Raw genomic sequence first — 72,089 nt, 5'->3', positions numbered from 1 at the left:
ATGCCATCCAACCATCTTGTCCTGTGCCAGCCCCTTCTCCTTTTGCCCTCAATCTTTCTCAGCATCAGAGTATTTTCCAATAAACCAGCTCTTCGCATCAGGTGTTGAAGCTTCAGCTTCAGCATCAGTCCTTCCAATAAACATTTAGGGTTGATTTCCTTTAGGACTGACTGGTTTAATCTCTTTGAGGCTTTAGGATTCAATTTTTCCAATTCTGCTCTCATTTATCCCTTTGCTTCTTGCTTCCGGAATGTGTTACATTCTTTCCCTTTCTTTCTCTCTTTGTCCTTGTGGGATTACGTTTTGTCATTTTAGTGGGGATTTAAGAAAAGCAAAAGTAAATGTCGGCATTCAATCCACCATCTGTACCTTGAAGCCTACATATTGTAACTGTTTTATTTACCTCTGTGGTGAATCACACACATATCTGATTCCTTGTATCTTTGCCCTTTTTAATGTGGTTTTGAGGATCCTGTCATCGGAAAGTGAAGTCCACTCCCTTTCTCTTAAATCAAGGCTGGTCCTATGATTCGCTTTAGCCAATAAAATGCAATTGAAATGGAAGCACAATGGCTCCAAGCTTAAGCATCTAGCTGCCCTCCATGTTTCCACTTGCTGTCTGGAGCCCTGTCTAGCTACCATGTGGACCAGCCCAAGCTCACCTGCTGGCAGCTGAGATGACTCCAGAGCCAGAGGAGATGAGACATCACAGCCGAAGCCTTCCTGGACCAGCTGTCTTCACGGATCCCAGAGCTGCAAGTGCAGGACTGAACACACCTAAAACTAGAAAAACACACTCGCCCAGCTTAGCACAAATCTCCCACCCACTGGACGGTGAACTGAAGAGTTGTTGTTTTAATCCATTGTTTTAGGGAGCATTCTAAAGAATGTGCTCTCAAAGGTTCACGCAGCTCAACCCTTTAAAGACATGGGAAAATGCCTTCACTGAGCCAGGAACGGAGCCATCCATCAAATTAGTTCATTGAAATTGCTGTTGATTATGCATATGAACAATGCCTGCATAAATGATAATCTGTTGGTTCTTATTACAAACTACACTCCCCAAAAGATAACAAATCAATTTCATAGCCAATGTTCACGCAGCAGTAGACAATTTATCCTGACACTTGCTACCTGCTGGCTACGGTTCCCAATCATGCCAGATGCTGAAGAGCAAGTCTGTGGACGCTGTGAGCTCAGATTCGTTAAGATGCCAGGGACTCATCCACCACATTTCAGTGCACCATCAAATTCCTCCAAAAGCTAAACAGTGATACCTCCAACTTTCAAGTCTGCTAACATCTTACCAGAATGAAAGTAACAAATTAATTCACTGTGAAGTTGCCTTTTTGAGATGTTACTGGATTTTCCCACAGTCAAAAAAGAAAATCAAAATATTTGGAGGAGGCCTATATGGGAAAAGAGAGTTAAGAGTTGGACCATATAAAGAAGGCTGAGCACTACCAAAGATGCTTTCAAACTGTGATGCTAGAGAAGATGCTAGAGATAGCCCCTTGAACTGCCAGGAAATCAACCCTGAATATTCATTGGAAGGACTGATGCTGAAGCTGAAGCTCCAATACTTTGGCCACCTGATGCAAAGAGCCAGCTCATTGGAAAAGACCTTGATGTTGGGAAAGATTGAGAGCAGGAGGAAAAGAGGGCAACAGAAAATGAGATGATTGGATAGCACCACTGACTGACTGAACATGAGTTTGAGCAAACTCCTGGAGACAGTGAAGGACTGGGAAGCCTGGCACGCTGCGGTCCATGGAGTTGCAAAGAGTCGGATATGACTTAGCAACTAAACAACAACAACATATGGGAAAAGAATCTTTTTTAAAAAAGAGTGTATATATGTGTGTGTGTGTGTGTGTATCAGATTCAGTTTGCTGTACATCTGAAACTAATACAGCATTGCAAATCAACTGTACTCCAATAAAATTTTTTTAAAAATTTAGAGGAGGACTTGTGAATGAAGAAAACACAGTAAAGGAAACAAACGTGATAAGCCCTTACGATAACCCAGTCACCCCAGATCCAATGGGGACCATGTGTCCTTCCCACCAGGCCTCTCCGGAGCTGTGGGGAGTGATGCTAGGTGCAAACAGGCGTCAGCCTCGGCCCTGTTTCAGAACTGACTCACGCCGCTGGGTAGAAGCGAGAAACCACCCATGAGGGATACAGCATAGGGTTCAGAGGCAGGAGGCAGGTCAACTAATCTGGGAGACATACCAGCTTTAACCAGAAGAGGAAAAACGAGAGGTGAAAAGAAAAATTTAGCCATGAAAATTTAACATCCTAATTTCCTGAAACCTAGAAAATTCTAGTTAGCACAAGAGAGAACTAGATTGAAGAAGTGGAACAAAGAGCTGATTATCTAATTCTTTAGACATTGATTCTTTTAAATTTTAAGATGCATATAATTATTTTCCCTCGTGAAATTTGCAATAGTGTATTATTTAGAATGTCATTAACAGTTAACATGGCCGAGTCTCTAAAAATGCAGCAGCAAAAGATTCTTCTATTTCATTTTCTTACTTTAGGTATGTCCCTCACCAAGTTTCTTTTTTAACCCATAAAACTGACTTGAAGGAACAGCAGGATGTCTTTTTGGATTCCATTTGTATAGGAAGGAGCCCTGTGAATTTTCATAACCGAAACTGGGTTTTCATTTTCCGGTGAAGCGATCCACAACTCTCTCCTCTAGTCTCCATATTTATAAATGTAAGACCAAGATACGTATATCTCTGTTACCAAGACACAACTGAGTTAAGCAATGTACCTGTCTGAGAGATCTGTCATGGGAGCCCTTGGGAATCTATAGATTAATATCAATATAGATTATGGATGTTGATATTTCTGGGTGTTTGATCAGTTGTTCCCTCAGACTGCTGTCTTGATCCAAACAGGAAGCTGCCTGTTTATATTTTCCTTGATGAGGGTCCAAAGAGGAAAGAGCCTTCCTCAGACCGGTTCCTTGGGCACACAGCCTTCCTTGGGCATGGTTAGATCCCTGGAGCTTCATCGACCAGCTTGTATCTCTCTCAATATTCCTTTCTCCTGTTCTGCCCTGTGTAACCTTCTCATGCCCAAACCTTAAGCCCCATTGTGTGTGCTAAGTCATTCAGCCGTGTCTGACTCTGTGACCCCATGGACTGTAGCCTCCAGGCTCCTCTGTCCATGGGATTCTCCAGGCAAGAACACTGGAGTGGGTTGCCATGCGCTCCTCCAGCGGATCTTCCTGACCCAGGGATCAAACCTGTGTCTCTTATGTCTCCTGCATTAGCAGGCAGGTTCTTTACCATTAGCACAAGCTGGGAAGCCCTAAGCCTCATTAAACAACCTCAGCATCCAGAAAGATGCTACATTAGTAGAGCATTTCACTGTTTATTAAACCAAAGGATGTGTGTCAAGGTGCCTGGAGGGGTACTTCAGTTCCTTAGCAAACACGTCTTTGCTTGTTCTCTTGTTTAAGCTTCAGAGTGTGTAGTGAGTTGGATGTAACCATTCCCCTTTCTTCATGTAATAATGAATTAATACCCAAGATTTCTTGAGTGCCAGACATTGTTTAAGCACTTTATGTGTTAAGTCATTTAGTCTTCATAATGCCATGGCAGTAGTTAGAATATTATGTCCATTTTGCAGATGAGGAGACTGAGGCCCGGAGGTCTAAGGAACTTACTCATGTTTATGCAACTGGTGGATGACAGAGCCAGAACTTGAGTCTGGCACAGTCTTATTCCCATGTGAGCTTGACCCCTGCACAGCAACTGCCAACGGAAGACAGCCTACCCATCTGGGGAGGGGGGAGCAGAGAACAGGAGGCGCTTACCCATGACAGAGCTGGAGAAGGCAGGCTGGACTTCTCACTCAAGCAAAGCATGTTTTCTATAACCTGCCACTCTCTGTCTGATTCCCAGTCACACGTCCCCAGGGAGGCTACATATCCTGGTCAACCCTCCGCCTGACGGTCTCAGCTGTCAGTGGCACTTCAGACCCCACTCACGGCTGCAGCTTTGGGGGCTCAGCCAGATTCAGGTGAGAAAACGGGGGGTGCACAAGCGGGCATCACAATAACTGGGCCCCACAGTGCAGGAGGGTCGTGGTATCAGGCGGGAGGATGTGAACGTGCCGAAATTTGACAAGTGCTGAGTCTCAAATGCAGCAATTCTGTACGGCTGGACTGGAGTGTCGGTGCTCAGCATAGAGAGTGGGTCTCTGGGAAAGTCGTCACGAAGTGGTCCCCAGAATCCTCAAAACCCAGAGCAGGAGCGGCCTCAGTGTGCACGGGAAATGGCTCAGGGAGGTGCAGCTTTTCTGATAACGTGCCATGGGGCAGTGTGCAGAAGCATCCTGCAACCCCAATGCCATGAGGACAAAAGAGAACCACCCAACTTTCCATCAGAGGCACTGGAGAGAGACGGAGCAGCCTTGGGAGGCCCTCGTCGCAGAGCAGCAGATGTGGCCTCTCTGCCCTCCTGGGTATAAAGAGGATGACGAACTCCCTCTGGCATGGGCATCACGTCTTCTTGCATCTCTGCTCTTGTCCCTTAGCACATAACGAGCAACTGTGTCACAGCCAATCGAGACCCAGCTGCAGCAAGCTCCCCAGCATTTAAAGCTAAAACGGCATTTAGAAGCATCATAAAGAAAGAAAGTGAAGTCGCTCACTCGTGTCCAACTCTTTGTGACTCCATGGATGGTAGCCTACCAGGCTCCTCCGCCCATGGAATTTTCCAGACAAGAGTTCTAGAGTGGGTTGCCATTTCCTTCTCCAGGAGATCTTCCTGATCCAGGGATCGAACCCAGGTCTCCCGCATTGTAGGCAGATGCTTTACCATCTGAGCCACCAGGGAAGCCCAAGAAGCATCATCCCGGTGCCCAAATTTAGGAGTGGAAAGCAGACCTTCCCCCAGCTGTCTGATGGACTAATGGGTGACTTGAGTCATGTGGCTCAGCTCTGGAACACAAGGTAGTTAACAAATGTCCCCATTCATCAATGAGGATGAAATGATGGGGACAAGATGTCAGATGGAATCAGAGAAGAATTTAGTGTGAAACAGGAACTGAAACAGTTTCAATAAATCAAAGAAATAAACCAAGAAGAAACACCACCAAGAGTTCAAGCAACCCCATTAATAGGGAATGAAGTCCCAGAAGCCAGAATAATTGAGGTGCAGCAGAGAGGAAATGACCTGAAGGATGGATCTACAGCACTGCCCTGCCTGGTGGAGGGAAAGACACGAGGGAGCTTTTATGTAAATATAAAGAGAGAACACGTGTCAGCATACAAGGGCGGAGATTTTCTTGAAAGTGTCAGTCACTCAGTTGTGTCCAACTCTTTGCAACCCCATGGACTGTAGCCCGCCAGGCTCCTCTGGTCACAGGATTCTCCAGGCCAGAATACTGGAGTGGGTGGCCATTCCCTTTTCCAGGGGATCTTCCCGACCCAGGGACTGAACCTGGATCTCCCGCCTTGCAGACAGATTCTTTACCACTAGAGCCACCTGGGACGCCCTTCTTAGGGAAGTACCTCTCTCCTTATCAAAGATGCACCTGCCTTAAGGTGATTCCTTCACGTAAGGGGCAGTCAGAGCGCTGTCAGTTAACTAACAGAGTGGGACTCAATCAACCAAGAAACCACACTTTTAGGGGTGTTGAATAATGTCCTATCAGTGATATCTTTGGGGAGCAAAGGTATTTCCATGTAAAAACAGGAATGGGGAAGAAGAAGGAGAAGAAGGAGGAGACAGAGAGAGGAAGAAGATGGGAGGGTGAGGAGGAGGAGCACGCTGGGTTTCCAGGAGCACCTTTGCACGAAGAATGAGCCTTCGGTCCCCTGCCTGGGATCCAATGTACCAGGGTCCGGGGCTCAGACTGTCCTGCAGAGAAACTGCTGTGCTCAGGCCAGAGTCCTAGGGACAGGGCCCTAAAACAGGCAACACCGGGTTAGAGGTCTGCAATCATTTTCTGGTCTAGAAATACTCTGTCCAGCATGGCAGCCACTAGGTACCTGTGTCTCCAGACGACCTGGAACGTGGCTGGTTGAATCCAGATGGGCCCTGAGTGTGAGATACTCACTGGATTTTGAAGACTTGGTACAAACAAGCAAAAAAAAAAAAAAAAAGATAAAATGTCTCTGCAATACAATTTTATATGAATTAGGGGTTCAATTATATTATTTTGGATATATGGAGCTTAGTGAAATACATTATAAAAATTAACTTCACCTGTTCTTTTTGTTCTTCTAATGGAAGCATTAGAAAATTTGAAATGTTAGTTGTGGCTCTGCCTCTGGGGGACTGTGAGAGTCTAGAAGCAGAGGGAGCCAGACCTTGCCCAGCCTCTAGGGGACACCCCCAGGTTGAGGCCGCTGGGCTGCTGCTGGGACAGAAGCAGGCAGGCAGGGGCTCCTGGGTGCCACCCAGCATCCAGAAGAGAGAGGTCGGGGCCCTGCCTGAGGAGCCTGTGCTGCAGGCAGGGGTCCTGGACAGCGGGGGAGGGTTGCCTTCACACCTGGAGAGCCAAGCGGCAGAGGAGGCAACCCCTCCACCGAGCCAACTTGATCCGCAGCTCAGTGACTCTCCAGGAATCTCCAGATCCAGCTCAGAAGGTGTGCCACGGGAGCACCATTCACTCCCGTGACTGTGGAACTCCCTCCTCCCAAGGCAGGCGAGGGTTGTTAATAAAGCAGTCTGTCCTCCTGTAGTCAACTCTTCTGGGAAAAAACACGGAGCACCAGCGAACCCAGAAAGTGTGTTGCTTTACCAGGGCTTCCCTCACTGAATCACAGGGGCGGGAACCACAGAAATTCACCCTCTCACAGCTCTGGAAACCAGGAGTCAGAAACCCAGGTGTCGGCAAGGCTGAGTCCTCCTGAGGCTGGGAGGGACAGCCCGTGTCTCGCCTCTTCCCAGCTCCCGGGGATTCGCTGAGCATCTCCGGTTTCCTTGGCTCGCGACACCATCACCCCATCGCTGATGTCTTCTGCACATGGCCTTCTCCCTGGGCGTCTGCGCTTCATCTTCCCTCCCTACACGTCTGCCTCTGCACCTAAATTGTCTCCTTTTTATGCGGACAAGTCATCCGGACCAGCACCACCCCTGACGGGCTCACCTCTGTGAAGACCCCATCTCTAAATGAGACCACATCCTGGGGTGGGGGGTTAGAACTCCAACACAGCCCATCTGGGGGCACAGTTCAGCCCTAACAAGGGGGATGTGGTCTGTCTGAAACAGCTTAGCTACAGGCAGGGCATTAAGAGTTCCACACATCCATCCACAAACTCAGGTGTGAGAGAGAATTTTTCGAAGGGTATTTCCACTACTAAACTTCTGTGAAAAGTTTTACTGCCTGGCCGATTCGGGAAGCCAAACGTCCTCCCCACGTTGTGTGTTGACTTCAAGGACTTGCCTAATGCCGAAGAGCTTTAATTCTGCGTTGGGCCATGAGCTAGAATATGACTCTTCCTGTCTTCTCTCCAAGGGCCCATCTTCTGAATGAGCCGGTGTCCCCAGCAGACATCTGCCCCTGATGCACTGAAGCCCCGCTGAGATATCCTCATTCCCATTGTCTTGCCCCTGATGTCCAGCACTCTCTGCTTTCCCCTTAACATTTCCAACACTGGAGACAGACGTGGCTCATATGTGGCACTGCAGATGAGATCCCTGTAGTGCCGTCAGTAGCACTGACTCCTTGTGACCCCATGGACTGTAGCCCACCAGGCTCCCCCGTCCCTGGGATTCTCCAGGCAAGAACACTGGAGTGGGTTGCCATTTCCTTCTCCGGGGGATCTTCCCGACCCAGGGATCAAACTTGCGTTCTCCTGCTTGGCAGGCAGATTCTTTACCACTGGGCCGCCTGGGAAGCCCAAAACTGGTGTGACAAACTTTGAGAAAAAAGACAAAAGGAGAGACAAACATGTGTAAAATTTATTAAACTAAATTTTAATTATGGTGTAGGAAAAAATAATTTTTAATGTGTGTACCTAAGAGATGCAGAGTTTTGCTCATTTTTTAAGTCAGTGAAACCTCACTAATTTGGACTTCTAAAACTTATATTTTGCAGCTTCCGGATAATAAAATTATCATGACTTAGCTTTAAAAAGTACTGGCCAGCAGAATTTGCTATGGGCTTCGTTACCTGAATGGATGCTGCCTAAATACGTTAAAACGTCTTCTGCCCTTAGTGTTTAAACACTTCCCAGGTAATGTTGATTTATCCACTGAGCAAACCCAAGTATTGCAGATTGCAGACAGGCCCTGGCCGTTTCTGATTTAACACACATGTCAAATGATCAAAGTCTTATTCTACGTAGCTGTATCTGTCTGTAACTGTTTTATCATTTATTCAATCACAGATTTCCGCAAGCGGTGGGATCACCACCCATTCTGAGGTCCTCTTGGCAACAGCACATGTGGTGGGTAAATTCTCACAAGGCAGAAATCTCTCTCTACGCTGGAAATGGGGATTTCACAGGGGGTGAATCAGCTTCAGATCCTTCAGCACCAAGGGGTTTGTCTAATAAGAGTGCTTAACAAACCAAAGGGAAGATGATCAGAGAGTGATAAAGTATTCAAAACGACAAAATAGCTTCACGCAGAAAGCAATGGGGCTTGCCAGATAAATGGGTGTTTTCTCCAGACCTCTCAAGACAGTCAGGTCCGGATGAAGCAGCTGCCCACCCGGGCGCAGATAAACCCGGTACCAACCCCTCCCTGGGGTCTCAGGCCTCCCTCTCACCCCCCGGGGGACACAGGCTCCCCTCCTGGTCTCTTGGCCCAGGCAGCACCCCAGCATCAGGCTCCCTGCCTAAGGAAACGAGGCCTCCGCACCCCCAGGCCCAGCGTGTTCTGTGCAGAGCAGATACGGCGGCTCATGGAGGGCCGGGCCATGAATCATTCAGCGTCAGGGCCTTTTCAAGTCAAATCCCTCAGCTCTGGAGCCCGGCGCTCACAGAGGGCTCGGGGAGCATCAATTATGGAAATGCCTTCAAGTTAAGATTAGAGGTACATTTGGTTATTCATTTCCTTTCCATCCTTGAATTGCAATAACTTCATTTCAGGAGTCATTTTTGCAGCCTCCCCATCTACACTTTGGTACAATTTGCTAACATGAAGGGACTTTGAAAACTAAATGTATGCCACACACACACACATATATGTGTCTCTATGTATAGAAGTGCTCAACTTGGGCAAGCTCTGGGATAGTGAGGAACAGGGAGGCCTGGCGGGCTGCAGTCCATGGGGTGGCAGAGCCAGGCACGACTTAGCGACTAAATAACACAGATGTACACACAACAGATATACACATATATACCTATACACACACACACACACACACACACACACACATATATACCTATTTATACACATGTATATTCATATATGGGCTGCCCTCATAGCTCAGTTGGTAAACCATCTGCCTGCAATTGAACCCAGGAGACCCGGGTTCAGTTCCCGAGTTGGGAAGATCCCCTGGAGAAGGAAATGGCAGCTCACTCCAGCATTCTTGCCTGGAGAATCCCATGGACAAAGGAGCCTGGCGGGCTACAGCCCATGGGATCGCAAGAGTTGGACACGACTTAGAAACTAAACCATCAACCTTATGCATATATACATATATATATATATACCTATGTATACACACACATGTTCATATATGGTGATGCTGGTGGTTTGTATATTCATATATATTCCTATGTATATGTATACTCACAGAGATATATGCTGCTCCTTAGTCACTCAGTCGTGTCCAGCTCTTTAAGACCCCATGGACTGTGGCCTCCCCGGCTCCTCTGTCCATGGGATTTCCCAGGCAAGAATACTGGAGTGGGTTGCCATTTCCTTTTCCAGTACATATATAAATATAGATATATTTGTGTGTATATATATATATTTGTTTGCATATCTGTGAGTGTGTTATGTGTGTGTGGAATGTCACCTAAGAATAAATCAGTTAAAAACATTTTTAATTAATTCTGAGTACAGAGCTGAAAAGTCCCTTGGTTTTACATAGAATTCCTCTTGCATGGGCTGCAGAGGTTCTCGAGGATGGAGCCGCCGCACAGCGTTTTGTCAGCATTGTCAAAAGCAGGTTTTAAATCCGTGCCTGCTAATCCCCGCAGCTTCATGTGTGCTTCATGAACTCGTTCTATAATGAGCATTTTATTTAAGCCATTTTTAGAGATTAGAACAGAGTTTATTTCCTTCTACTTTTCATTTACGTTTCTTTTAATCCCTTCATTCTATAAACTTAATTGCTATTTTGCTAGTCCCCAAGCAGCTAACCTAAGCCTTCTTTAAGCGTGTCTCAGTAATTTTCCTTTCGTTATTTACCACATTTCTCTTTAGTCAGCTAAATGCAACTTTCAGGATATTTCTTGGGTGAATAAAGCTTTCAAATGAGGCATTTGCAACTAAACACATTTTATTTTCATCCTTTCCCTCTTCTAGGGGATTTCAAATGGATGACAGAAAGATTGATACCAACCATTAGTAATGTTGTTCTTTTTTTTTTTATCTCGGGCAAAACAGTCAACAATACATTTGGTAAAAAACAAAACCAAATGAGCATTTGACACAATTGCCACCATTCCCCCCATCCTGACAGATCTGGATTCTGACCCATAGCCCAGTAAGGGTACTTCTTCACCTTGGAGCCCACACACAGGTGGCCACCTGCCTTATCTTCTTGGCTGACTGCAGGTTTACCCTTCACACACACCTCTTATAGCAGCAGCATAATAAAATAAACAAGTATATAGATAAGCTTGCAAGAATCCACTGTGAACACGCCCTGTCTGGGTAATATAATTTCATCCCGGGAAAAGACTTTAGAGAACAGGTCAGTTATTTTCTTACTTAACTCTTTGTGATTCAAAGCAGTAGCAAATACAGAAAGTGGACCAGAATTATTTTTTGGAGCTCCGCAATGGACGCGTAGCAATAAGAAGCAATAGTCACGAAGTCCGCCGCCAAGAAGAACGGGTGTATATTTGTATAGAACATACTTATCGAACTATATTTATCGAAATACAAGTGTTTGCGATCAGCTCTTCAAAAGAGGATAAAAGGTGGATTTGGCCAGTAGCACAGTGGCTGGCTCGATGATAAACAGCCATAGAGGAGTCAAGTGTAAACAGAGGCCCAGTGGCAGCACACTTCCCGTGGGACAGCATTAGAGTCCGAGCTTCACTTTCGCATTCACGTGTCTTTATGCAGCGTCTCTCACTTCAGTCCCCAGCAGAGCCTTGTCCCTGCCACAGAAAACGGCCACTTACATTTCTTTCCAGTGTGACATTTCACAGCAGGATTCCATGTTTACTTCCTCATTTGACCCTGTCGCCCCCTACCACAAAGGTTTTCGATGACCTGGGTGGGGTCTTGATCATCCTATTTCAGCAAGAAGAAGACAGCCTTATGGAGGTATCTTATAGCCTAATGTGATGTGATCTCGTGTCTCATGACTAATCCTTTGACACAAAGACTTTATTAAAAACTTTATTCCAAATTTGAACTTCCTTCAACAACCCTGTAGCCGCCTCCAAGTATTTCTTTAAAAAGTCAAAGTTAAGTCGCTCAGTCGTGTCTGACTCTTTGCAACCCCATGGACTGCAGCCTCCCAGGCTCCTCCATTCCATGGGATTTTCCAGGCAAGAGTACTGGAGTGCGTTGCCACTTCCTTCTCCAGGGGATCTTCCCGACTCAGGGATTGAACCTGGGTCTCCTGCATTGCAGGCGGATGCATTACCCTCTAAGCCACTTAGCCTTGATTTAAAAAAAAAAAAAAAAAGTAGGAATTTTTGTTCATTTCAACTTGAGACCAAAGCCTACATCAACCCAAGCTGGCCTTCCCCACTGTTCCTCACCTTGCAGTGGCTCTAGGACCTGGATTAGTAACGAGGACTCTCTATCATAGACTTGATAAGGACAGATAAAACCCAGCCTGCACAGTGCTGAAACCAGTCCAGTGAAACTGCATCCAATCTGCCCACCATGATTAATCCTTAAGGATATGAAGTAGGAAAAGGACACAGTTTGCACACAGGGGTCTTGTCAGTTCAAAACTGCAGCTGTGCCATGTTTATTTGCACTAATTTGAATATGACCTCAGTGAACCTCAATGAAAGGTTTCAACACTTTTTTACAAACTAAAATGGAAATTACTAACCTTGATAAAGCAACAAAATAATATGGGAGTGAATACAAACTGTTGGCTTGCTTATTTTTAAATTGGAAGTGGAATGCTAGTCACTCAGGCTACAAATAACCTTCTGGTGGATACTGGCTTCAACCACTTCATGACGCATTGTAAGTGTCCCAGTCAAAATAAGATAATAATGCCTGTGAAAGTGTTTGGTGAATAGTAAAGACTGACGAAAGTGTGAATGGAATTTTTATTCCCTTCAGTATTATTATATTGGTTTGTAGACAGACTAGCATCTCATAATTATGGTTTAATGCAACATATTTACTGCCAGCAACTGTCAGAGTATCAGCAAGCTTCCAGTGTCAAAAAAACTCTATAATGAAATCTGAGCCATCCATGTATAAGGATGGAGTATCATCACTGCAGAGGAGAAGGTGGACATTACTTAGAGCGCTTATTCTCAAAACCCACCCCTTTCCCTGTAGCTCTGCTCATCAGAATCCAGTTGAAAGGAGAGGAGGTATGTAGGTAGGAGGTAGATGAGGGGATAGTGTGTGGAGAGAAGGACCCCGGGACAAAGTGCACGGAGACCCCCATTGGCACATACATGGCTCTTCAACCTGAGTCCTAAACCCTGTGGCAACTGCACTCAGCATTTCCAAACGGGCGCTTCTTCATATTCATGTGCCATTGTTTGTCCTCCTTGAAATCTAACACAGAAAATCTTAGTGCTTCACCCGAAGGCACAAGCAAACAACCACAGGAACGGCAACAACACAGGGGTCATGCAGTGCGTTTGCTTCTCCAAGACCACATTTAAAGCAAGTTCTCTGTGTTTTGGGTGCCTGGGACCATGGTCTAGTATTTGGGGTTCTTACGCCTTCATATACACGGGAATCTTTAGTTCAACAAATACAAGGCTTCACAGAACCATAATTCCATTGTTGCTATTGTTAATAAACAAGAAAAAAATTCCAGCTTCAGAGATGGGAAAATTAAGGCCCAAAAAACTATACGAACCATAGTCAGTTACAGGGCAGATCTTGGAGTCAAGTCCTTGGAACATCCAGTGAGAAGACATCCCAGGAGAACAGCCTGTTTCTTTGAGGAAGTAACAACGGCCAGGGGGCTGTCAGTTCCGATTCAATACTTTTATACATACCCTACCTTGCAAATTCTTTTAAAATATATGTATATTTAATGTGCACATAAAAAATCCATGTTGCGGCCTCAGCCCCATTCACACCTTGATGCAGTCTATAATGGAAAAGGCAGCAGTGAAATTAAAAATGTTGTTAACTTCCGAACACTGCTTTTTTGTTGCTTTATGTTTGACATAACTGACCAAATGGGACACGCTCACTTTTAATGTGGTTTTATTTATTTTTCTTACACTATTTCTTCAGCACTTTTTCTTCTCACATGACACATTAATACATAATTCAGAGCTTTTATGCCTCCCTGCACTGCCAGCATGATTTCTTATGCTATTGAGCTGCTCTATTTATGAGCAAATGGCCAAAGTGTCTTTGATTATTCATTTTGGGGGTCAGTTTTTTAGAAGCTGCTGGGAATTTTAACCCCTAGATCCCAAATCGCTTTTCTCTGTTTCAGAGACGTGTCTAAGCTCTGGCCCTGGCAGTGTCAGTCTGTCCCCTCCTGGGCCATCCTGTTCTCTGTCTGAACGCCGACCTCAGTGAGCCGACGGGGTAATGACCCGCATGATGGGGGCACAGACACCTCATGGGCATCACTCATGCCCAGGTCCTCCCGGGCTTTCACCCCCAAGTCTTCACAGCCATTTTCTTAGTCTGTTTACACACGTTTTTTGTCCCCTGATTTTGGCACTAATTTCTACTATTTGGGACACCATCTTGCTGGCTGTGGTCTTGGGAAATGCCTGAGAAATCCCAGGAAATCTGTAGCTAAGCCCCCTTCCCCTACTCCTGCCCCCAGCGCTCAGCATCCCACATCTTTCTGCATCTGTCAAAGGCAGCACCAAGCCTCCTTCCAAGCTTCTGGGATGACAGAATCCTGTCAGCGGAAGAGTAAGATTATGCGGCTAAATTATAAGATCTAGGGGCCAGAAGGGGCTTTGGAGATCATCAGTCTTTTTTTCTAGATGAGGAAGTGGAGAAATCAGGCTACGTGCAAAGATCACTGAGAGTGAATGATAAGTGCTTGCCTTGACCTGGAGCCCTTGTCTTCCAGGATGTGATCCTTCCACTCCCATCCCCGTGGACTTCCTCAGTTATGTGTGTGTGTGTGTGTGTGTGTGTGTGTGTGTTGTGTGTCTGCTCAGCTCATCCCAGGACCAGGGCTCAGCCTGCACCATAAGTGTGTGCCCACCGAGTGCCCAGCCAGACTCCTCTGGGTCCCTTTTGCACAAGACTTTCCACAATTAGAAAAGGCGCAAGAGAAAGACAAGGAAAGAGGAATGACAAGGATGAGGGTGGAAACTGCCCAGAAGCTCTCCCGTTTCCGTCTCTTTCTCTCCTGTCTTGGCTACTTTATTCCCCACACTGTACACTCTCACACCTGTGGGTTGCAGACACTCCATCCTCCTTGGCAAGAGGACCCGGGCGGAGCCAAACTCAGCACCACCCCGGGGACCCGGAGAGCAGAGAGGGATTAATGTGGTGACGAACGCGGTGAGAGAAGGCGAAGCCCACAGCAGCCAGGTCCTGAGTGCCTCTGCCCTTCAAGGCGGCTGAGCACATCCCATTTACTCCTTTCCTTCCTCTCCCACCTTCCCCCCTTCTCTCTCTCTCTTCCCTCCTTCCTTCTTTCTACCCTTCCTTGTCTGTACATCCTTCCATTTCTCTCTTTGTATTTTTTCTTTTCTTTCTCCTTCCTTCCTTTCCTTCTCTTTTTTGGCCAGATCCAAAGCAGCCAACAATCCTTAGCATCTCACAGAATCTTGAACTAACAGAAAGATGTCATTCATTCATCATTTATTTACCTTTCCATGCATCCATCACTTAACGATGTATCCACAGACACCGGGCTGGATTCCGGGGCTACAGAGGATAATGAAACTCTGCTCCCACCCCAAACTGAGCTTGAATGTTTACACTCAGCCCTGCCCAGCAAACCTGAAGCGGGCAGATCAGACTGGGCCAGTCATCCATCCAAGCCACCTTCCAATCACGCTCTGTGGGCCGCCTTGCTCAGAACAGTGCAGAAGATCATAGAACCCCACTCCCAGCTGCCAAGGCGTCGAGTGTCTCCATGCCCCCACCTCCCCCTGGCATCCCGGGGGTGCCAACGCTTAGGCTGCAGGAGACAGAGACTAACTCTGACCTCCGCCTGCCAAAGCATCACTTGCTCCAAAGTATGTGATCGATTTTATGAGGCTGACTTTTTCCAGAAGTAAAAACAGCCAACAAATGAGGCAGTCCTCACTCGATGCCAGGCGCTGTGCTAAGCCCCTCTTAGTAGTCAATCTGTTTAAACCTCATGCCAGTCCTATGAGTTCAGTGTTTGATTTTTCCTGTTATGGACTGAATTGTGTTTACAAAATCCATATACTGGAGCCCCATCCCCAAAGTGACTGTACTTTAAGGTGGGCCTTTAGGGAGGTGATTGGGGTCCAAAGAGGTCATGAAGGTGGGATCTGATCTAGCAGGACTGGTGTCCTTACAAGAAGAGGAAGAGACCCAGGGTTCTCTATTCCTATCTCACACAGAGGAAGGGTCCCATGAGAACACAACGAAAAGGTGGTCGTCTGTGAGCCAGGAAGAGCAGTCTCACCACAAATGAACCTCAAAACACATTGATCTTGGACATCTGGCCTCCAGAACAGAGAGAAAATAAATTAATACCATTGTATTTTTGTTACACAGCCCTACCAAACACCAAAGAATTGATACTTTTCAATTGTGGTGCTGGAGAAGACTCTTGAGAGTCCCTTGGACTGCAAGGAGATCAAGCCAGTCCATCCCAAAGGACATCAACCCTGAATAGTCATTGGAAGGGCTGATGCTGAAGCTGAAGCTCCATGCTGAAGCTGAAGCTCCAATACTTGGGCCACCTAATGTGAAGACCTGACACTGGAAAAAACCATAATGCTGGGAAAGATTGAGGGCAGGAGAAAAAGCAGGCAACAGAGGATGAAATGGTTGGATGATATCACTGACAGAGGAGCCTGGCACGCTACAGTTCATGGGTTGCAAAGAGTTGGACATGACTGAGCAACTGAAGAACAGAAGACATTCTATACTATATGTATATTATAGTATGTATATTATACATGTATAATATCCATACTATAGTAAGTACACCGAAGTCTTTCTTTAGTGTGCCTTTAAATACCATAACTTTTGAGCAGCATAAAATACAACCCGAAGAACAGTGGACCACTCACAGCCCTGGATCTAAATGGCAGAGCTCTCGGTCTAAATGCACAGACACCTCCAGAGGTAAACAAGTACCAAACCAGGGAGAAAAATAAGTTGTATCCTAGTGTGTGGTAAGCACACAAAACTCCTTGGCCTCTTAATATACACACAGAAACCTTCAGTGAACAAGCTTTCAAATTTTATTTACAATTTTTTTTTAACTGAAACAAATTCCTTTTCAGTTCAGAACTAGACAGATAAGACCACAGGGGAAGGCTTTGCAAGTGGATCCAGGGGCCACGTAAGCTTTCACAAGACTCTCGAGTCTCCAGCACCTACCTCTACAGATGGCAGATCTGGTTATCTAGGCTTGTGGCCCTTATCACTTCCAGATTCCAATGGAAAAGGATCGGTCCCCAGCAAAATGATGGAAGCTGAGATCTCAGGCAGCAAAACATAAAACAAAGCCAAAAATCCCAGCCATGGGTGAATGCTTGCCAAATAATGCTGCCTTTGACAGCCCCTAGAAGCAGGTTGATTTTTTACAATAAGTGACCCCAACATGAAAGAGCTTGGGTGTCTGCCTAAGAACTTGAAAATTTAGAGTTTATGAAATTTCAGCATCACAGCTTGGTTTTGCAACCGTTCAGAGACCCTTTCCCCATCTCTATAGGGGAATAAAGCAGTCTTTGTTTAATTTTCACGCTGCCAACCAACAAGGGCCTCTCTCCATTTTGCCATGTTCAGCACTAGGTATATAGCTCTGCCAAGAATAAGCTGCAGCCCGTGGAGCTCAAATCAGGAGAGCAGTTCAGTTTTTATGCCTTTCAGTGTTTCAAAAACACATTTCCATTTATTATATAATTTATGTTGTGTATCCTCTGTACCTGGATGTCAACCATCTGACTATTTCTAATATGGCCCCAAATTATCTGCTGTCATTTACTTTACTCTTACCTTACAATCTTCTTTAAGAACCCCTTGTGCTGTGATAAGTACGATTTAGGCAATACCTGCATCGAAAACACACACTTCCAAGAGTTTGCAACCATGTCATAAAATTTTACCCATAACCAAAGGAAGTGAAAACTGTTTTTTATCCAGTGTCACGGGCTGAGAACAGTCTAAGAGAAAGTGCTAACTGCTTCCAGTGATTTGTGTCAACTGGTGAGACCAAACCCACTCTGCAACTCAGGGATTGGGATACAGGGTGGCAGAGATCTTCCTGAGATTGACCCTGAGAGATAAGTCACCTAACGAACCTTAGTGGGGACAGATGTGTGCTTTTTTTTTTTTTTTTGGCCGCACTGCATGGCATGTGGGGTCCTTTGGTCCCTGACCAGGGATTGAACCCAAGCCCCCTGCATTGGGAATAAGGAGTCTTAACCACTGGACCATCAGGGAAGTCTCAGATACAAGCTTTTTTGCGTCTGACTGAAAAGGGGAGACACTTACACAGGTGTTCCAAAGCAAGACAGAACTGCAGAAAGCTTTCCTAACAGAGATTATGGAAAAGAATCTCAATACCTGAAACAAACCTGCAGATAAGCTTCCTTGCAACTTAAAAAACTCTGATGTTCTTGTGCTGGGTAATGTAGACAACTTGCTAGATAATACAGTTTTGAAGCAAAATCCTGAAATGTGTGAATGCGTAGGAGGGGAGAGATACAGAGAAAACAGAAGAGAAATTACGGTAGAAACATGACCTCCACATTAAGGCAGCATCACAAAGGAAAAGTCCTCACAGTCGATTAAAATATACACCTTTCTTCCCAAATTCTCAGTTCCTGGCTTAAAGGAAGTCTTGAATTGTCAATTTGATATTGAAAGCAAGGCCAAAGGATGGGCCCAAACTGAAAAGATGATATGAAACTTCAGTGTCCACACAGCCAGCAGTTGAAGAAAAGAGCACACACAAACCTTCTTCCTTTTCATTCATTTTATCAACTGCTGCAGTCCTTTGACACACGTAAAAAGTCAGAGATATTCTTCCTTCAGAGATAGACTCTCAGCTTCTCAAGCACCTAATACAGTGAAATAGGCCTCATAATGGCATGGAAGCTCTCAACTCAGAAAGCTGATACCACATAAGTGTAGGGTACTTTCTGGGCTTCCCACGTGGCTCTGTGGGTAAAGAATCCGCCTGCAATGCATGAGACTTGGCTTAAATTCTTGGGTCGGGAAGACCCCCTCAGGGAGGGCATGGCAACCCACTCCAGTACTCTTGCCTGGAGAACTCCATGGACAGAGGAGCCTGACGGGTTACAGTCCATGGGGTCGCAACAAATCAGACATGACTGAGCGGCTTAGCATGCATGCAGGGTACTTTCTACTCAAGCATGTGGAGGAAATGGTGTGAAAAAAGGGTCATTAAGACGTTCTACGAAGCATAGTAATTAAGACAGTGTGGTATTGATGAAAGAATACACAAGTGCATAAATGGAACTGAATACAGAGCTCAGAAATAGAAGCACCTGAATATAATCAACAGACTTTCCATTAAGGAGCAGAATTCATAAAATGGAGCAAAGATAGCTTCTTCAGCAAATGATGCTGGAATGACTAGGCATCAGCATGCAAAAAAAAAAAAGAATCTAGACACAGACTTTACACCCTTCCAAGAAGTTAACTTAAACTTGGGATATTCTCTGGGTCATAGACAGATAGACAGCATCACTCGCTCAATGGACATGAGTTTGAGCAAGCTCAAGGAGACAGTGAAGGACAGGGAAGCCAGGCATGCTGCAGCCCATGGGGTCATGCAGAGTCGGACATGACTGAGCAACTGAACAGCAACATTGGACATAGACCTAAATGTAAACTGCAAAACTATAAACCTCCTAGAAGGCAATATAGGGGAAAGCCCAGATGACTTTAGGTATTTGACAACTTTTCAAATTCAACACCAACGGAACTATCCATGAAAGAAAGAATAAGTAAGTTGGATTTCATTAAAATTTAAAACTTCTGCTTTGTGAAAGACAATGTCAAAAACAGAGAAGATAAGTCATGGATGGGGAGAAGATACTTGCAAAAGACACATCTCATAAAGGACTAATTCAAAATGTACAAAGATTCCTAAAATTCAACAGTAAGAAACAATCCAACTGAAAAATGGACCAACGACCTTAATAGACACCTCACCAAAAAAGATATACAGGTTGCAAATATGCATATGGACAAATGTTCCACAGCATATGTCATCAGAGAAATGCAAATTGAAACAAGCTGATATCACTACACACCTATGGGAATGACCGAATCTGAAATGCTGACCACAGCAAATTCTGGCAAAGGTGTGGAACAGCGGGAACTCCCATTCACTGCCGGTGGGAATGCAAAACAGTGCCGTCACTTTGGAAGACAGTGTGGCTATTTATTACAAAACTAAATGCACTTGTACCCTGTGATCTAGCAATTGTGCTCCTTAGTATTTATTGAAAGGAGTTGAAGACTTGTGTTGTTGTTGCTAAGTCATGTCTGACTCTTTGCAACCCCCTGGATTGCAACAAGCCATGTTTCCCTGTCTTTTACTATCTCCTGGAGTTTGTTCAATTTCACATCCATTGAGTTGGTGATGCTATACAACCATCTCATCCAGTTGCCCCTTTCTCCTTTTGCCCTCCATCTTTCCCAGCATCAGCATCTTTTCTAATGAGCCTGCTCTTCGCATCAGGTGCCCAAAGACCTGGAGCTTCAGCTTCAGCATCAGTCCTTTCAATGAATATTCAGGGTTGATTTCCTTTAGGATGGACTGGTTGGATCTCCTTGAAGTCCAAAGGACTCTCAAGAGGCTTCTCCAGCACCACAAGACTTGAGTGCACACACAAAAAATTGTTACACAGATGTTCACAGAAACTTTACTCATAATTACCAAAACTGGAAGATATCCTTTAGAAGGTGAGTGGATAAATAATATACTGCGGTATATCCAGATAATGGTATATAACTAAGCGCTAAAAGAAATGACACATCAAACCATGAAGAAAAAAAAAAAACATGGAGGAAACTTAAATACATGTTACTAAGTGAAAGAAGCCAGCATGAAAGCTCTGTGTACTGTACGACTCCCGTATAGTCTATGGAGACACCTGCATAGTCTACGTACTATACGACATTCTGGAAAAGTCTAAGCCATGGGGTCTAAGAAGATCGGTAGTTGCCCCAGGGGTTGGATGAGAGGGAGAAGGAGGAGTGGGTGGGGCACACAGGAGTGTCAGGGCAGTGAAAATACTCTGTGTGATTCTGTGATGATGGATACAGGTCACGGTACACGTTTCCACAGAACGTGCAACACCGAGAGGGAACTATGGACTCTGGGTGATTGTGACGGGCCAGTGTAGCTGCATCGGCTATAACAAGTGTGCCCTCTGGTTGATGATGCAGATTATGGAAGAGCCTGTGCGCGGGTGGCCGGCAGTGGGCTCTGGAAGGGGTACAGCAAGCGTGGGGAAGATGGTGGGGGAAGAGGGAAGGCGTCAGAGCAGGAAGGAAGGAGATAATGTACAAATGATGAAGAAAAAAATAGTGGCAGAAACCGTGATAAAATCTCAACAAATGGAATGTACGAGAAAAATGGTGATAGAAAGATAACCTTAGCCATTTCTGTAGAAACTTATTCTGTGGAGAATAGAAATACTGCAAACAAGATTCGAGGTGACCAAGGAGATGGGTTACCTCACCCTGAGGGTGTATCATTACTCGAGTGGCCCAAGGCTGATGAAAACAGCCAGCTCCCAAGTGTTCGCTTCTGCCTCAGGACCTGGATCTGGGGCTTTTCCTGCCTTCCTGTGAGGGCCTCAGCTTCCTTCCCTGCCCAGAAAATCAGGACACTCCCTTTACTGTTCCAGCTCACTACCTGCCTGCGTTAGCTTGGAACCAGGGAGTTCTGAGCACCACTGTGCTCTCACTGCCTTCCAGACCTCAATTAATCAAGCTAAAGGCTCAGAACTTAAATGTGGAAGGAAGCAGAGAACATTCTGGGTCACTGGTAGAATATGACCAAGGTGACCATTTATGAAGCTAAATGTCAAAAGACTCTACAGGATAAACTTACAAGGAGGGTGTTTGTGAGAGAGACAGCCTGGGTACCAGACTCCACTGAGGTGATGATTGGAGCAGCTCTGGGCCATGATGGGGTCTTGGCTACAGAGGATGAGACGTGAGCAGACATACCTCGTAGAGGAAGGGCTGTCAGAACTTGGTGCCACTGGGTTTGGGGGTTTTCTTCCTTGCTTCACTTTCTTTGCTGGGGACGGAGGAAAGATTAATTACAATAGGTATTGCAGAGAAAAATTTTCTTGGAACCAACCTCTGACCTAATTTTAAAAACTGTAGGCAGATCTACTCTGGCCATCAGGAGAAAAGTGCCTGGTCCTACCTGCTCATACTCTCGCACAGCGTTCCTCACTCAACACAACAGCCTGACAAGCCAAGTTCCTATCAGTGTGAATAAACTGAAGAGCAGGCATTGCCCAGAAGAGATCAGACTGGGCCACCATGGATCGGACGTGATTGTTGACAGGTCTAGACCACAGATTGGCAGCCCAACATATGAGCCCCCAACAGCATATGGACCGATTTCCAGAATCAGTCCTCACAAAGAGCGCATTCTTCCCCAATCCCATGCCCAGCTGGCATATTAATGAGCATGCCCTTTCCCCTGGAAGGCAATGAGCAGCTAGATGGCCCACTGTGGCTCTGGAAGAGACAAAGAACAAGGCAGAGATGAGTTCAGCTGATACACTGTCCACCACCGGAAGAGATCACAGTGGACCTCACTATGATGTTGATTTGACAAGATGGCTAGGACCACCAGCTCTTCTGAGTATTATCTATTTGTGGACACAGATATTCTAGACCTAACATCCTGGTTGGTCCAAGACTGAGTGGTTTCCTGGATGTGGGACTTTCAGTGCAAACACTGCGATCTTTCTGCACAAACCAGAAGAGCTGATCACCTTACATATCAAACAGAAAAATTGGAAAAAGGAGTATACCCTTAAAATTTTCAATTTTGCTTAAGTTTTCCACTCACTTCAATTGATTAAACTTAAACATTTACATCTTCCAGCTTTCTGGAAACTTTAAGATCCAGAGTTAATTCTCTTGAGCCCAGTTGGTCAGAAGAACTACTGAAATAGCAGAATTCTCGGCCCAATGGGCCACGTCAGCAATCCTGAGAGGAACAGAGCTTGGTACAGACAAATCAAAGATGGCTAGTCTGAATTAGGAGGAAAATCTGTTTTTTTTTCTATTTCAAGATATGAAGATGTATTATTTTCAGGTTTACACCTTTCCAGGTTGCTCATGTTGACTACTCAGATTTTTGGAGTGAATTGCTTCAATGAATAAAATGACGTGTTTGGGCAATCCAATTGTTTTTTAGGAACTAGATTGTTCTAGAGCTTGAAAACAGTGTGACTGGATAGTCAGCCACAGAGGACAGAAGCCACGCGGCATGGGTCTGTTGACTCTGCAGAGACCATGACCCATGGCCAGGCAGCACCCAGGGAAGGTGCCTTGAGCCCTTTCCCTTTAGACAGCCTGAGAGCGGCTCCAAGGGATGAGAGGCTGCCCAGGGTACCCTGAATCCCAGAAGCAGACCACAGCGGATGCTGCAGACACCAAATGGCAACAACCCCAAAGACGTGTGGCATGCTGATGGCTTGGAGGACTGTATGGTGTTGCTCAGGCACAAAACAACTTTTTTCTGATAAAACAATTCAACCAGCGAGTAGCGTTGCAAGTCTGGACTGGCTCCCAAGCTGTCAGACTAGAACCGTAATTGGTCCTTTGGGAGGCCCAGCTCTCCGAGGGAAGGCCCGGTTTTAGACTGAGTCCCGCCCCTGCAGGCCCCACCCCACCAAGCCCCAGCCCATCTCCTAAGTCAGCTACTCCCTTGGGGAGTGAAGAAACGGCTCTGTGTATCTATTTCTAACGTTAGAAACTGCGTCATGCTCTATTTTAAAGAGTTTCACCATGTCCATCAAAGAAAAGGAATCTGCCTCTGTGAAACCTAAGAGGAGATTGGGAGAATAAACAAGGCCTTACTGCATCAAAGCTCTAGAAAAGCAGAAGCAACAGGGCTGTGGTGAAGAGTCTGTGCTCACGCTGATTTATTATTTGGAGCTGAGACTCCCATGCCCCCTCCGGCCATGTGCCCTTCCGTCGCCCGCTGGTCGGGGCTCAGACTGCAGCTGAAGCCTGCAGGATGGACAACGGTCTCGGAAACAGTGGTCTTGTGAAACGAAACCTATCAGGTGACTGCCAACAGCAGATGCTTGTTGTCCTTGGACTGCAGCGGTGGCATCCTGAGAGCTCGGTAGAGATGCAGACCCTCCGACTCCCAGCTTCGCTGCCGGTCACTCCTATGGGTGTCAGCACTGGACAAGCACTCGACAGGAAAGGAGACCGAGGGTCCCAGAGCCAAAGCCACTACTCCATGGACGTCACCCGGCAACACGGCCACGTCACCGGCTCAGCTGATGGTGGCTATAGCAAAGAGCCATTTATCTGCCAAGCGGTCATTTAGGTGGCTGTGTTAAGAAGCCTTGCTTTCACCAATGCTCCCAACTGTGAAGGCTGTGGCTCAGGATTTACTTAGCAGTACATTTGGTTAATTCAACTCTTAAGTGCAGGAAGAAATTCTATTTAAACCAGGATGTCAGAGGCAACAGAAAAAGGCAGGGCCAGTTGTTCCTTGGACCACAGAAACGCAAGGACGTAATCACCTCTCCATTCTGAGAGCAACGCTGGAGCACAACCTTTGTTTATTGCATTTGTCTTGGAAAAGCACTTTTAATGTGCATTCCCTTTTTTGACTAGTAACCAGGGAATTATTTGAAAATGACTCATAATTACTGTTTTGATCTCTATGAGTAACCGGATTTCCCATCCTTCTTCAATCATCCCCCAAACCTGGTGACATACTGTCGGACTGGCTCCTTCGACCTGATGGTGCAGCTGGACTCCCAGAGCCTCAGCGGTCCTGTTACCCCATCAGATGCTGTGTGTCCCCCATCCCTGGCCACCCCCAGGTGAGGGAGCTCAGCAGAGCTGCAGTGGAAGAGAGGCTACACGTTCTTAGGAACATATTTACACTTGCTCTCATTTAAACTGTGCAAATTCGAGCATCTATCTGCCTTCCTGCCATTTAACCTTGAGAAGAAAATTATTTCAATGAAGTAAAGATATCTATTGTTCATAGTTGCGATGAATTGTTTCTCACATTAAGAAGAGTTACTTTGAACAGTTCATCATAACTCTGTCTTCTGGCTGTTAGTGGAATATTAATGTCCTTGCTTTTTCCGTAAATTGCAGAACTCAGTGGGCAATTTTCCTGAATGAAAATAAGCAAAATTTCTCTAGGATTTACATCTATCTCTTCTCTATATATATCCGTGTACATCCTTTAGTGTTTTCCTTTAAAAACAAGAAGAGCCAGAGGAACGGCCATAAATAACCTATTTCAGCCGAAGCGAGAGGCGGGCACGTTGCATCATGTTCTCCATGATACACAGCCTACATCAGTCTTTCTGAAAAAGGGGGTGCTTCACCTGTTTGAGACACATTTTGCTGCACTCTGAATGATGTGTGTGCTTTTTATGTTTATGAAACTACCATCCAGCGAAACATAGCAGCCTAATATTTTGATGTGAAGGTCATCTGAAAGTTTTACAGCCTGTAAGCCCAATCCATTTGGTTGATAGAAAGCTCTTTCTGGTCCCTTCCAGATGCCCACCAGCTCAACATTCTCCGAGTCTGGCATTTTGGCCCCCTCCCTCTATACCTCCTCCTACCAGACTAGTGATCAGCTCATTAAGGCTGTCCTCGTGAATTATATTACAGCATTAAGAAAAGCTTGGGGACGAATGTCTGGTGTCAGTGCATGAGGTGGATGGGGACCCGGAACAGGGTCAGTGGGGGTCACCAACTCCATCTGCTGCCCCCGGAGCTAGTACGATCCTTCCTGGAACACACGGAAAAGTCATGAATGTTTCAGCTGCCGTGAAGTTCGGACTGATGGAAACATGTCGTGGGAGTTGCTGCCTCCCTGGAGCTCCTCGGCTTTGCAGGAACAGAAATCTCCCGAAGGCAACATTGCACATGCGTGTGTGGCTGGACGCCCGCGCATCACCGGGGAGGGTGGCGGAGGGAAGGGCGCTCATGGGGGACCCTGCGGGCACCCAGGCAGGACCGAGCAGGGCGCACGCGACTTTTTTGCTCAGGGGACCACACCCTGCCGGTCTCTCTTTTTAAACACCCCCTCCCCGCCCCCCCCCGCCCCGCATTGACAGTTTTCACCACTTGTCTATCTGATTCTTTGGGGTGTTCCAGAGAACAAAACAAGATACCCCCGTGTTCCTTCAACCTTCAGGATACAGAAACCATTGTTGCCCTGAGAACAAAGATGGCCTTTTACGCTTGGCATCTCCGCAGCAGAGCATTAACAGGAACCAAAGAGCGCAGACAGCCACTCCGGACCAAATCAGACCCTACAACCACGTCGAAAACCGAATTACAGGAGAGCAAAGTGCAGCACTGCGTTTTAAAATGCCAGATGTATTTTAAAGGGCTCGAGTTTCCGTTTTCTCCTGCGTTCAGAATTGTCAATGATACGAACACAAGGGGACTGCTTTCTTATTCCAGTAATAGCCCGAATTTCAGTCTCAAGTCTTCTATTTACTACATCTGTCAAGAAAAAAAAAAGAAAAGAAAACACCAAGCTTTTAAATCACATCATAAGCATCTGGCTTTTTTTTTTTTTTTTTTCTGCTTATAATTATACTGACGCTGTTCTCTGTATCTAGCATCCCTAAGCACCATCAGCTGAGCGGCCCAGCCAGCTGAGCGGCCACACACAGGGGCCACTTCAGCCCCTAATGAGAGACAATCAACTGGCAGTTGAAGTATGCAGCTAATTAATTATCATATTTGGCAAAGAACCTTTTGTAGCTAAGCAGATAATAGAGATGATGAATATCACTCCATCTATCGACGTTAAAACTTTTTTTTTTTTTTGGCATTAAGTGATGTTTTTCTCAGACAAGGCAATAGCAGAAATTCACATCAGGAGGAAAATGATTTATTTCATCAGTAATGCTCACCCTATCAGATTCATTACCTCTAAGCAAGTGTAAATCTATGTTCAGCTGGAGCTGACATTCCCACGCAGCTCCTCAAACCTTTTTAGGCAACAGTGGTAATTTTAATCTTGTCTTCAAAAAAAGAGCCCGGCACGGCGTGGAGGAATCGCATCTGCAGATCTGTAAATTTGGGGCAGTCAGTGGCAGGACACCTCACCCGCCGGCTGCCAGCTGCCTTCCCCATCCATTCAAAGGGCACACTCCACACAGGGCTTCTCTAAACATGATACTTCTTTACTCTTCCTATTTATTTTTCTTTGATAACAGCATGCATAATGCAAGAACTTATAGATTGATGACAGGAGAAACAAATTTTAAATGTAGGGAGGGATGTGTCTGAATCTTGGGCCAAGAAAGGGGGCATAAAAATAGATCAGTATGAGAACTTATTACTTTAGCCACACATTAATTCATCCATATGGTCCTGGGAAGAACTTCATTTTTTGTAAATATCCAAATGATAAAGATACATCCAACTGTATGCTTAAAATACTTTTAATGCAACCTTTTCTAAGAAAATGGTGTGTATGTGTGTGTGTGTGCATGTATGCTCAGTCATGCTGGACACTTCGTAACCCCATGGACTGTAGCCCACAAAGCTCCTCTGTCCATGGGATTCTCCAGGCAAGAATACTGGAGTGGGTAGCCATTTCCTTCTCCAGGGGATCTTCCCGACCCAGGGATCTAACTCACATCTCTTGCATCTCCTGCACTGGCAGGCAGATTCTTTACCACTGTGCCACCTGTGAAGTGCAAGAAAATAGATCAGATGTTAAAATTATATTAGGATAAAAGATAAATAAAATTAAAAAGATAAATAAATAGATAAAATTAAACTAATATTAAAAATAAATAAAAAGTATAAATAAATAAATAATAAAATAAAAGATAATAAAATTAAACACATTGAGAAACAGCCATTCAGCCTGCAATAGGCAGTGATGATTCATCTGATTTCCACAATGACATTAAAGTGTGGGCCCTGCTGCCGCTTTACAGATGGGACTATTGAGGACTAAGAAGGCTAAGTCACTGCCTGAGGTCACAGTGGAACGTGGGCGCCTGCCTGGGGCTAGAGACCACAGTATTGTTTAACTTTATGTTGTTGTGGTAAGAACACTTCACATGAGATCTCAACAAACTCCTAAGTGGACATGATGTCAGTGTTGGCTGTAAGCACAGTGTGGTGCAAAGGATATTTAGAACTTATCCATCTTGCACAACTGAAATATTATGCCCACTGATTAGCCCTCCCCATTCCCAGCACCCCCGACTACCATGCCACTCTTAGGTTCTCTAAATTTATCTATTTGAAAGACCTCATATAAGTGGAATCAGACATGATTTGTCATTCTGTGACTGGCTTAAACCACTCCGCCTGATGTCCTGATGGTTCATCCATGTTGTTGCGTATTGTAGAACTGACTTCTTTTTTATGGCCGCGTAATAGTCCCTGGGTTGGGAAGATTCCCTGGAGAAGGAAATGACAACCTACTCCACTACTCTTGCCTTGAAAATCCTATGGACGGAGGAGCTTGGTGCAGGCTACTATCCATGGGGTCGCAAAGAGTCGGGCATGACTGAGCGACTTCACTTCACTTTAATATTCGATTGTATGTCTGCACTGCATCCTCTTTATCCAGTTACCTACTGATGGACACTGGCGCTGTTTCCATGTTTTTGCTACTGTAAGTGATGCTGCAGTGAACACAGGAATGCAGGCATCACTTCAAGATCCTGATTTCAATTATTTGAAATAAATATCCATAAATGAGATTGCTGGATTACATGGTAGCTCTAGTCTTAATTTTTTAAGCTCTTATATTGTTTTCCAGGGCTTCCCAGGTGGCTCTAGCGGTGAAGAACTAGACACAAGAGACGCAGGTTCCATCCCTGGGTCAGGAAGATCCCCTGGAGGAGGGCACAGCAACCCAGTCCAGGATTCTTGCCTGGAGAATGCCATGGACAGGGGAGCCTGGCGGGCTGCAGTCCACAGGGCTGCACAGAGTCAGACGTGATGAAGGGACTTGGCACGCACACATTTTGCTTTCCACTGTGCATTCCCACCAACAGTGTGCAAGGCTTCCCATTTCTCCACATCCTCGACAATTCTCATCTTTGTTTTTGATTTTAGTCAGAAGTCATTCTAACCATTATGAGATGTCCCTGGTGCCAACGGCCTCGGGTCACCCTAGGTGCCCGGCCTGTGTGCCCCTCAAACACCTGTAAGTGACTTGGTCACCAGTGGTGTGTGCTGGACATTGGGTCAGGCAGATGAGGGCCTGAACAAAAGTTAGACCTTATGAAGGAAAGTCAAAACTGCACAGAGTGGTCCTCCGTAGAGCCTCGCTTCAGGGTCTGAAGGGCAGAGAGAGGAGCTGGGTGCACTCAGGCAGCCGGAGACGCAAGGACAGACGCAAAGAACGGCATCTCCTCTGACGGAGAAATGACGCAGGCCTCCTTCGCACGTCTGCCCCTCTCGGGACCCCGGTGGCCCGCCGCGTAGGCTTGGGTGGTTTGGGACAGGGTGGCAGCGTGGTTTGGGGTGGGCATTTTCTGTTTGGCTGTTTCTTCGAGCCGACAGGAGGAACAAAGAGAGAAGGGACGCGTCGCATCTCGCCTTTGAGAGCAAAGCGGGAGAGTGACAGCGGCCGCCCGCTGGAGGCGCGGTATCTCCGGGCATCGCGCGCCCCCACCTATCAGCGCGCTGGCAGCTGGGGAGATACATTTAGATAAAGCAGCCGCAATCGCCGATAACAAGCCCCTCAAATGTCAGGAGGCACAAAGGCCGCCATTGATCGCCCCGCGCAGCCCGGCCCCCCTTTCTGCAGCCCTCCAGCGCTCTTTCCTCTCCTTTTTCACACAGCGGTGCCTCTGGCGGGACTGATCCGCCTGCGGAAAAGGCCATTGTGCCTGAACACGTATTGTGTCATTTGCTAAATGGAGTTGATCAACATCTCTCCAATTCCCCGGCCGTGCTCTGCCTCCTCGGAGGGCGGCGGATTTCTCTCCCAGCCAGGCCCGGGGCTGCGCGGCTCCCACCTCCCGCTCCAGCCCAGCAGCCCGTTTGCAGGCACAGAGGCCTGGGGCTGGACAAACCTCAGACAGCGGCGGGCAGGGGCCCGCAGCCCAGCCCAGCCTGAGCAAACTGGACACAATCCCGGGGCGGCTGCTGCGGCGTGTGGATGTCAGGTGTTGGGGAGATGCTCGGGGCTAATAAACTGTCCTCCCTTCCCACTGAGCAGGGTGTCTTTCCTGGGCAAGGAACTACCTTTCAAGTCCCTTTGAAGCCCCATGAAAGGATGCGGAGGAGGGAAGGAGTGGGCGTGAATACCAACAGCAGTTCTAGCCCTGGTACATGATCCGGTCCAGCCCTTGCCTCCTCCCCTACCTGCTGGCCTGGACACCCACCATCGGAGTCGCCCTTGGATTTGCCCAACATGTGGATGACTGTGCAGATGCAAATACCCTGAGAAGGGGCTGTGAGGGAGAGAATAGCAAGTTCAACAGCCGTAGGTTTTTCTTATTTTAAGTTTTGGCTCTGTCCTTTCGAGTATCCTACATAGCACCCTGAGCTCACGTGGCATCATTCCAGATCTGTTTAGTGGAAACTCACGCCTTGCCTATCGAATGTTTGCTCATCCCCTGCTGGTTTTTATTGGCGCCCGCCGAACTTGACGTGAATTCCAGCCATGCGAGCACCTCTGAGGGGGATAAATTCTAATATGCATTATTATTTTGCTTTTAATAGCTACGGGTAAACAATAGAACTCGACCTCTCTTCTGGCCCACTGTGCTTTAAATAGTTGCTGGGGAGCAAAGACAAGAATTAGACATCAAAAAACTGCTTCGGAAGATTCCAACCGTAAGAGGAGCGTACTCTAAAAAGACAGAAAAAGCGACTTACCGAGTGAGTCAGCATTTAAAAGGTTCAAACATCTTAAAAACAAAGAGAAGGTGTGGCAGGCAGCACGATAGCCCCTAGCGATGAACACATCCTGATACTCAAGACCTGTGAATATGTCCAGCAGAGAGGGTTAGGGTTAGGGTTAGGGGCAGAGAGGAATTAAGATGGTAAACGAAATAAGGTATCTAATCAAGTGACCTTAAAGTGAGGAGTTAATTCTGGATGATCGAGGCTTATCAAAGTAATCAGAGTCCTTCCACATGGGAGGTTGAAGGGTAGGCTGTAGCCATGGGATATGACCGTGCTAGGATCCTCCCTGCTGGTGCTGGCTTTGAAGATGAAAGAAGTCTCCACAGACCAAGGAGCAGGAGCACCTGCAGAAGCCAGAGAAGGTAAGGGACCAGATTCTCCCGGAGTCTCCGGAAGGAAGCACCGAAGCCCACATCTTGACTTCAGCCCTCTGAAACCCATGTTGGATTTCCAGCTCAGGGGACTGGAGGATAATGCATTTGCTTGAAGTGATTTGTTGAAGCATCAGTAAGAAACTAGCACAAAAAGAAAAGAAGAGCTCCTATTTATTGAGCAAGTACGTGCGTGCTAGGTCACTTCAATCGTCTCCAACCCTTTGCGACCCCATGGACTGTAGCCCACCAGGCTCCTCTGTCCATGGGATTCTCCAAGCAAGAATACTAGAGTAGGTTGCCATTTCCTTCTCAAGGGGATCTTCCCGACCCAGGAATCAAACCCACATCTCTTGCGTCTCCTGCATTGGCAGGTGGGTTCTTTACCACTAGCACCACTTGGGAAGTCCTTATTGAGCAGGTACGAGGTGCCAAACCCTGGGCTGAGCATTTCACTTGCATTACCTCCCTCACACCTTGGGGTCCTCCTAGGACATGAGCCCCATTGTGGTTCCCATTGGAAGAGCAAACTGAAGTTTAAACGGTTATAAAGCTGAATTCAAAGCTCCAGCTCCCATCCACTACTGCTTATCCGTGAAGATCCCTCCATGCTTCTGCTATGTTGTTATTGATGCTAAGTCATGCCCGATTCTTTTGTGACCCCATGGACTGTAGCCCACCAGGCTCCTCTGTTAAGGGGATTCTCCAGGCAAGAATACTGGAGTAGGTTGCCATGCCCTTCTCCAGGGGATCTTCATGACCCAGGGATTGAACCCAGGTCTCCTGCATTGTAGGAAGATTCTTCACCATCTGAGCTGCCAGGGAAACTAGAGAATAAAGTATTTATTCCAGTAGTCGAATTATGGCACACAGTGAACCAAAGCCATCAGTCATTGTTTAGAGATTCAATTTATACAAATGAAATCAAGAACCTAGTGACCATGTCCCCGAGTCATTGAAAAACCGTGTCAATTGTCTCGGCCATGCAATATTGGAGATTTCCTAGATGAGTTTGTGGAATTGCCTTGCATGCAGCATTCACAGTGAATTCCTCCAACAATACCTTCAGACTGAACCGAATTTGACATTTATAATGGCCCAAGAAAAGCATCTCCCTAATGGTATCACATCACTGCATGCCACAGAAATCAAAAGTGTCATTTCTAATAGAAATAATAGCTCCAACACGATGTCAGGTGACTCCTTCAGAGGGTCAATGGAGCAAAGTGAAGAAGCCTCGGTGGAGGCTATGGACGGTCAAACAAAGGCAGTTTGCTCATTCAAGGAGAAGGTAGATTCTGCAAGAAGAGCAACTTTTCAAGAATGTATACTTTTACAAATCCTTTGGGGGGAAAAAAATCCAAGCACATGTCATTAGAATATCTTGATTCTTTAACAATAATGAAACAGAAGAATGATACTCTACTGTATCACACAGTCAGCTGTCCAAAGAGATGTGTGCTCCTCTTCCAAAGTGTAGCACTACAAGGAAAAGAATTTTCCAGGTCCTCTTACATTTAGATGGGACCATGATATTAGCTGTTAGAGCTTTCTTCGTGACTCAGCAGTAAAGAATCCACCTGCAGTGAAGGAGATGCATACCTGAGTCAGAAAGATCCCCTGGAGGAGAAAATAGCAACCCCCTCCAGTATTCTTGCCTGGAGAATCCCATGGACAGAGGAGCCTGGCGGGCTACAGTCCATGGGGTCGCACAGAGTCAGACATGGCTGAGCAACCAAACCACCTCCATCACAATACTACCTCTTACCAATGGAGATTATTAACAGAAGTCACCTCGTCTTTTCTGTGCCAAGTGTAGAATAGTGTTATAGAATAGTACAGTCAGTCATGTCTGACTCTTTGCGACCCCATGGACTAGCCCACCAGGCTCCTCTGTCCATGGGATTCTTCAGGCAGGAATACTGGAGTGGGTACCCATCTCCTGCTCCAGGGGATCTTCCCAACCCAGGAATTGAACCCAGCCTCCTGCATTCAGGGGGGATTCTTTACCGTCTGAGCCACCAGGGAAGCCCTTTCTGGGCTGAATTAGGAGGCCAATGTGCTCTCACTACTGCTGTGTCCCCTTGCCCCAGCAAACATGGAGCCACATGAGGGAAGGGGCTGGGGCCTCTGAGTCACTGTGTGGAAGACTGTCTGCTGAACACAGTGTTGGACGATTACGTAAGCAATGGGTTCAGTTGTATTTAAGTCCCTGGAATTTCAGGGTCTGTCTTGTTAAACCTGTTACAGCTAGCTGGTAGCATTATCATAATCAAAACATGCATTCAAAAGGTCAAGAGGAGCATGTCTTACGGCTTTTGGCAGCAATACTGATAAGTACCTGGAAGGGCAATGTGGAGTCATTTCCATGGGTGGTCTGTAGCAATAAAGAATCCTCCACGCTAGCTTCTCACAAGGCATTTTGCCAAAGTTATTAAGGTCACCAATCTTTAAAGCTCAAAGGTGTGTGTGTTGGCGTGGAATTGATTTCGACACAGAAAAGACTCTGAAGGTGTGTATTGTATGCCTCACCCTAAGAATCCGTGTTGATTCTGCAGGACCTTTTCAGGGAAAGAGCTTCTTGTTTATAGAAAATACTTTCTAAAAATGGTTCAAAAAGCTCCCAAGTTCAACTCAGAAATATGCCACAAGAAAGTATAGGGAATTTTTTTTTTTGTAAGAAAATATAGCTCTGTATGTACTACTTGCAACATATAGATTGAGAAAAAATAATTCTTCAGTGGAACTTCATAGACATCAGCTGAGCTTTAGAATGTTGTTGGGGGTGGGGAGGTTGTTTGGGGAATTACCATTGCAGCAAAATACCTCCAAGCAAGTAATGAGGCTTGAAAGGTAGCAGAGATAATTAAAACAGCAGAAGCATCTTGCTGGACCGCTTTGAGCTTCCCCCCCCTCGCCCCCGCAGTGGCTCAGCAGTAAAGAATCTGCTTGCAATGCAGGAGACATGGGTTCAATCCCTGGGTCGGGAAGATCCCCTGGAGGAGGAATGGCAACCCACTCCAGTATTCTTGCCTGGGAAATCCCATGGACAGAGGAGCCTGGCGGGCGACAGTCCATGGGGTTGCAAAGTTGGATACAACTGAGCAGCAGCGTGCACACGGGAAGCGCCTTCTTGAAGGGCTTTGAGCGCAGGCTGTGAAATGTCTACCGTGGACCAGAAGCAGTGAGGAGCCTCAGCTTTCCCTCACTTGGAAACTTGTTTGCGTCTCACAGGCCCCAGGAGGCATCTGGCTCTCCTTGCTGCAGTGGAATAAGCGGTTAACCACGCCTGCTCCAGTCTTACTCCTGAGGTTCCCGAGGACAGGCAAGGGGGTGGAAGAGTTGGAGAAGAACTCATAAAGAACTCCACCCCACTGACAGTCCCAGCCCCCCCATCACTGCTCCACACTTTCCTCGGATCTGGTTTTCCCCGCTCCTGCCTTGACTCCTTGGACCCGGCAATCACAGATAACTTGTTATTAGGAGGTTATGATTACTGAGTTTCCATATTGTTGTTATAATAACCTATTACTCTGAGGGTGATTTGTATGAAATTGACATTTTCGTAGATCACAGAGAAGCAAATATGACCAAGTTCAAGTGATTCAACTGACTGTAATGCACGATATTTTGTACAAACTAAGAAGGCCAATAAAACCGCAGAGCTGGCCTAGTTCTGACCTCTGAAGTCCCTGCCACATCCCGGCTCCACGCTGCGTGCTGTCCACCTGTCTGCGCCTCCATCGCTGAGCCTTCGTCCCTCCTAAGAGCAGACATCGGTACAGCAAGGGGCACCACATTTTGAAAAGGATGCAAAATACATAGTGCGTATTTTATAAAACAAATCATTCTCTTGAAAACCAACAGACTGTCACCATAAACATAGAAAATAAATAAAACATAGTCTTGATGTGTCCAAGAAATGGTGTGAAAGGGAAAATCACTCAGTCGCATCCGACTCTTTGCAACCCCATGGACTATACAATCCATGGAACTCTCCAGGCCAGAATACTGGAGTGGGCAGCCTTTCCCTTCTCCAGAGGATCTTCCCAACCCAGGGATCAAACCCAGGTCTCCCGCATTGCAGGCAGATTCTTTACCAGCTGAGTCACAAGAGAAGCCCAAGAGCTCCGGAGTGGGTAGCCCATCCTTTCTCCAGCAGATAAGCGGCATTTGAGGCACTAACCATGCCAGACACTCACCCAGCCTCCTGGTTCCTCTTCATGCAGAACCAAAGGCCAATTTCTTGTTACCTCAGCGAACTGCTTTTCCCAGCACTACACGTGTTCCTGAGAGGCTCCCAATCCTGATGAACAGAAATTAATTACAATTCTTTCTCTGACTCTTAAAATATTAAACCTGATAACTGTTGGGCATATGCTCCGCCTGAAACATAACTGTTAAAGATATGCATTGTACATACATCCTCACCTCAGTAAATGACACATTTTTTTGCTCATCAAGCTCAGCTTGCCTTGTCTCAATATCATTTTGTGCATTTTTTTTTAATCCTTTAAATTCGGGTGGTGAACATCATCAGTGGAGAATCTTGGGAAACCAGATGAAGAGCGCAGGAAGAGTCTGCTGTCGGCAGTATGAACTGGGGACAAACCCACCAGTTCACATCAAGAATCCCAGAGCCTATTCCTCCACCTCCTGCAACAAGCCTCACGAGAGTCTGAATTCCTAAATCCGTATATTAAGGGGGAAAGCCCCTGATCTTCTCACCGGCAACTCCTAGGTTTTAGAAAGGAACGATCCAACATAGTTTGAAAAGAATGTCCTCTTTGAGGAAAATCCTTTTGACGATTATTTTTAATAACGATAGCCCATTGATCTGTCTGCATTTGATGTTGGCACATAAGGAGGGAGAGGGGGGTGGTGCTTGTATCTCCATCAGTGGATTCTTGAAACATACCCAGTCCCCTGAGCACTGCCTGTTGAATTCCCTCAGCTGTCAGCCTTCCCCTTCTAGCCACAAAGCCTGTGAGGTCTGAACAATCTGCTGGCAGCCCTCCTGCACTCCTCAGTCTGTACACCCTCCCAGGGAGCAGTGTCAGGCGGTTTAAGGAAAAGAGCATCATTCTGGACGACTAGACGGCCCCACCTCCCGGGGTGAGTGACAGGCACTGACTGAGGATGCTCTCTGTTGACAGCAGGGACTGGGCCCTGGGAAAGATGTTGATGTAGAACCAGGTAGACCCACAGGTTCACTTCTGGGCAGCTGTGCCCTTGCCATGGGAGAGAGGGGCAGCCAGGGGAAGGAGAGAAGTATCAGTCAGTTGTGCTGTGTGCTCTTTGCAAACCCTCTGGACTGTAGCTGCCGGGTTCCTCTGTCCATGGGATCTTTCAGGCAAGAATACTGGAGTGGGTTGCCATTTCCTCCTCCAGATTAGTCACAATCCGTATTTATCTCTAAAAGAAAAGAACAAAAAGCCACAGAACTATGAGTCTCCTTACTCAAAGAAAACTAGGAATTATTAGTATTTGGTGGATGTTCTTGCCTGGAGACTCCCATGGACAGAGGATCCTGGCAGGTTACGGTCCATCCGGCTGCAAATAGTTGGACACAACTGAGCGACTGAGCACCCATGCGTACAGGAGCAGGTTTTTATGCAGAGGCTGCCTACGGTCATCTGATAAGACCTCTCCGGTCCACAGCCAACCGCTCCCCCCTGTCAGTCCCAGCCTCAAGGAGCCTCAACCAGGGACGTGGTTTGGGCCAAGCTTAGCCTCTGAAGTCAGTTGAGAGAGGTCCTGTCAAAGAGAGAATACCTCTCTTTTCAAAGTTGCTGAAACTAACACAACATTGTAAATCAATTACATTCCAATAAAAAAATAAAAAGAAGAAAGAAACGGGCTTGTCTGGGGTTTGGTCACCCATGAGGAATGTCTTCATTTCAGACAGGAAATGCCCTGCTCTGAAGGGATTTCTGTGTCTCTGGAGGCCCAGCTCCCAGAGACATTCCTTAGGCTCCCCGGCTCCGGAGCGGGAACTCAGAGGCGGTCGCGGTGACGCGGCTCTAACGTCAGCCGCGGGCTCTGGGCCGCACGCTGGGGAAGCTTGCGCTGGGAAGGCCGCGCTGTGGGCGGAGGTGCAGGCGGCCACAGCCCTCAGCTCCGCTCACAGGCCGGCTCACGGCAGGCGGGCCTCTCTGCAGCCGGTCACAATTTTACATCCGGGGATCCTTTCCGGTTCCATCAGGGAGTCTCTCATCCTGACCGCTGCTCGCAGCCACCTGGAAGAAGAGCAAGCCAGGCAATGAAGACGCACTTTGCAGCCCGACCCGCCACGCACGAGCCTGGTGATTTTGAAAAATGTATCGAAAGCTTTTGAGCCTTGTTGAGCGTAGGAAGGGGGCTTCTCAGGCGGTGCAGTGGCAAAGAATCTGCCTGCCAGTACAGGAGGTGCCAGTACAGGAGGTGCCGGAGGGGCAGATTCGGTCCCAAGGTAGGGAAGATGCCCTGGAGGAGGAAATGGCAACCCACTCCAGTATTCTTGCCTGGGAAATCACACGGACAGAGAGCCTGGCAGGGTGCAGTCCCTGGGGGTCTCAAAGAGTCGGATACCACTTAGCTGCTAGACAACAACCAGCTGCGGAAAAACACCACCTCAAAATCCAACTCTACTACTTATAAACTAAGCGATTTGGGCAAATTATTTACCTTCACTGAACACTTTCTTATCTAGAAGATGGAGCTAATGATAGAATTACAATTCTTACCTTATAGAATTCTTCTGTGAATTGAGAAAATTTAGGTAAAATACTTAGCATAATAGGCATCCATTAATGTTAGACAAGATTTGTGTGTTCAATATTTGCCTGTTCATTTATTCAGCTCAAAAGGTATGGGAATTAATAAAAGGCATGCCAAATGCCTAGCTGAATGTCTCCCACACAATAGGCACTAAACACAATTTATTTCTCATCTCCTTTTCACAATTAGAGAACTAAGATCCAGAGGTACCAGGTCCGTTCCACCTTATTTAATGTTGCTGCTAAGCCATCTCTGTATCTCGCAAGTCCCCCGCAGGAAGAAACAGAAAGTAAGAAAGGTACAGAGAGAAACCTGAGAACCCCGTATCTGCTTTAATTGATTTACTTCAGGTCAAACTCAAGGAGCAGGGACGTAAGTGGAAGTCCATTTAGCCGACTTGAAAGCTCTATTCTTGACCTCGGAGGACTGGGAGGTCTTTGAACCCATTTGAGTCTCTAAGTCTTTGGCCAGAAGGAAAAATTTCTCAGCTGCTTTTTCATGCCTTCAAAATGAATTAATTTCCTAAATGGAAAATTGAAGTAATTAGGTTATAGACTGAGTGACATTTACTAAGGTGAAAGGCAGAGAAATTTTTATATCCTTTATTAAACAGTTATTAGTTGTATTAAGCAATATGGAACAATTACTTTTATTCCCCTAAATGTGATTATTCTTTTCATGCCAAGGTACCCTCAGATTCACAAGAATCCAGCAGGCCGTGACTATTCAAAAAACGCACCGTGCCACACTTTCAGCCTTGTTCCCAAGACCAGCGTCTCATTGGGCGGGTGGGCAGAGGGGCTCGAAGAGACACATTGAACGAGGTTCTCGAGATGGTGCTCAGCTTTCTTCACGCGCTTGAATGTATCTTTCATGTGAATGTTGCATTCTATCCCACCAACCTGCCCAGCCAGGAAATTTACTCAAAACTACTATTAATAGCATCTACCAAGTGCCAGAGGCTTCCCTGATAGCTTAGTAAAGAATCTCCCAGCAGTGCAGACACCCGGGTTCTATCCCTGGGTCAGGAAGATCCTCTGGAGAAGGAAATGGCAACCCACTCCAGTATTCTTGCTTGGAGAATCCCACAGACAGGGGAGCCTGGCAGGTTACAGTCCATGGGGTCGCAAAGAGTCAGACATGACTGAGTATCCAACATGTACATCCTCAACCACTATATTCCAGACACTGTTCTAAGGTCTACAGCTGTGAGAATAACAGACAGGGCCTCTCATCTCTATGGGATTTGCATTCTAGAAGGGGAAGTCAGACAGAAAATGAAATAAGTAGAATCCATAGCAAGTTAGAAGGCCACTTGTGTGGAGAACAGGGACAGTCCTAAGAGAGGTGCTGATAGGCCATCAAGGGAGGTGAGGAAGCGAGACACACAGCTGACTGTGGAAGAACATTCTAGCAGAAGGAATCACAGTGTGCAAAGGTCTGACATGGCTGGGGTTCCAGGACCCCGGCAGCAGTGACTCTCATGACCAGTTGGGGGGTGGGTAGGTAAGCAGGGGTCTGAGAGCTGGGGAAGGGCAGTCACTGGGAAGATTTTGACTTTTCTTCTGAGTGAGACAGTAAGCGTTCTGAGAGATTATGAGCAGGGGCATTCCCATCAAGGAAACACACAAATATCCATAAAACAGTTATGTGTTGTTTCTCCAATGAGCCTTCCCTCCTACCTCCATCTCCCAAATGACAAATGACGCCTTTGTCTTAGAGGTAGAGTTTCCCACCCCTGACCTTCACTGCTTTGGGATCTTGACAATGCAAAGAGGGAACAGGGCAAGCGTCTGGCACAGGGTTAGATTGAGTTATAGAATATTGATTGATTCAGAGCCCATAGAAAAACTCCTACGTCTTCCAATCCAAAATAGTAACTTGAACAGGTCTCTGCATCTCTCTGACCCTCAGTGAGTGAGTGTGAAGATTACATGAGGTAATGCACTTAAAACTTTTGACAGAAACCTAGTGCTCAATAAACAGTGGCTATTTTTACTTAAGGCATGACTTCTTATTTCTGAGTCCACTTCCATCTCTAGTTCTGTGTTCTGGCGCTTCCTTCCCACCTGGTGAAGGTGCCTTGGCTCCACCCTGCAAACCCACTTGCCCCAGTCCTACTTCCTTGCCCTGTTCTGTTTAGAGCCACCAACATCCCCAAAGCATTCCAACAGCTCCCTTCCAATAGGCAATTCTCCCTGGGTAGTGATACTAACTTTCAGTGAGTAGAGGCCGGGAATACTGCTAAGCACCCCACGTTGCACAGGACAGACCCACAGAGACAATGATCGGGCCTCAAAAGTTAACAGTGCTGCTGCTGGGAAGTCTTCCAATGGAGAATACAGATTCATCATCACTCGCACATGTGTGTACATATTCCCCTGAGGCTCAGATGGTAAAGAAGCTGCCTGCAATGCAGGATGCCCAGATTTGACCCCTGGGTTGGGGAGATCCCCTGGAAGAGGGCATGGCCACCCACTCCAGTATTCTTGTCTGGAGAATCCCATGGACAGAAGAGCCTGGCAGGCTACAGTCCATGGGGTCGCACAGAGTCAGACACGACTGAGTGACTGAGCACATGTGTATTTGGGTTTCCCTCTGGCTCAGTGGTAAAGAGTCCTCCTGCCAATACAGGAAACCTGGTTCAATCCCTGGGTCAGGAAAATCCCACTGAGATGAAAATGGCAACCCACTCCAGTATTCTTTCTTGGAGAATTCTATAGACTGGAGCCTGGCAGACTACAGTCCATGGGGTCACAAGAGTCGGACATGACTGAGCGACTAAACCCCACTATATAGGTAACCCAGAAAGCCATGTCTGTCCCTCACTGTGCCAGACACAATAGGCTAGAATTGCCCCTCGAATGTCAGCAGGAGACACATGTGACTGTGAATTTGGTGCTGCATGCTGTGCTTAGTCACTCAGTCATGTTTGACTCTTTGCGACCCCATGGACTGAAGCCCGCCAGGTTCCTCTGTCCAGGCAAGAATACTGGAGTGGGTTGCCATGCCCTCTCCAGGGGATTGTCCCAACCCATGAATCAAACCCAGGTCTCCTGCATTGCAGGTGGATTCTTTACCATCTGAGCCACCAGGGAAGCCCAAGAACACTGAAGTGGGTAGCCTATCCCTTCTGTAGGGGATCTTCTGGACCCAGGAATCAAATCTAGGTGTCCTGGATTGCAGGCAGTCTCTTTACAAAGTCCTATTTTCCATGATGGGCTAGAAATGGGAACTGCCTCCTTGGAAAGGAGCTCAACACACATGAGCTGAGCTGGAGTCTCTGTGGTCAGGGCTCTTACTCCCACCTCCAAGGAAGGCAAGACATCTGAGTCCTTTCCAAGCTCTGCAAGCACCCCAGGGCCTCCCATGCTAGAGCTGGCTGAACTGCCTTCTGCTCCTGTATCCGCACCTCCCATTCATCACAGTCACATGCCCCCTAGTCAGTCCCCGTCATCAAGGGGTGCATTTATTTAACTCTCTTATGCGCCAGCCTGCCCATTCTCTCCAGTCTGATGGTGCTCCTAGGAACGAAAATTATTTCTCCAAAGGTGAAAATTTAAGCAGATGAATGACAGCAAAGAAAAACTTTCATCTCCTTCCAGTACTTTCATGAGACTTGCTGGTCACTGTCCACCAACACTGTAGAATGACAGCAGCCTCACCCCCTCCCATGCATTTTTGTCCCCTTGCACTCATCCTTGCCACTCTCCACAGCCGACCCCCACCACAAAGGCAAGGTCCGCCGTCTAGTCTCTGCTCCTTTAGAAAAGGAACTGCAAGCAAAAAGCTTGAGGCATGAGGAAAAGCAAAGATCAATCCTACAACATGAGCAAATTCTATAGGAAGCTCTAGGATAATGATGGTATCATGGAAAATGGCTTATTGTTGGCATCTTGGTAGCAGATAAAATTATAGTATTGGAAACTTGAAGATGAGTAAAACAAAGGAAATTAGGAAAAGGGGGGTGGATACCTCTGTTTCTAATCTATGCTGCTTTTTTCAAAGATATACTTAGGACCAGCTGTCCAGCCCAGCCTCTGAGACTTGTGAGGCAAAAGATGACTTGGCAGCAAGGTGTTCAAGTTTGAGCGCAGCCACGGTCAGCTGTGGGCCCAGGAGGGCGTTGCCCCCAGGATGGCGTTTCATAAAAATGTCAGAGCAGGTCCTCCCCCTCCCCTCACAGCCCGCTGTCCACTTCAGCCACCCTGGGAGCCCCGAAATGCAGCCTTCCCCGTCTCTTCGCCTTCCGCGCTCCTGCCTGCAAGCGTTCCCTGCCTCAACCCTCCAAGCCAGAGGGGAAGACGGAGCCGGTGGCAGGCCTTGTCACTTAGACAGAGTGCAGACAGCCTGCGGTGATGTCACCAGCCATGGCAGTCCAGAGGTCACAGCTACCAGCAGCCAGATTCATCAGGAGACTAGAAATACGACACCCCTTGGAGATACGTGCAGAGACAAGCAGGGCCAACTTGGGGTTGCCAAATCAAGAAAAAGAGAGGCGGGAGGACTGTTTCCAGAGAGTTTTGAGTTGGGAAGAGAGTGGCCATGATTTTAGAGAGAATCGCCAGCCAGGGCTCTCACATCTAAGTGGTAGCGGACTCCGATGACCTCACCCGCCACCTCCCAACCTCGCTCCAGTTCAGAGTCTGTAAAGCTCTAACTACTGCCAAGGTCGGGATATTTTTCTTAAAATCAAGAACCAGATCACAGCCTGTTTCATGAAGTAGTATATTTTTATAAGCCCTAAAATAATCCAATACTTTGGCCACCTGATGCAAAGAAGTGACTCATTTGAAAAGACCCCAATGTTGGGAAAGATTGAAGGCGGGAGGAGAAGGGGATGACAGAGGATGAGATGGTTGGGTGGTATCACTGACTCAATGGACATGAGTTTGAGTAGGCTCTGGGAGTTGGTGATGGACAGGGAGGCCTGGCGTGCTGCAGTCCATGGGGTTGCAAAGAGTTGGACATGACGAGCGACTGAACTGAACTGAAGAGAAAATACTAGGCCATCCTTTGATAACAAGAATGGGCTCAATTAAGCACATAGTCCTAGAGAAACCCCCTCTGTATATGAGGCTCTGCTGGGGGCTGCGAGAGGACCAGGTTAAGAAACACATCATTTGAGCCATTAAAATGCTTAAATTCTCTTGGAGTAATTGGACACAGACATGAATAACTATGAAATACAGAGCAAAGCGTAAGTGTCGTTGAGAAGCCTAAGATGCTGCAAGGATTCAGAGAATGGGGAGACCTCGTCAGGTTAAGGACTGAGAAAGGCCTTGAAGGGTAGAAGTTTAGGAATTATCTCAAAAACAGAACAGATTAGCCATCTTCAGCCTTGGGTAACCTCATAAATAAGGCATGGTCACAAGAAAATGCAGGTATAATGGGAATGTATCCGCCAAGTCATTGGTTAGGTCAACATTTGTCACACCAGGCACTGCTCCAGGCATTGGGAACAGAGGCATGAATGGAGCAGACACTCCTGGAGCTTTAGAGATAAGTCAACATCCATCGATTTAAAAATGTCACAGTCAAAACAGGGCAACTGGAGAGAGCGTGACATTCAGATGAGATCTGCATATTACAAAGCTGGCCATGGGAAGGAAGGACTCTTGGTAGAAGAAAGAGCTGGAGCCAGGCCCCAAGTTGGGCATGACCTTGTCTGTTTGCAGAGGGCAGCGTGGCTGGAACAGAGACGGAATGGGAGAGGGGCTCCTGGGAGGACAGAGATGATTCGTGGTGATGAGAATGGCAGCCGGGACTCCAGAAAAGGGGAGAGCTGTTAAGGGCACATACAGATGAAGCACTGTTGGGATCAGAGACGAGAAGTAAATGGTCAAGGAGGTTCTCTGAGTTCAAATTGGTAGCATTTGCTGATGACGTTGGGTTTGAGCACCAAGGGGAAAAGAATGAAAGAAAACCCCAAGACTTTTACCATAAGGAACTGATGGGTCTAGTTTATGAGATGGGGATGCCGGTGTGAGGGTAAATTTAGGGGAACATTCTACTTTGTCCAAATTAAGTTTCAGATTATCATATTTATAGCGATTAGATACCAAAAAGAAATACACACATAAACACACACAGAAGTTGTTTTGAAAGAGAAACAGAAAAACAAGGCAGTAACTGGAAGCAGACGTGAACTTTTTTGTCTTAAGACCAGAAATACTGGAATATTCTGACATAATTTTCTCCACCCAAATACAGTGGGGAAGCCACAAATATATCCCACAACTCATAGCCATTTCTGATACAACAAGGACATAGAACAATTAGCTGTAATAAACACAAGAAATGCAAATTAGAAAAAGAATGAGATAATATTTTTCACCCAACATAGTAGAAAAAGCAAAAAATATAAATAACACCCAGTGTTGATACAGATGTGGGGAAATGAGCTTGCTCGTGTACTTTTGGAAGAACCCCAAATTAGTAGACAATCTTTTTTGGACTCAGTTTGGAGACAGCTATCAGAAGCAGTTAGATCAAACAACTTCATGTGAAATTTATCCTGCAGAATCAAAAATGAATGTATAGGGGATTCTCTGGTGGTCCACACTGCCAGGGCCCAGGTTCAATCCCTGGTCAACCAATAAAGATAGCACAAGCCCTGTGGTATGGTCCAAAAATTAAAAAAGAATTACAGTGGTGCCCATTGTCTCCTTTTTGATGAGGGAGTAATACAGACAATCATTTTACATCTATGTAAAGAAACATTGTCTCAACACAATGATGTTGAGAAAATAAAGAAAAGATGTCTTTATTTTAAATGAAAAGAAAAAGGCAAGATACCTGATAGTGTATCCATGTGATTCTAATTGTATCACAAATACTTACATTTGCCTGTGCATATGTACAGTGTGATAAATGTGAGCAAGAATTAGGAAAGATGACTCACTAAAGCTGTCGCTGGAAATCAACAGGAGAAAGGGGTCTTCCTTCTCACTTAGTCTATTTCAGTGAGATTGAATTTATATAAGGAGGAAGATCACCTTTTGTCTAACATTAGAAATTAAGGAGAAATATTAGAAGTTTAGACAAGACGAGACACAAAGAGTAGAACTCAGAGCCCTAAACAAGCGCCTTCGCAGTACTGGTGAGGATGTGCGGCCATCCTCCCACTGCGAGGGTGAGGCGAGAACTTGGCACTGGAGGGTACCCTTGGCAAAAGTATGGACATCCTTGAAGGATTTATATACTTAGATGTGCTAAATACACTTCAAGGAATCTATCCTAAGGGACCAGTCAGATACACAAAGATGTATAAAATAGGATGCTCATTGCCACTTTGGCTATAATAGTGAGACACTTAAATATTATTTTATATCAGGTCAATCATTTTGTAAATCACATTCAAATAGACAATGGACTCTAAGGCAGCATGCAAAACCACACTTTAAGGAGAGTACTGAATGGTATGGAGAAATGTTCACTGCATATGCTAAAGATTGGAAAAAAAGACACACTTTTCTTCACACTGCATAATCTCTGTTTTACACACGTGTGCCTCAACTGGGAAAGAATCCGCCTGCAATGCAGAAGACCTGGGTTAGGTCCCTGGGTTGGAAAGATCCCCTGGAGGAGGGAAAGGCTACTCACTCTTGTATGCTGGCCTGGAGAATTCCATGGACTGTACAGTCCATGGGGTCACAAAGAGTCAGACGTGACCAAGCAACTTTCACTCTACACACACTTATATGTATATACATCCATTAACAGTGTTGATTTAATTTGTTTAATTTATTCTGTTTATAGTTCTATTTTTTCCTAAATGTTCTTCAGTGAAGATTCATTCCTTTATAATCAGAACGATTTTTTTTGTTTTTTCTGTTTTTTTTTACATGTTTATTGGAGTACAGTTGATTTATAATGTTGTGCTAGTTTTTTGCTGTAAAGTGGATCAGTTAACATATATATACATATATTCACTCTTAGGTTCTTCTCCCATATAGGTGATTACAGAGTATAGAGTCGAGTCCCCTGTGCTGTGCAGCAGGTCCTTATTAGTTATCTATCGTATACGCAGTGTGTATCTGTCAACCCCAATCCTCCAATTTATCCCCTGTCCCTTTGCCTCCCGGTAAGCATAAGATTGTTCCTACATCTGTAACTCTATTTCCATTTTATAAATAAGTTCATTTGTACCGTTTTTTTCAGTTCCACTATAAGCAATATCATATATTTGTCCTTCTGTGTCTGACTTACTTCACTCAGTATGATAATCTCTAGATCCTTCCACATTGCTACAAATGACACTAATAAGAGAATTAATAAATCAGTATATTTCCCCCAAAGCTCATTGGATTTTATTTTTGTCTTTTTGCTCAACTTGAAAAGCTGCTGAAGATAACTCAACTAAAGGAAAAATTACCTCAATAAAGCAGCTGCATCGCACACATTCCTCACTGCCCACTTTTTACGCATTCCCACTCATCTTATCGATGTTAAGACGCATTAACGTTTGGGGTCCCGGGCTCCTGGGAGATATATGGGCCCGAGCTCTGGGCAGCATCTGTTAGTCCAACAGAAGGGCATTCCTCAGCAGAAATTGAAATGGATGTTCTTTACTCTAACAAACGCTGATCGCGTTACAGGCGTGTAGATCACCTGCACACTCGGGACCAGTGTCCAAGCTGAGCGGAGCCAAAGTCTGTGCAAATGACACCTCGTCCATCTTCATCCTCAGCCCCGAGAGCAAATGACACCTCGTCCACCTTCTTCCTCAGCCCTGAGAGCAAATGACACCTTGTCCATCTTCATCCTCAGCCCCGAGAGCAAATGACACCTCGTCCACCTTCTTCCTCAGCCCCGAGAGCAAGTCTGCTGCCAGCAAAAGCCGGCTCACTCTGCACATAACCCAAACCGATTTCCACCCAATGCATCCTCCACCACGAGGACGGCCTGGGTGTGATGTGTCAATAGACACTGCGGGCATTTCCAACAGCGTGATCCTCAGCTGGAACCCACAGCAACAAGCTTACATCCACTCAGGTCCCCTAAAACCCTCGAAAAGCCAACAGTGACAGAATGCCACAGTGCCTTCTCCTCTGAATTCATCTTCTTTAGCCTAGCCAGAGTCAGGTTACCAGTTCATATTAAAAAGACAGCAAAGTAGCTTAGGACTTGATACATCTTACCATTCCATCACTAGAACAGACCTATGAGACACAGAGCTTCCGATATCCCCATTTTCTAGATGAGCAGCTAGGACTCAGAGAGGTTAGGGAAAGTGCCCGAAGTCACACAGCTCGTAGATGGTGGCGCTGAAACGAATCCAGGCAATCTGGCTCTGAGTCCCCACACAAGGTAGCCGCCACATGGGTTTTAACAATACCAGTGTCAGGGGTCTATTGTGACCCCATACGTAGAGTGCTTCTCTTTTACTCCATACAATGTAAGTTTTCAATGAATATGAGCCCCTGTGGTTAAACCTCCTGTAAAAGGCTACAGGAAGAGATAAGGAAGAACGGATCTTTCCTGGGACTCCTGTTACCGTCCATCAGTCTGTCCTAAGGTCACGACCCCCTCAGGACACAGTGACGTCTGAACTACTTTGCCAAGCCAAGTGCAGACTTCCGTGCATCTTCAAGCTCTGATGGCCCCAGAGAAGAAAGCTCCAGAGAGAGGCCGGGCGCGCATTCAAGGTGACCCTGTGTGACGTGACCTGGGTGGGCAGCCGCTACATGCTGGCCGAGCAGGATAGTTAATGATTCCTGCCCTCACTGTCTTCACAAGCTAATCAGAATTAATTGGCAAAAATCATTTTCAGCTCTGGGTCCTCTACATCTCAGGGCTTAATTACGATACATCACTTGCTCAGAACAAGTACTTGGAACCTGCAGACGAATCCTCGCTCTTTGCGCCTTGAATGGGGATTCAGTCCTGACTCGTGCTCAATCACGGCTTCTTGAAATTCAAGGAAAATAACAAATGCTGATTTCACCACCACCCCCCCCCCGATTTTTTTTAACCAAATGGATTAAATAGGAGGATGAAGAGCTGTTTTTAAACCATGGACATTTTTTTCCTTTGGTAAGCACTGTAAGACTGTTCATTTAGTAGAACAGATATTACTGCAGTGTCTGGTCACACATCTTAAAGTTACAGAACATTCTAGTCTCTTCCATGAGGGTTATTTGATGCTTTAGTTGTAAACTTGCTGCATGTCAGAGGAGCCACTCGCTGCCAAGCCATCTTTAAACATGCGCACAGGACTGACGCCCACTCGCACGTCCCCCACCCCTTGTTCCTGACATATCCGATGGTCCCTCTCATCACGGCCTCTTCAGCCCGACTCCCAGCTTCCTCACTCTCAGCACCGAACAGAACCACAGGTACAATGACTGCAGGAAGAGACGCCCAGCAAAGAGCTCAGTCTTTGCATGAAGAAACCCAGTTGCACTCCACCTGGCTGATCTGGAATACCTGAGCGCGTTTACTAGGATGTTATGACAACTGATCTAGAAAGGGCCTGGAGGCCCCTCCCCCGCCACCCTACTCAAGTTTCTTTTTTTTTTTTTTTTGCAGAAAATATGACTTTATTACAGGAATGCAGACATGTCTCTTACATCTAAGCTTTTTACTTATTTGCTGTTTGTTCCTTCATGTTATCACTTTAATAAATCTTTTTATTGAAGTGATTTACAATGAGGTGCTAATTTCTGCTGTACAGAAAGTGATTCAGTTATATACATGCTCAGTCTCTCAGTCAGAGCCTCAGTTCATGGCCCCATGGACTGCAGCCCTCCTTCCAGGCAAGCACACTGGAGTGGGTTACCATTTCCTCCTCCAGGAGATCTTCCCGACACAGGAATCGAACCCAGGTCTCCTGTGTCTCCTGTATTATATCGGTAGGCAGATTCTTTACCACCAAGCCACATGGGAATCAGTTATATGGGGGATGGCTCTATATATATGAGAGTTAGACATGACTGACTGAGCACACACGAACACACACACATATATATGCTTTTTGTATATTCTTTTCCATTATGGTTTATCGTGGGATATTGAATACAGTCCCTGTGCTATACAGGAGGATATTGTTGTTTATTCTGCACATAAAAACTTACATCTGCTAACCCTAACCTCCCAAGTTTAAGTCAAAGGAAACTACTACCCTGTAAAGGCTTTAAAACACATCTGTCTTCAGCTTCTCTAAGCCATTATGAAAACCATACAGCTAATCCCTTGGCATATGACCCAGACCCTAAACTTGGGAGGTATTTCAAGCCTTCCTGTCCTGCAAAAAACCTTTTGGGCATAATATGACGAACATTTCTGGTCTCTGCGATTACCCAGGCTCTGCTGCCAACATCCCAACCCAGCAAATCCACGTCCTTCTGTGCCTGGGCCCACCCCGCCCACATTTCCCCCAGCTGCTTCCAGGAAGTTGCTGAAGGACGGATCCCAGCAGACAACCCCAAATTCAAGGATGCCTGAAGGTTACAGCCTTACCGTGCAATCACATCTCACAGATGGACAAGTAATGCAGAAATAATAAGAATCGCTTCCCGGGTAGGGGGATGAGTCAGGCAGCTCCAGGAATAGCCAGCAGACTTCCGTCTCCTATTACTGCTCGGCATCACCAGCAGAAGACTTCTGGGAGGGCATGGTGCCCTCACACATGTTCTCAGCCCAGAAATATTTGTCTTGAATCCTTTTCCAAATCTTCTCAAACTGCAATAAACTCGACTTGAATTTTTTTTTCTTCCATTAGACAACTCAAAGTCTGGGCCAAAAACCCTACTGAAAATGTGTATTTATGAACTTGAAACTTTCGCTGGGGCTACCAGTATGAAATGCAGGGAACAGAAAGCCTCTCTTTCTGGCCAGATTTATGAGAACACGGCAGGCGGTCTGCACTGTTGTGTGTTACGGTAGCGGGTAGGCAAGTGCTACTGAAGGGCCATCGGTTATTATATTTGACAGAGAAGATGGGAAATTCTCCGAGGCCTGGGAAGGGACAAACTTAACCCATATGAATAAGGAGGGAGGAAGACCTATCTCCGTGGCAATGACAAGCCAGTCAATGAAAGTTTGATGTCTCCCACGACAAATGCAATAACAAATAATAACCTTAACAACAACTCACACACACACACACACACACACACACACACTACTTCACGGCAGGCACTGTTCTAAGAACCAGTTTACTTGGGAAGCCAGGCGCACCTGCCTCCTCTTATCCACACACAACACACACTGATGCTTACACTCTGACGGGCCCCATAGAAAACGAACCTACACAACTTTGTTTAATACGAAACATCCTAAATTAATGGAACCCTATTTCTACCTAACATCTATTAATGACAGTCGTGAAATACTGAGACTTATTCATTCATCCATTCCGCAAATACTCATGGAATGCCATTTTTGACAAGCATGGAAGTAAGCAAACGTTAGGTTGAAAACAGTAGTGAGCTGAAGATTCAGGTAAGAAATGCAGTAAAAGACTAAACCAATAAAGCTTAATGTGGTCTTATTTTTATGAGAAATCAGAGGGTGGAGCAGACAGACGCTTTGCAAAGATCATAAAGTCAGGCCCTGTGATGACCGGCCTGTGTCGGTGGCTTCTGCAGTCTGTTAAGCTTATATCTGCAAACGGGCTTAAGAGTTTTGAGAATCCGTATCCCTCAAAATAAGAAAAGAAATGGAGAAGAGAAATGGAGAAGGAAATGGCAACCCACTCCAGTGTTGTTGCCTAGAGAATACCAGGGACGGGGGAGCCTGGTGGGCTGCGGTCTATGGGGTCGCACAGAGTTGGACACGACTGACTCGACTTAGCATCAGCACCGGCATAGCATCCCTCAAAATAAAGTTTGTTTGACTCGTCTTTAAAGAAAGACCCTAAATAATGTAAATTTGCGTCAAATACAGGGACATTTGTTCCGATATAAGGCAAACGTCTTGTCTAAATGATTAAGTGCTCAGCCCAAGCCACCGAGGGGAGTTCCGGTCCTTGAAATCTCCACTCACAGGACTGACTGCCATCTTTACTGTGCAGTGCCTAGCGTGGCCTGAGGCAGGGGCTTGCACTAATGCAACTCTGGAACTTTCTCCCAGACCTTTAACTCTGACTGTGGGCAACTTGCAGAATAACAATAAAAGGTGTGTGTGGGTACGTGCAAGCTTGTCTGGGTTCATGGGTATGTACACAGACGGACGGGAAGAAAATGACCTGAGAAGATCAGCTGAATATTAAATGTCAAAGCCAAGAGCAACTCTCAGCCTTTATTCAGAGGATCAAGTGTAGGAAAAAGGAAATGAAAACTATAATTGCCGTAAGCCTGTGTCTATATCCTGGGTAAAATTTGCACACTTTACTGTATCTATTACCCCAACTACGGCAATTTCTTTTCCCCCAAAGCAATAATTAAGAAACTTAATTTATAGCAAGAATGAAAATGTCAAGATCCTCATTCTCTTAAATGGTGTCAGAGCTCTTAGGTTGTTCATTGAAGCTCCTTTCTTTCCTTGAATCCCCACAGTTAAGACAACCACCCAGGCCATCCCTCTGGTTTAAACACCATGCTCCAGAGTCCACTGTGCTCTTGAGATTTGACTCCAAGAGGACCTCAAGAAGACAACAGGGTAAGTGATTGTGGAAAAGCTGTCACAACAAACGTGGTGCTCCACAGCCTCGTAAAGGCCACCCATGGGGCAAGGCCCGTGACGTCAGGCGTCCTGGACCTTGAACTTGGGAGAGGACCGCACTACCAAGAGCAGAGCTAGCATGACAGCAGGCAAACCAACAAACCACTAGGGCTTTGTGTGTGTAACACACAGACACACACGTACACACAGGCATGCACATACAATCATCCTACAAACTCCTCTTCTATCTTTAACACTGAGACTAGCTAGCTAGTGGTTTGATGCTCTCAAATTGTGGTGCAGTAGAGAAGATGCTTGAGAGCCCCTTGGACTGCAAGGAGATCAAACCAGTTAATCCTAAAGGAAATCAGTCCTGAACATTTCTTGGGAAAGACTGATGCTGCAGCTGAAGCTCCAATCCTTTGACCACCTGATGCGAAGGGCTGACTTGTTGAAAAAGACCCTGATGCTGGGAAAGATTGAGGGCAGGAGGAGAAGGGGATGACAGAGGATGAGATGGTTAGAGAGCATCACTGACTCAGTAGACATGAATCTGAGAAAACTCCAGGAGATGGTGAAGGACAGGGAAGCCCGGCGTGATACAGTCCGTGGAGTCACCAAGAGTCAGACACGACTTGGACACTGAACAAACAACAACAAAGCCAGTGATGTGGTCCCGAAGCCTCCTTACCTTTCACCAGAATTCTGCTTCACATGCTCACACACACTCCTAGAACCCACTAGTGTGTGCTGCTATCTAATTTTAGCCAGCTGCCATCTGCGTCAAAATATCAAGGGAGCACCCATGCAATATGCCCAGATTCCAAGTGTCTGTACACAAATAATTCCTTTTCACACCAGTGAGAAGAACAGATCTTCATACACCACAGATGTTTGCTGTTTTTCCTCCACCCGCTTAGGACTCAGAAGAACATGATCTGACTGAGTAAATCTCAACTCATGTGACTGTTAAATATTTTTTATGATGTACACATCTAAGAAAACAAAATGTTGGACTAGTTGGAAGTCCTAATGAAAACTGCACTTCAGAACATTTCTAGCCGTGATGTGCCATCCCCAGAATAACTGAGAACATTTCAGGCTTGGGTGCCAACATGACCAAAGCTGGCTTGGAGAGCCAGTCCTCTCAAGTCAGCCCTTTGTAAGACATGCTTGAGGTCTCCTGCCAAGCCCGCGGGGTAAGGCTCCATCCTGCTGTGTTTCTCTGGGTCTGCTCTCTTCAGAGGATGAAGGGAACCTGCATCCCACCACACAGCCCCTCCATCCACCTCTGGGAACACACACTCCTGGTCAGACTGTGTTTTCCTTGAGATGCTTTGAGACAGAGAAAGAGAGAAAATAGTTTGGCTAAAATGAAGCGAATTTCCAGAACATTAGTACTTAGGGGGCATTTCCTCCTCTGCTTCACTGCCGCCCTCCCCCGTATCAGACCCTCTCCGGTTCTCTCTTTTAAACCCAGATGGTTAGAAGACTCTGATTCACTGTCTTTTCTTGCCAAGTGAAAGCACATTTTACCACCCAGCAACCTGTAAAAGCCACTGTACAGCTGATAAAGGGCTGAGATTTGTAGGGTTCTTTCTTCTTACCACCATGAATCTAAATGTCTTTTTAAAATCTCTTATTTTTAATACCATTTTTCTAATTGTTAATGACAGTTCCATCGCCTCCTCATCTTTTTTTATCTTCACAAGGTGTCTGTCTCTCTTTCAAAATCTTATGAGCCTCCTTATGTAAGGGGAAAAAAATTCCCACATGAAGTGCCTTCTAACATAAACATATAAACCATCAGGTAAACTTGATGGATGAGATCTGATTCACACACTCTTTGCTGAAGCTTTGATGCTCAGAAATCATTTCAGAGAAATCAGAAATCCTTAAAAATCCAAGGAAAGCCAATCACCTCTAACCAAGGTATGAACTCGGGTCACAGACGTTTGGGGAAGGGAGCCACAAAGCCAGAAGCTGAGTCACCCTCAGAAGGGCTTCATGAGTTACCAAAGACACTTGGATGTCATGTAGTGAGAGCTATGTAAGTGCCAATTATTAATATTCGTGTTTTTATCAGTGCCCTGTTCTTCCTTGCTCTTGAGCAGAACTTTGTGTTTCATCAGGCGTGGTCTTGTCAAGCGAACGAGAAGCAGGGACTGGACTCTCCTCATGTCAAAGAGAGTGAATTTCATTTCTAAATGTTCCGGGGTTATTTTACAGTGCTCGCGTTGCTTTTCCTCTTATTGGCTTGGATCTCATGGATAATTCATTTAAAAGACTTAAGTGGTCCCTTATGGCTGGAATCCATTTTAATCTCTAAATTGACCACTCATCTTGATTGAATTGAAGAGCGCAGGGACTGGATGATTTGGGCTTGAGTTCATCCTCTGACCTTGGCCTGGGGGGTCTTAGCCAAGCAGCTCACAGCAAACAGCCTTGACTCAGCTCCCCAGACTCAGTCCCACAGACGGTGTCTAGCAGATATCTGTGCCCAGGGGTCTCGTTGTGACATTGGTGAGACCTCAGACAAGTACTCTGTTATCCACAGTAGCACTGCTGAAACGTCAGTGCAACATCTGCTGCACAGGAAGCCAAGTGCCAGCAACTCCAGAGAACACAGGGAAAAATCAAAGTGTCCTCACCGACAAATTGTTTACCATGCAATAAGGGAATAAGACATTGCCAAGTGAATAAATCAAAGCATGAGGAATTCTAAAGTGTAAAAATAACAAACCTGATGCACAGGGAGTGGGGAGTGATTCCAACAGGAAGGGCTGAAGAGGTGCGTTTGTGGTGAGATGTTACAGCCCAGAACACTGTGTCCCCTCTCCCTTGCACCACGGGACCCACTGCAGAGAGTGGGAGACGCGGGGCTCAGAGAAGCCATAGTGTTTCCCCGCTGGCCCAGGATGGATTTGGACAGCAATGGGTTTGGGTGATTTCGCATGTGCACCCGAGGACGTGCACAAAGGCTTTGCCAAGAAGTTGTTGTTCAGTTGCTCAGTCGTGTCCGACTCTGTGACCCCACAGACTGCAGCATACCAGGCTTCCCTGTCCTTCACCATTTCCTGGAGTTTGTCCATAGAGTCGGTGATGCCATCCATCCATCTCATCTTCATTTGTCCCCTTCTCCTCCTGCCTTCAATCTTTCCCAGCATCAGGGTCTTTTCCAGTTAGTCAGCTCTTTGCATCAGGTGGTCAAAGGATTGGAGTTTCAGCTTCAGCATCAGTCCTTCCAATGAATATTGAGGGCTGATTTCCTTTAGGATGGACTGGTTTGATTTCCTCACAGTTCAAGGGACTCTCAAGAATCTTCTCCAGCACCACAGTTCGAAAACATCAAATGCCAAGAAGTACAAAAGATAAAACCAGCTCTTTATGAGAGGGAGACTGCTGTCCACCCCAGAATCCGATACACGTTCTCATCTCTACCACCAGAGACTTGCCATCTAGTTCCCATACCTCAGGTATGGGTAAGACAAGCTTAGCAAAGTACAGAAATCTCTTTGCATTAAGTTATGAAAGACCTGTTACACAGATAATGTCTGCTTGTAATGTAATTTCATATTCTTTGTCTTTGAGTTATTTTGATTTTGATTAATACACTCTTCTGATTATAAATGTAATACATGCTAATGTATGACATTAGTTAGATACATTAGAAGCATAACAAAATATTTTAAATCACCTATAATCCCTTCACACAGAACTTACCACCCTTTTACATTATGATGCATTTTCTTCTGGGCTTCCCTGGTGGCTCAGATGATAAAGAATCTGCCTGCAATGTAGAAGACCTGATCCCTGGGTTGGGAAGATCCCCCAGAGGAGGGCGTGGCTACCGACACCAGTATTCTTGTCAGAAGAATTCCATGGACAGAGGAGCCTGGTGGGCTATAGTCCATGGGGTTGCATTTTCTTCTAGCTTTTGCTTACGTCAATTAATTAATTAATGAGCCTTTACTTATTAATTAATGTTGACATCATATAAATGAGTCTCTGTAAGTACTGCTGGAGGTTACCTTTAGCAACTCTACATCTCATGATTTTAAACTTGCAAATGTGGCAGGATATACGTGTCCATTAGGAAAAAGATGATAGAGTAGATAAAATGAAACACAAAATATTTAGTTCATGACATATGATAATCCTAAGGGAAAACAAGTGATAACAATAAAATTCTTAAGATATTAAAAATAAAGTAGCTTTTAAGTGACAACTAGAATCTATAACTAGAAAGAGAAAGGGACGTGGGAGTGAATTCCTTTGTTTTAAAGATAACTGAAGCATCTCCTTCTTGCTAAGCAAAGCTGGTGTTCCACAACAAAGGATGGATCTTCCCCCACCAAGTGCTGGAGAAGAACTGAGACCCCTCCTGAGGACAGAGCCTCAGACAGACCCTCCTCTGCCAGAGTTGATCTCCCCTCTTCTTACCAAGGAAACTGTGTTCAGGGTGAGCAGTCAGGGGACCTCTCGGAGGGAACTGGAGCCGTAAACTAAGCACAGTCAGCTCCTACTTCTGTTTGGTGAGCAAACCGCCCCCAAGAACTCCTCCCTGGTGACCTGGAGCTCATGCTGGACACTCCTGGGTTCCTCCCGGGACGGCCCCTCGGGCCACTTCCCCACGCCCTGAGAGGCGGGTGCAGGTGATGCGCTGAGCCAAGGTTCCACCAGATGTCTGCTAGCACGCTGTCAGCAGCATGGAGGGGAGAAGGGGCCAGGGCAAGACAGTCCCTCTGCTCCCAAGAACCACCCCCATGTCTGACTTTCAGGTTCCCCCCTCAGGGCAGAGCTGCCTCCAGGCCAGCCAATCACAGCGCAGGCTTCCCCTTCTCGGTCCTCACCGGGTGCGCGGTTAACCTGGTGTGTCAACCTGACCAGGCCACAGTACCCTAATTGGATCAGACACTCTTTGGATGGTGCTGTGAAATATTTTGAGAGGAGGTTACCATCTGCATCAGTAGCTCTGAGTAAAGCAGATCACCCTCCTCCATGCTGGCGGGCCTCATCCAGGCAGCAGAAGGCCTTAGAAGAATCACTGAGCTCCTCAGAAGAAGGAGCTCTGCCTGTAGACGGGCTTTGGACTCCACGTGCAGCATCCAGTCTTCCCTGGTCTCCAGCGTGCTGGCTGCCCTGTAGATTTCACTGGGACAGGTCCACGGGCTCATGGGCCAAATCCGTTTCTTTTTCCTCTTCATCCTCCCCTTCCCCCTGCTTCCCCTTCTCTTTCTCCTCCTTCTTATTCTTCTTTCTCTCCTAATATGTATGTATATACGTTTCAAGTTTGATGAATTCAAAATTGCTAAAAGTAAGATTCCAGCAGGACTTGTATAGAACTATTTAGGGGACACCAAAATTAACTTTTCATAAGAAAATCTAGAAGAAAATACACCGTAACATAAAAGGATGGTACTTTCTGGGGGGAGAGGTCATGGGTGATTTTATTTTGTTATGCTTTTATTGTGTTTAACAATATTGTACGCTAACATACATCACATTTATGATTAGAAGACTATTAATAAAAATAATTTGTAAAGACAAAGAATACAACCTATTGGTCCTGTTTCTCTAGGGAACCTGGACTCCTAAACTTCACCAGAACCAGCATTTCCCGCCACTCATTTGTCCTCAAACCACCCTGGCACAAATCCCTCTGTTTACAGCAGAACCCACGGGGTAGGTCAGACTTGATTGGGATAAAAAGCACAAAAATTATCATTTCCATGTCACTGGTGATAAAAATCAGGCTCATGAAGTCTGAGTGAGTCCCTCGAGTCCCAGATCCTTGCCTGGAGAGAGTGACCTCCTGCAAGCTAGAGCTCCCCACGGCATCAAGGGACCCTGACCACGGCAGTCTCTACATCCCCCACGACCAGGAACTGAGGGCATGTGGCTCCTCACCCCCAACCAGCGTGCTATACTCCTAAAGCCACCCCACCCTCCTCCACAGCAGTGTGAGAGCCTGGGGCCCCCAAAGGAAGAAATGCTCTTCTTGAAAATGCCTCCAATGCTATTATCTGAGATAGTTTCAAGGCCATTAGTCCTGCACTGAATCGCCTTTCTGCCAGGGAGGAAAAGACTGCTGGGCACCTAGAAAGGTTTGGATCCTATACTCTAGGAAGACACAGTCAGAGTTCTTAATTATTCCACCTCATCCCCTGCCTCTATCAGGGGTGGATTACCTCAGTCTAATCCCAGAGCGGAAATAAAAGTTGTAAAGAAATTCTGAGCAAAGTCAGTTGCAAAGACAAAAACCGTGAGCATCCCTTCTTCCCACAGATTCAATCACTAGTGCAAGACCCACAAGGAGCTTCAGAAATTTAAATCAGACTGTGTGCAATTAATGACCAGAAACTCCAATTTCATGTTAATTAGTTTTAATTAAAATTTTTTTCTCTGCTTATCTACTAGGGCTTATTGTCAGAGGCCCAGCAATGTCGTCCTTGAACCCCCTGCATCCTAGGCTTTACCTTTGCCGCTGAAAAATCAAATGTCCAAATTCTCCAAATGGTACTTGAGTGGCCCCCTGGGGGCAAGGAGGAACCTGGTCACGGGGCAGGAAGAGGGACATAATGGCAGACGCTGTAAGTTACCCATGAAGATGATACCCAAGAGGCAGGGAATTCATTTCAGACTGTCAAGGAACTAAGCCAAATTTCTCATCCTAACACATCATTAAACATTTCCCCCAAACTTCCCAAGGTGACCACCATAATGTGGTTGAGACACCAGACATCAAAAAATTGTAGGGTTATAGATGGAACCACTTCCCCCATCTATCAAGCCCTGTAACATCCTACCCTTCAAGGAAATAAGGAAGGAAAGCACCTGTTTGTTTCTTGATGTCTGGGTAGCAGAGGGCTGCTCGGGGATGGTAAAGGATAAGGGGCATCAGTTCATTTGGGAATAAGAGGCCATCCTGCCAAAAACAGGGAAAGAAATAGGTTGGGAAACACACCACCTTTTCCCGCCACGTGAGCGTTGACAAGAGGCCACATACAGATACTAACTCACTTCTCCAAACAACCGAACGTACTCTCCGCCACAGTTCTATTCTATAAACATTGTCATTCGTGCATTTTTCTCAGGCATCTTGAGGAAGGGCGGCGAGAGGCATCTCTCTTGTCTCTCCTGTAAATGAGGATGTTAGCCAGTGTTCTAGAGCACGGCACTACTGTGCCAGTCTTCAGGAACACAAACACTCATCTTCGCATCTAATCAAAGCTCTCACTCAGGGTTTACAGGCATCCGTTTTATTTTATTGTATTGTTGAGGGTTCTGTCAACACAGCCTGATGAGCAGAGCTAGTTTTCCCCTGAGAGCCCTAGTAATGACTCTTCTAAGGTAACAGCTGTGGGCCCACAGAGCCTGTGTATTTCTGTGGAAGCCGCAGTTGTCTGGAAGGTCAGTCATCAAATGGGGCTCATTTTTCACTGGAGACAAAGTTGGCAGTGCCAAGGTCTTTTCAATTTGTCTGGAATTAGGCTACTTTGGTAGAAGCGATCATGTGTTTACTGGAGTTTGTTTTGTTTTTTTTTTCTCTAAATATGGTAGAAGATTTATATCTTTAAAAACTCATGAAACACTGATAAAGCAGCAAAGCTGTAATGAGGTTTACAAAACAAATGATTGTGCAGAAGTTACGGCTGTTGGTAGAAAAGATAATGAGCCTCATTAAAAAGATCTTATTATTTCAAAATTTATAATTTATACTAGAATTATTATAGTTAATGAGACATTAAGCCTATTAGGTTAGAAAGAGAGGTAACAGTATAATAAAAATATTTTACTCTGTGTTTTTTACTTTAATAAAGTTAAAGGAAACCACATTATCACTATGAATAGTTTGAAGCCATTAAGCATAGAAAGGGGCTCATAGTATGTATGATGCTTCAGTTATGGACACATGACTTTTGCTTAGACAAGTGAATTTGTTGTTTGTTTATTTGTTGTTTATTCCTCCCTCTTCTTCTTTTTTCAGATAACCAGGGTTTACCAACTGGCATAATTTTATTCATAGCTTGCTCCATGAGTCATATAACCATGGCACATATATATACATAGATGCGTGTGCTCAGTTGCTCAGTTACGTGGAACTCTTTATGACCCTATGGACTGTAGCCCACCAGACTCCTCTGTCCGTGGAACTTTTCAGGCAAGAAAACTGGAGTAGGTTGCCATTCCCTCCTCCAGGGGATCTTCCCAATCCAGGGATCCAACCCATGTCTCTTTCATCTCCTGCGTGGGCAGCGGGTTCTTTACCATCACACCGCCTGGGAAGCCCATGTATCCATATATATTCATCTGAAATATGAACTTTCAGGAAAGGTGAATTCCTCCTGCTTCTGTGTCTCTGAAGACACCCTATGTCACCTTTGTTTTTAGAAGGTATTTTTGCTGAGTATAGATTTACAAGTTGTTTTATCATTTGCCCTGTTTTCAGTGACAAGTGCGCTGTTTCCCAATTTTTGTTCTTCTGTACAGATAGGGTTACTTTTTTCACTTCTTTTAAGGTTTTCTTTTTCGCATTGGCTTTAGATAATTCCATTCTGATGTTTCTTGGTGGTTTCTTCATTCTATGATTCTTGCATATTTATAGTTTTTTATATTACCACCTTTCCTTCAAATATTTTTCTCTCTTGCTCAAACTCCATTGGAGTTTCCAACTAAGTGTCTATTATATTGTTTGAGTTAACCCACAATTCACAGATGCTCTTTTCATGTAAATATCTTCCCCCTGTGTTTTGTTTTGTATAGTTTCCAGTGCTATGTCTTTCAGTGCAGTAATCATCCCTTCTGCCACGTCTAATCTATTAATTCAGTCCAGTCTATTGCATTGCAAACATTATAGTTTCTCTCTATATAAATTCAGTTTATAGAGAGAGAAAAGTCCCATATCTCCATGGCTCCACTTAATTTTTTTTAAATATACAGTTATAATAACTTTTAAATGTATTTTCCTGCTAACTCTAACATCTTGGTTAATTCCGGGTCAGTTTTAATTTCATGAATTTTCTTCCCTTAAGTGTCATGCTTCTTTGTATGCCTGACAGTGCAAATTTTATCTTGAGTGTAGAATAGTTTTTATTCTTGTAAATATTTCTTGTAGAAAAATTCTTGTAAAAAATCCCTCATGGCTTGATTGTTTCAGATCTTGTATATGAGTGATTTTTTGAGTGTGTCTGGAGAAGTGCACTGTCAAGGGCCAATCACCCCACCACAGAGGTACAACCCATCTGAGTAGTCAACTCAGTGCCCGACGAGTGGACTGTTCCCAGATGGCTGGTATTATTCAGGTAGTCTGCCCACTTACCTGCACCGACCTGAGCTTTGCTGACTAATTACGAGAGGACTCTGCTCTAACCTTCAGGGTCTTCTCACTTCGTGGCTTTCTGCTTCCAAGTGCTCCATCCCGCAGCGGCTTTGACTGCCCTAGGCTTTGCTTCATTTCCTTGACTCAGAGAGTCTCCTGGGCTTCCCCTCTGTGTGCCACAGCCTGAAAATTCTCTCAAGACCACAGGCTGAGCACTTACTTTGAGCACCGTGTCTTACTCTCATTTCTCTAGGATCCTCGTATTTGTTGCCTGATGTCCAGAATCTAAAAAGAACATCATGTCATATGTTTTGTTTTGCTTTGCTTTGCTGGTTGTTTCAGGCAGGACGATCCATCTGTTGTGGTGGTGTTTTTTTAGCCACTAAGCTGTGTCCAACTCTTTGCAACCCCACGGACTGCAACACACCAGGCTTCCTTGTCCTTCATCGTCTCCCAGAGTTGGTTCAAACTCATGTCCACTGAGTCAGTGATGCCATCTAATCATCTCATCCTCTGTTGCCCCCTTCTCCTCCAGCCCTCAATCTTTCCCAGCATCAGGGTCTTTTTCAATGAGTAGGCTCTTCACATCAGGTGGGCAAAGTATTGGAGCTTCAGCTTCTGCATCAATCTAATCCCTGTCACTCCTGAAAAGGAGTGCTCTGTATAATAAAATGTATGACTGATGGTCACAGGAAGGCAATGACATTGAAGCAAGTGAGTCAATGAGCAAACTGTGGTTTAATTCTTTCTACTAATTTCTTAAATTTTTTTAGAAAATTATCTGCAATTCTCTGGACAAAATGTTCTTGAAATAATAAAAATATGTTAATAAAGACAGTGTGACAGTAAAGTCATGTTAAGTTAGACATTAAGTTACATAGAGAGATTCTTTTGTTTCTCGGTGTTTCCCATACTGTGATTCTTCAACCTGAGCTGAAGGAGGGGTCATTAAGGATCGTACCCAAGAGTATGACTGACCCATATCTTTACTACTATTTGCAGTATCAAGCTTCTGGCAAAGTTGGGTCAACTCCCATAAAATGTGAGGTTTTCCTGCTCTCTTATGCTGGATGATCATTTGTTGGGTCATTTGAGGTACAGCAGTTGCACAAAGCATTTAAGACTTCAGAGATGGCATATTAGCATACTACAGCACAGACAAATACCAAGAGAAGGATTATTACCAGATTTACAGTCTCTGTCCCAGCAAGGAGCTGAGAGTGACCAGACTAGCTAAAGATCACATTCTCCATCTGAAAAGCCTTTAGAACCAAATATAGGGTTATTAGCAAAATTGTATAATGTTATGGTTGATTTGTTTGCATTCCAGATCATTTTTTAATATTAAAGATCCCAGCAAAGCCTTTACAGATATGAACAGAGCATTCTTGTCCTCTGCCCTCTTCCATGAATCTCTCAAGAAAGGATTTATATGCTTTTGGTGGGATTATCTATTCTGTCTTCTAGTCTTTAAATCATGGCAAGCAAGATTCTCCTTAATTTCTTGGCCTTTTGTAAAACATAAAACATGAGATGAAGCCACTTGGAGAAGAAAACAATCCATAAATTTAGAGTGAGTAGTTTGGGTTTTTAAATCAAAGTCCAGACTTTCTCCTTCTTCAGTTGAATTTTCAAATGACCTATTTTCTAGAAGAGAAACTGCTGGATCAAAATGAATGCTAGATCCTGTCATGAAGGTAGGTATCAGTTTACCAAAGCAGCAAGTTTCAATCCAGTTTCATTCCAGTTTGACAGCAAGCAGTCAATGATCTGGTTTTGGCCAAAACAGGATGGTCTGATGATGTCATAATGATTTGATGCCACATCCAAGAACGTTTCAGTGCCAGGCAGCAAACTTTTTAGTATCACAACGATTAGGTAGATCAAAAGCAGACTAAAAGTAATGTGACCTACCCACAAGGTCTGGGAAGGAGATATAGCCTCCAATACATTCCCTAGTCCTCTTCCAGTTCTTTTTTTTTTTTTTTATTTCAGCTACTAAAGTTAGCCCCCACAAAGGCCCTCAAGTCTCATTTTGACTGGAGATATGAACTTCCTTTTCTAGAGATGCAAAGTAATTTTTTCTTTAGATTTCTTGCTGTTGCGGTGGCCATCAAAAAGTTAGCAAAGTTGAGTTCAGGTACCCAAGAAACCAACTGATTAATTATAAGAAGCTAGAACCAAGGGAAACTGAGTGGCTCCAGAGGTAAATGTGTACAAATGCAACAGTCAGTTTGGTGATGTGTTTTAGCAAGTACAGTGTGGCCAGAGGCTGGGCCCAGAGAAGAAGGGGCCAGAAGTGGAAAGGGCCACACGAAGGACTGAGCCTTGTAAGTAACACAGGTCAAAGTAGCTTTAACCCAGCTAGAGAAAAAAGAAGATAAATACCTGGAGAACAAAAAAGAACAGAAGAATTCAGATTAGAGCATGACAGTCTGTAGTCTTGTTCTGTGGAACTCAGGTGGAAGATATCTATACTCTATACAATCATCAACTTGGTCAAAAGTTCTGAGTACAAGCCTTCTGAAGATCATGTTCTTCTTGGGGGTTTCTAAGGCCCCTCAGCGTAAGGTCTCCAAGACAGTTTTAATTAAGACACATGAGCCACCTGATGTGAAGAGCCAACTCATTGGAAAAAGACCCTGGGAAAAACTGAAGGCAAAGGAGAAGGGGAGAGCAGAGGATGAGATGGTTGGATGGCATCACCGACTCAATGGACATGAATTGAGCAAACTCTGGGAGAGCGTGAAGGACAGGGAAGCCTGGCATGCTGCAGTCCATGGGGCTGCAAAGTGTTGGACATGATTTAGTGACTGAGCAACAACAAGACACACAAAACCAAAAAATCAATCCCTTGGAACTTTATTGCTGTTCTGGTTGTTAATAGTACTTGATAACATCCTTTTCAGTGGGCTTTGGGGATTGTCTCCATTTAATGTCTCTTTCAGAAGACTGGGTTCCTGGATATTAGAATATAAAGTTTGTTTAAGAGGATAATGAGGAAAGGCTGCTTGTACCTGTTAACACAATTGGTGTACTGCGTGAATTCCTGCAGCATTTGACCATGTCTACTGCCATAGTGTAGAGCCTAGAATTGTAAGTGATATTCACAAATACCTGGGTCATCCTGTTACTAATTCCTGGGCACAGAGACCATGAGTCCTGGAGGCAGATGACCTCATTGTCATGAAAGTCAATGGCAATCCTTTAAATCATGGAAGGTTTAGAAGCCCTCAGAGCTCTGCTAATTTGAATTTTAGAGTTCTTTTTGTTCTCTCTTCTTTTCTTGGAGATTCTTTTTTTTTTTCCTTCCTTCTTTTCTTCCTTTCCTTAAGATTGGAGATGATATACACTATAATGAGGCTTCAGGGATTTGCAAAGCTCTTTAAGAATAGTCCTGAGAAAATGGAATTTCCTGTGGTTGACACATTCCAGTTCCCAATTGGGAACACAAAATCAAAGGAAAAAATTGCTATTGTAAGAGTTATCCCACTGCTGGCATATAGCCTGAGAAAACCATAATTCAAAAAGACACATGCAGTCCAATTTTCATTGCAACAGTATTTACAATAGTCAGGACATGGAAGAAACCTAGATGTCCATCAACAGATGAATAAATAAAGTCATGGTACAAATATATGGTGGAATATTACTCAGCCGTTAAAAGGAATGGATTTGAGTCAGCTGAAGTGTGGTGGGTGAAGCTAGAGTCTGTTATACAAAGTGAAGTAAGTCAGAAAGAGAAAAACAAATATCTTGTATTACTGCATACATATAGAAATACACTGCATAGAAAAATGGCTCATTGGTACCACCAGCAGGAACAGAGACTCAGATGCAGAGCATGGGGCTTGTGGACACAGTAGGGGAAAGAGAAGGTGGGCACTGACCTATATACACCACCATGTGTGAGCCAGGGGGCTAGCGGGGAGCTGCTGCGCGACTCAGGGAGCTCGGGGCGGTGTTCCGTGATGACCTGGATGGATGGGACAGGGGGTGGGACAGGGTTGTGGGATGGGGGATGGGATGGGGGGGTGGGACACGAGCGAGGTTCAGCAGGGAGTAGAGAGAGATATATATACACTATGGCTGAGTCATGTTGTTGTATAGCAGAGACCAACACAACATTGTAAAGTAATTATCCTCCGATTGAAAAAAAAAAGACTTATAGCATTTCAGAAAGGAAAGGCTTCAGTCCATCCTAAAAATAAAGTGTTCAAAAGATACATTCAAACTTAGTTGTAGAGAACAGCTACAGGACGTCCACTTGGAGATGAACAAAAGAGCCCTGAGATTTGGGTTCTCACTCATGTCCCACCTTTACTCACATTTACCATCGCACCAAACTTCCACTGGTGACAAATGAAATATATGTTTCAGAGCGCCCACCAACCTTAACAATTTTAGTGGCATTTCTCCATCAGTGTTGACTGAACACATTAGCCATCTTTCCATCCTAGGGTGGGGAGCTAATGTCTTGCATTCTATTATAGCCTCTGTGTGTCTCTCCAAAGACTTGGCTTCCTGGTATACTATGAGGGTTGCAATCCCAGTGGGGGCCGCCTTTCTGACTAATAACCAGCCAGGGCACTGCCTTCAGCCTCATGGTATCCCTTTTGTACAAGCATCTACTTTGCAACAGCCTCAGAGCATGCAAACACTCTTTGATTTGCTGCCCACTCTTAATCGGGGTTCCCACTAAGCTTAAGAATGCTCTGCAATCAAAAATCATAGATTATCCCACAAGCATAGCTACTTTCAGTGTATATATAAAACTTATTATCTCCATTGTGCCCTTCTGGGTGAAGTAAGATTTTCAGCTTTACTCTTCTGTTATTTTCCTGTTTCAGTCTTAAGAAATGACCCATCAACAACCACAAGTAAGTCTGAGGCTTCTGGGAGCCTTCTTATAAATATATTGAGGGTATAGATGGTTCACAAATGGAGATTACAGAGTCAAAGCTTTCTCCCTCTTTAAAGCAGTAGAGAAACATAGTAAGATCCACAGGAGAAATGCATGGCAATATGTGAGGAACTGGAGAAATAACAGAATTTTGTAAAATGTAAGCCTTCTTGCTGAGAAACATCATGTCATCTTGTCTCAGTGATAAACAAAGGATGCACTCCATGAAAGACCAACACAATCAGAGGGGACCCCAAAGCCAAGCCAGTTCCAACAGCTCACACACTGTGTGTAGGACTTCACCACCGAGTCAAGAGAAGCACTGGACAGCTCCTGGTCACCAATGATCGCCGTGAAGCTGCATCAGAACCTGAAGGGCTTTGTCTCTCACGTAAAAATATGTAAAAATGATTCCACAGGCACCAAGTGGGAGGTTGATAAAAGGCTAATTCTGACTCACAGAAAGCCTGTTAATGTTTAGGGTTTGGGAACAGATAACTGGTTACCCAGGATTTAAGTCACATCGCAGCATCAGAGAATTTGGGAAGCCTCTGTCTGCAATGAGACCCAGAAAACTCCTGAATTGTGTCTTAGTGACTGGTGGGGACACATTTTGAAGGTTCAGGAGTCTGTGATAAATAAAGGATTGACCTCCTTAGGATACAGCATGTACTGGGTAATGAAGTTACTGTAACAGAATTGTAACTCCTCTTCGAAAACCTTCTGCCCTTTCTGAGCTAAAAAACAGTAAGTAGACAGATGGAATCTGTCTTAAAGTTTATGAGCTTACCTCATCTTTCCAACACAACAAAAGGTCATCAACATATTATATGGGAATAAATCACAGGGAAATTTAAGGTCCTTGAGGTCAAAGTTGAGAAAAACTGATACTGTTTCAGTTCATCCTCCTTGCAGCAAAACTGTGTAGATATGGTGTCGGTTTTCCCAGGAGAAGCAAACCAACATTTGCTATATTGATAACAAGCGCTGTGGAAGAGAGCAGCACTGTGCAAATATGAGACACGCACTCTCAGCAGCAGCAGAGACAAACCAGCATGAGTGTTGGGTGCTACAGGCAAGGAGGGGATGCCTGTTCCATTTACGGTCCAGGGCTCCTAAAGAAATCTACATCTCGACGCAGTAGGGGGTTTTGTTTCACCTTCTGTGTTTGACTCGGTTGCTGTTGTTGTTGTTGGCTGCACTGTATCACCAGGAGTGTGGTGTGTTGTAAGAACTGGGGCCCAGCATGATGAGTCCTTTCTCTATCAGACCTTTGACTATTGACTTTGGTCCTTCTTTAGATTCAGCTTTAAGAGGGCATTGTATGAGTTTGAGTAGAGAATGCTTCATTTTATTTCTTCATCTTCTTAGCTTATGCAGGTCAGTTTTTTTATAAACATCCTTTCTGCTTATGGTATCTATAAGTGTCTTTAACAAGTCTTATTTCCTCTGGCTTCTTAAAAAATTAAGATATGATTCACACATCATAGGGCTTTCCTGGTGACTCAGCTAGTAAAGAATCCACCTGCAGTGCGGGAGACCTGGGTTCAATCCCTGGGTTGGGGAGATCTTCTGGAGAAAGGAACAGCTACCCACTCTAGTATTGTGGCCACTCATCATTTTAAAATATACAAATTCAATGGTTTAGTACATTCACTATGCTCGAAGACCATCACTATTATCTAATTTTACAATTTTTCCTAAAAGAAACCCATACTTGTTAGCAGTCAGTCCCAAGTCTGCTCTCCACCCGTCCCCTGGAAAATGTGAACCTCATCACTGTTCTGTCTCTCTGGATTTCCCTGCGCTGGACATTTCACATAAATGGAACACAGGGTGTACCCATTTCTGTCTGGCTTTGTTCCCACAGCTTACTGTTTTCAAGGCTCGTCCATGTTGTAACATGCATACCTACTTCATTCCTTTTTACGGCTGATCAAAGACAGACAGATGGGTACACACCGCTTTCACGTTGGCTTCCCTGGTGGCTTAGACAGTAAAGACTCTGCCAGCAATGCAAGAGACCTGGATGCAATCCCCGGGCTGGGAAGATCCCCTGGAGAAGGAAATGGCAACCCACTCCAGTACTCTTGCCTGGAAAATCCCATGGACAGAGGAGCCTGGGGGATGATAGTCCATGGGGCCCCAAACAGTCAGACACAACTGAGCAACTAACACACACATACACACACTTACCCATCCATCACTTGATGGACACTTGAACAGGAGAAGGAAATGGCAACCCACTCCAGTACTTTTGTCTGGAAAATCCCATGGATGGAGGAGCCTGGTCAGCTACAGTCCATGGGGTCACAAAGAGTTGGGCATGACTGAGCAAAACTTCTTTCTTTCTTTTCCTATCATGAATAATGCTGCTAATGAACATTTATGAAATATTCATAATGAACACTTCCATACAGGTTTATGCATAAATGGGCTTTCACATCTCTCGGTTATATACCTAGTAGTAGCCGTAGTGGAATTGCTATGTCATGAAGAAATTCTACATTTAACTTTTTGAGGAACTGCTACACTGTTAAACTCCCCACTGTTCCTGCATCATTGCACATCCCTATATGAGGGTTCCAATTTCTCCATACCCTCGCCAGCACTGGCCTGATGTCAATGATGATGATGATGATGAAGGTGAGGTCTGCTATCCTAGTGACTGGGAAGTGGTATATCATTGTGGTTCTGATTTTCATTTTCCTAATGATGAATGGTGTTGGGCTTCCCTGAGACCTCAGTTGGTAAAGAATCCGCTTCCAATGCAGGAGACCCTGGTTCAATCACTGGGTTGGGAAGATCCCCTGGAGAAGGAATAGGCTACCCACTCCCGGTGGCTCAGCTGGTAAAGAATCTGCCTGCAATGCAGGAGACCTGGGTTCAATCCCTGGGTTGGGGAGATCCCCTGGAGAAGGGAAAGGCTGCCCACTCCAGTATTCTGGCCTGGAGAATTCCATGGACTGTATAGTCCATAGGGTTGCAAAGAGTTGGACACAACTGAGTGACTTTCACATCAGCCATGTTGAACTACTATTTCATGACTTTGATTGCCATTTCCTCATTGTTGTTGGAGAAATATCTATTCCAACTTTTTGCCCATTTTTTAATTGAGCGATTTATTTGCCTTTTTATTGTGGTAAGGATTTTTTAATATGTTCTGAATACTACATCATGGCATCCGGTCCCATCACTTCATGGCAAGTAGATGGGGAAACAGTGGAAACAGTGGCTGACTTTATTTTTCTGGGCTCCAAAATCATTGCAGATGGTGATTGCAGCCATGAAATTAAAAGATGCTTACTCCTTGGAAGGAAAGTTATGACCAACCTAGATAGCATATTAAAAAGCAGAGACATTACTTTGTCAACAAAGGTCCATCTAGTCAAGGCTATGGTTTTTCCAGTAGTCATGTATGGATGTGAGAGTTGGACTGTGAAGAAAGCTGAGCGCGGAAGAATTAATGCTTTTGAACTGTGGTGCTGGAGAAGACTCTTGAGAGTCCCTTGGGCTGCAAGGAGATCCAACCAGTCCATCCTAAAGGACATCAGTCCTGGGTGTTCATTGGAAGAACTGATGTTGAAGCTGAAATTCCAATATTTTGGCCACCTGATGTGAAGAGCTGACTCATTTGAGAAGAGCCTGATGCTGGGAAAGATTGAAGGCTGAAGAGAATGGGGACAACAGAGGATGAGATGGTTGGATGGCATCACCAACTCAGTGGACATGGGTTTGGGTGGAGTTGGTGATGGACAGAGAGGCCTGGCGTGCTGTGGTTCACGGGCTCACAAAGAGTCAGACACAACTGAGCGACTGAACTGAACTGAACTGAATACTAGATCTTTATACAGATACACAGACTTACAAATGTTTTTTCTCTCTGTGAATTTTTTTTCACTTCCTTTCCGAACAAATTCATCAAATAAGTCATCCATAAGTCTATAAATCTTCCCCATAAAGCAAGTTTGCTTGTTTACAGAAATTCTAGGAACTTGTACCGTGCTTAGTCATTCAGTCATGTCTGTGTTTGTGACCTCATGGACTGTAGCCAGCCAGGCTCATCTGTCCATGTGGGATTCTCCAGGCAGGAATACTGGAGAGGGTTGCCATGACTTCCTCCAGTAGATCTTCCTGACCCAGGGATCAAACCCAAATCTCCTGCATTGCAGGCAGATTCTTTACCATCTGAGCCACAAGGGAAGCCCTCTAGGAATCCCGTCCTTTTATAAAATATTATTACAATATTCATTAATTTAAAAAGTAGCAATTTTTCCATGTGAAATGTCAACTGTTAAGAGGTGAATGATTACAAGAAATAGTGAATTTTCATATTAAACAAATAGAAAGCATATTATTAGACAATCTAACTATACAAATACCATAGACCCATACAGTATTTCTCTCAGTTCAGTTCATTAAACAGCCTTATGAGACACTAAAGGATTCTATTAACTTTCCTGTATGCTAAATGAAAATTTTAAGAAGCAATTATTCCCGTGTCCAATGAGTGACACTGTAAAACCAGCAAGTCCTGCATCAGGAACTAAACTCTGTCCCATGTTTGTTCTGAGCTAAGAACCCAGGCCTTCTAATTAGGTTGAAAGGCTCAACTCTGAGCTGAGAATGGAGGGCCCCTGGGCACCTGGAAAAAGATGTGGGGACTTGTCTCCGACAGTGAAAGTGGCCCTCATTATACACAGCAATTCTGTTCCTCAAGGCGTATGTAAATTGTGCTATTTTCAGTCAAATCTGTTTTACATGTACCAGAAGTTTTGCTATTTACAAATATATTACAGTAAATCCTTTTAAAAACAAAGAACACTTTGTGAATAAAAATTGCTTTTCAATTAATCTGTACTGTAAGTTTGGATTTTCAAATATTGCCCTTTCTTAATATTGGACACACCCTGCAATGCGATGACAGCTGAACAATGCAGATTATTCTGCAAAGATGGAAAACAGGGGGTCAGCATGTACTTGGGTGTAGCTTCGGTTTCTGTATTTTGAGGAATGTTTTGGGTCTGGAAAAAATCCAGAGATGAGCAGCTACAATGATTAACTTAATGGAAATTAAGACCCTTGAGACAACCTTAGTGAATTCAAGCTTACTTCACTTGAAACAGAGGAAGCTAAGGTTCTATTTGTTCCCTATCTTCAAAAATACACAATAAAGGGTAAAGGTTTATGGTAAAAATAAATAAGCAAGAAGAAAGCAAAGCATTATTATGATTATGTAAGGATAAGTATAAATAAGAGCAAACAATACAAAGAAATGTAAGGACAAAACCAGTGGATGTTTGGGGAGGTTACGAATAAAATCTGTTTAAAACTTCCCATGATGTTTGTATAACATTACATTGCTTTGTGTAATATTATAATTTATATAATAATGTAATACTGTAATATTAATATTACAATAAGGTTATATATAATTTAGATGGGAAAAACATGAGACAACTTAGATAGAAGTGTTTAAGCAGCCATGGACAAGAAAATTGAAGAGGAAAAATTATTCTTTTCAAATCATCTTCCTTCTGACTCTTCTATGCTTCTTTTTCCACCCCATCAGCCTCAAGGATCCCGACATTATTTCTTCCTTGCATCAGCTGGGGATGTTATGCACTTTGATTTACTCATTGATTCGCCAAAGTTTAGTTGATCCCTGTGATACACCAGAGGCTTCCCAGGTGGCATTAGTAGTAAAGAACTTGCTTGCCAATGCAGGAGATGTAAGAGACACGGGTTTGATCCCTGGGTCCGGAAGATCCCCTCAAGGAGGCCATGGCAACCCACTCCAGTATTCTTGCCTGGAGAATCCCATGGACAGAGGGGCCTGGCGGGCTACAGCCCATAGGATTGCAGAGTCAAACATGACTGAAGCGACTTAGCACACACACACGTGATACACCAGACTTCTGCTATGATCAAGGAAGCAACTGGCGGAAACCCCACCTTCCAGCCTTCCCTGACTTACGTGTTTAGAGAGATGATTATCACACAACACAAGTGCAGGGAGGGCAGTCAGAGAAGACGCAGGCAGTGGCACTATCACAGAAAGAGTGCTGAACCAGTGTTTGTGGGGCTGAGGCTGGATGAGGAGATATACAGGGAGGGAGACACAGCAAGAATGCCTGGAATGTTCAAGGAGCTGAAGCTGAAGAGGGAGAGCCCAGTGACATGCCTGGAGAGGACTTCATCAGCCACTCTACTGAGTTTGACCCTGAACAAGCTCTTGGGGGGGTTACAATGGGAGAAGGACGTGCTCAGAGCTGCTCTTCAGGAAGATGAGTTGAGTCACCAAGCAGAAAACAGATGAGAGGAGAGAAATACAGGAGCCAGAGGTAGGAGGACATTCCAACGAAGGCAGCAAAGACACTTTCAGGAGGCACTGGGGGCGGGGAGCAGGGGGCCAGAGTGAAGAGCGCCCCAGAGGTCATTTTCACTGGATTTGGGAAATGGTTGGTTGTGGAGGGGAAGAAGGCGGGGGTCCAGGAAGCTCACACAGTCTTACGAAGCAGACAGAGAGGGCTGAATTCCTCAAATCC

General features: G+C 45.3%; 1 long non-coding RNA gene across 1 annotated transcript; it reads right to left on the bottom strand.

Annotated features, from left to right (window-relative positions):
• Window positions 1-29,772: 29,772 nt before the first annotated feature.
• Window positions 29,773-49,316, bottom strand: LOC133254276 (uncharacterized). The gene is made up of 3 exons (XR_009738629.1): window positions 49,172-49,316; window positions 35,152-37,188; window positions 29,773-32,529 (listed from the first exon to the last, which is right to left on the bottom strand). It is a non-coding gene; the product is annotated as an uncharacterized LOC133254276 (long non-coding RNA).
• Window positions 49,317-72,089: the final 22,773 nt, after the last annotated feature.

The sequence above is a fragment of the Bos javanicus genome, chromosome 9, assembly GCF_032452875.1.
Source record: "Bos javanicus breed banteng chromosome 9, ARS-OSU_banteng_1.0, whole genome shotgun sequence".
Classification (NCBI taxonomy): domain Eukaryota; kingdom Metazoa; phylum Chordata; class Mammalia; order Artiodactyla; family Bovidae; genus Bos; species Bos javanicus.
The sequence above is the reverse complement of the archived record's forward strand: the minus strand, read 5'-3'. Positions and strand labels throughout refer to the sequence as shown.